We start from the raw sequence: 68,860 nt of genomic DNA on the forward strand, positions 1-68,860 counted from the left end.
CGTCATTTTGAAGTAGTCTGGTAAGGGGTTGGGCGATTTTGGAGAAATCCTTAATAAATCGTCGATAAAATCCGGCATGCCCCAGAAAACCCCTAATCCCCTTCTGATCAGTAGGAAACGGTAATTTAGATATAACGTCCACCTTTGCTCGATCTACCTGGATTCCCCTTTCCGAGACCACGTGTCCCAGAACAATCCCTTCGGTGACCATAAAATGGCACTTCTCAAAGTTCAAAACCAAACTCTTCGCTTGACATCTCTCAAGAACTATATCCAAATGATGAAGGCAAGAATCGAACGAGTCTCCGTAGACCGTAAAGTCATCCATGAATATCTCTATGCAATCCTCAATCAAATCAGAAAATATGCTCATCATGCAGCGTTGAAACGTACCTGGAGCATTGCATAGGCCGAAAGGCATGCGCCGGTATGCATAAGTTCCAAATGGGCAAGTGAAGGTGGTCTTATCCTGGTCTTCAGGATCCACGTAGATTTGGAAATATCCGCTGTACCCATCCAAGAAGCAAAAGTACTTCTTCCCAGCGAGTCGCTCCAACATCTGGTCGATAAAAGGCAGAGGGAAGTGATCCTTCCTTGTTGCATTGTTCAGCTTGCGGTAATCGATGCACATTCGCCAACCCGTGACTAGCCTCGTTGGAATCAGCTCATTCCTCTCATTTTGGACGACTTGGATTCCCGACTTCTTTAGAACCATGTGGATTGGGCTGACCCACTCACTGTCTGGCACTGAATAGATAATCCCTAGCGACAACAACTTCAAGATTTCCTTCAATATTTCCTCTCGCATGTTAGGGTTTACTTTCCTTTGGGCATCTCGATGTGCCCTTGCTCCATCTTCCAGCCTAATATGGTGCATGCAGACGTCGGGGCTAATTCCAACTAAATCTGTAAGACTCGATCCAATCGCCTTCTTGTTCTTGCTCAGCACGGTCAGTAGCCTAGCTTCTTGTTCCTTCGTAAGGCTGCTGCTGATGATCACTGGATAGGAGTCCTCACCTCCGAGGAAGGCATACTTCAAATTCGAGGGTAACTTCTTCAGCTCAACTTGGGGTGGAAGTGTGTCTTCGGTTAGGGGGTTTTTCTCGGACTCTTTCCCTTTTTCTAAATCTCCTTCTGATGGTTCTTCTATACTGACTGGTAGCTGAGCCCCTGCGGCTCCTATGAACTCCGACTTTTGACAAAAATCCTTGATTGCTCCTTCAATTTCTTCATCGGTCAACCCCTGGCTACTGATCAGATCACACCATGCAGCAGCTTCTACGTCAGCCTGTTCATATACATCTAAAGCCTGGAGTCTCTCCTGCAATAGTTCGGTCTCAAGAAAATCTTGGACTAAAGGGTCAATCACATCAACATAGCATAGATTTTCAGAATCAATAGGTTTCTTCATGGCATCATTGATATCAAAAGTAAATTTCTCTCCATGGAAATCAATGCAAATTGTCCCCTCAGCCATATCCACGATCGTCTTGGCCGTTCTAAAAAATGGTCTTCCTAACAAGACTCCACTAGACTCCTTCGCTTCATGCTCACTCATTTTGATCACATAAAAATCAGCAGGGTATGTAAAATCATGCACTCTAACTAATACATCCTCTAAAACTCCCTCCGGACTTATGCATGACCTATCAGCCAGTTGGATCAATACTCTAGTACTTGACAGCCTCACTCCCTTCAACCGGTTATAGATAGACAATGGCATGACATTTATAGATGCCCCCAAATCACACATTGCATGTTCGACCTTCACATCTCCAACAGTTATTGGTAAGGTAAACATACCTGGGTCGGCTCTCTTGGGTGGTAACGTCTCTTGCACTATTGCTGACGCTATCCCTTCCACCATAATCTTGCCATCTTTCTGGGCTCTCCCGGCTATGAAATCCTTTATGAATTTCCCAAGGGGGGGTAGTTTCACGGCTTGGAGAAATGGTATGGTGACATCCAACTTCCCAAAAATCGACAAATAGTCAACCGGGTTCTCTTTCTTCCTCTTTGTAACAAATCGGAATGGGAATGGTTTCTCCCCTTTTTTCTCATCTACTTGTCCCTTAGCAACCTTCTTGGAGTCTTTCCGGGGTAGTTCCTGAGTCTGGGCTTCCATTCTGGGCTCTTCCTCTCGATGAGGTTCCTTTCTGGTCAGTAGGGTTTCGGGTTCATCTCCTGCAATTGGTGTAGCATCCAAGAAGAATGGATCCTGCATCTGAGGCATAGGCCTCCCTAGTTCTTCCGCTGAAACGGTATCGCCTCCTATCTTCGTTCCGTTAGATCCTCCACTAGGTCGTTTGGGTTGAGGCGCGTCATAAGTAGTTCCTGACCTCAACGTAACCTTACTCACATTTGCCTTTTCGGGTATTTGGACTGTAGATGGTAGTTTCCCTGCATTTCCCTTCAAATCACCCACCGAACTGGCCAGTTGGGCTAACTGCCTATTCATCATATCCATGTTCGCCTTATGTTCTTTCTGGGCATTTTGCATCCCCTGCACGACCTCGTTATGGGATTGCAATTCTCCTTTGATGCTCTGTTGTGACGCTAGCATTTCACCCATCATGTCCTCAATGGACCTCCTTGGCCTGTTCGGATTTTGGAAATGATTCGGCCCTTGGTGTTGGTAGTTCTGGAAGTTTTGCTGGCCTTGATTAGGCGGGTATTGGTTATACTGGGCAGGAGGGACGTACTGATCTTGAGGATATTGATTCTGGTGCTGGGCTTGAAACTGATTTTGGTTCTGATGGTGTTGGGGTGCATGATTTGGCTGATTTTGGAAACTGTGGAAGTTTCTCTGGTGGGGTGGTACATAAACAGGATTCGGGTTTTGGCTTTGTGGGCTTTGATTTTGGGTTTGTTGGTTTCTTCCTGACCAGTTGGGCTGGTAGTCTGGGTTTGCTAGTCCACGGTTAGGGTTTTGGTTTGGATTGGGGTTATACTGGTTCTGTCCTTGGTTCTGATTTTGGCCCCCGTCTCCCCATCGAAAGTTTGGATGATCCCTCCATGGTGCATCCCGTTGTCTACCCTGAATCCAATGCCCACTGGAATTGAAGTACCCCGCAGCATTGACCTGTTCCATATTCACGTAGTCACTAGGCTGTTCATAGTTCGGTCCTTGATTTCCCTGTTCTGCACCTTTGTAATTCCCAGCTGGGGGAGGTGGTGGGGTGCTCTTCTCGATCGCACTCAGAAGTGACTTCTTCAGCTCATCCATCTTCAAGTCCATTTTCTGCTCCAGTTTATTTTCCTGATCAGTAGACAAGACAACAGCAGCCCGCTCTCGGTTGTATCCTTCCCTTGAATGGTCATACTCTTTCTTTGCATTCAGTAGCTTCCTTAGGACTCTCTTCGCTTCGCTGACCCGTAATTGTGTGAAGCTTCCTCCTGACGATGAATTTGCTAGATCCTTGGTTACCGCGTTCATACCTTCGTAGAAAGTATGATGCACTTCAATGTCCGCCATGCGATGGTTGGGACATGATTCCAAAAGACCCATGTATCTTGCCCAATAATCGCTCAAGGGTTCATCATATCCTTGCTTCACATTAGTTATTTCCCTTTTCAGCGCGCTTGTCTTTGATGACGGGAAAAACTCGCCTAGGAATGCTGACTTGAAATCGGCCCAAGTCTCAATGGAGTTGGGGGGCAGGCGCATGAACCAGGTGTTGGCTTCCCCCTTGAGCACAAATGGCAAGGCCTTCAACCTATAATCATCCTCATTCGCTCCTGCTGGTCTCCTCTGCGCCCTACAAATTTTACAAAACTCATGCAGAAACTCATACGGCCCTTCATAGCTCTTCCCACAGTATGTAGGCAGAATCGCGATCACATGAGGCTTCACATCGCAGGCGGTTTGCCCTGGAGTGACGACTATGGCTTGCGATGGTTCTTCCTCGGTATGCGCGTTAAGGGTACCGATCTCTGGATCCTCATCTCCGTTGGCGGCCATCAGAACTGGAATGCCTTCCAACAGTGGTATCTCCTCTGGTATTGGTCCTTCTATGTTGTATTGCTCTTCGTCGCTACTCGAACCTAAGTCAGATAAAGCCGTCGACAACCCGGATCGAGTGGTTACGAGTATCGATCCTCGCTGAAGTATCTTCGGCCTCCACTGGTCAGGAGCCGAACTGCTTCTCATAAACTGAAAAGAAAAGAAAAAAAAGAAAGGTTATGCACAATATATACACCGAAGTATCACTCACAGTAATTGCAAATAACGCTATCCATCCCCGGCAACGGCGCCATTTGAAAGGACCTAAGGTGCGTAGGTGTCGTTCAAGCAAGGATATATCCTACTGATCAGGATAGAAATCCTAACTAACCTAGACCTTGGTTTCAAAGATTCCTCAACCCACTTCTACTGATCAGTATAGTGGTGGTAAGGGTCGAATCCCACAGAGATGTTGCGTTCTTAAACTACCGCGGTGACAATCGGAAGATTTGGTTAGCTACCACGCTGGGTTGAGTTTCTACCTAGGCTGGAACTTAAAGGAGGTGTTCTACTGGTCAGACGGTAAGGAAAACATTTGGAATGTAACTGTGTACGTGGAATGGGGGGACAATTTTGTAACAGAAAATATTTGGAAGGTACGGGTTTCTATTTCGGGCTAAACAGAATATTCAGAGTGTAGTGGAAGTTTTGTGACTGGGCTGACAGGGCTTAACTAAAAGTGAAGGACAAAAGCAAAAGCATCTTGAAAAGTAAGTGGTCCCCTCCAATTGAAATAGACATCATCTTCTTCAACAAACACTTCCAAAATTCAGATAACAATTCCAGATTCAACACGGAAAAACTCAGATTAACAACTTACAAACACAGATCCAAAACTAAGAAATCAAATCCGAAATCAAACACTGAAACTGGACTTCTGCATACTGGTCAACATGAAAGAACGATTCAGAAATTAAAACTAAGCTTTGCATGCAACGACCTACTTTCCGATCAAACAGTACTTGTTTATCTATCCTAAAGAAATTTGTTACGTAAACGGAATTGAGAGAATCAGCACTTTAAACACCGAGAAACTTTAGATCTAAGCTAACTAGGCAAGGGAATAAAGAAACACCACAATAAACGAGACGGAAATCAACTTCATAGCATAAACACGTTCGGATCTTCAACAAAGTATTTCAAAAGCAGAAAATATCCAAAGGTAAACAAGATCCAACGTAAGGAAAGCGAGAAATTTAAAACTACGAAAGCAATGTAAAAGTGTTTTGCCACTCCGGACGATGAGACTCTAAACTACGATCTTGCTGGTTGGAATGGACGATGACTGGAATTCTGGGAACATCTGAACGTCAAGTGATCATGGCTACGGCGAGGCTAGAAGCGGGACACGGCTGAAAGACTGAAACTACCGAGAGAACTTTCTACCTAAAGATGGTGGTGAATGAGTGAATGTGTATCGTCTCTCCCTTTCTCTCCAATTTGGCTTCCTTTTATAGGGAGGCTACCCTTGATTTTAGGGTAAATCCTCGTTGCAATTTGACTTCTTTGCCCTTAATTGTGGGTAATCCGTCCCAGATATCCGTCTTCTCCATCTCAAGCCGTTTTAGCACGAATACTGATCAGTATGAGATCATGCTGGCGCCTTCTTCACCTGAACATTCCGAAACTTCCCTACTGGCTAGAATGCTTAACCTGCACACTTTAAACAACTGTTTTGCAAATATAATCAATTAAGCACATCATACTGACCCGTAACCAAGGCCTAGAATACGACTTATCATATATCTTGTGTTTCATTTCATCTTGCAAAGAAAATGAGCAACAAGATCATCTAACAAACAATTCAAAACCCCAACTTCCAATTCCTCACACAACTCTTCCCTCTCTTCCTCAAATTTCTTCCAACAAAATCCTCTCTCCATCTCCTTAACAAATGAACCTCTCGCCTCCTCAAACTCCCATTCATAGGATTCCTCCAACTCCCCACACATCCATGATTTTGCAATCCTCAAAAGCTCAGAATCAAACTCTTCATCATTCAACCTCCCATTTCTAGAAAATTCGTCGACGAAGAAATCCAACAACACTTCAACCTTGTCGGCATGGCGCTCTTCGTCTTCTTCGACTTGGCTCAACAGCTGCCTTGCTTTCTCTTCGTGAACGGTGATTTCTTCCTTGAGAGTAGTTGTCTCTTCTTGAGTTCTTTGGGTGAGGCACCATTTTGCTCCTATGCTTTGAACATTTTCTAGAATTGGATGAAACTGAGTGAATTCTTGAGCTTGAAGAAATGGTGATTCAAGAACTGAAACAGGGCTTTGCTGCTCGTATTCTTCAAACGATGACCAATCTCCCTGCATTTAATAACAAGATTAGGATATGCAACATAGGAGTATTTTAAAATCAATAAATTACACATATATTTCAAATTAAATGTGTACGATTATATTTAAGTGACTTGATCAAAGTGTACTAAGGTTTATATATTAGTCTAAGGCCATCAAAATTATGGATAGATTGTCGGAAAAACCCATGGATTTTTAGTTGAATTCTGACTTGTCTTGCAATTTAAAATATCAGCCGGAAAAAGTGCAATATGTTTGGATATGTTCTAAATTATACTCATACTAATGCATAAATATGGTGTCCTGCGTGCAATACATTGATGATGTTTTTACAGTGCCGTTTTTATTAGTTTGACTAATAAATAAATAGATAAATAAATACCTTGGGATTCTTGAAGGTGGAGAACTCTTCATTTTCACCGCCCCATGGCGGTAACTCCTCCGCGGTAAAATCACTGTCGCACCAGCTCGATCTTTTGCTGCATGAAGTGGTGGTGGCGGCGGCAGAGGAGGTGGCGCGCCAGTTAGGTGATGGATGGAAATCCAACGGCTTAGGTTCATCCTCCGACAGGTCCCTGAACGATCTCCACCGCAGGATGTCTTTGACTTTGGCTTTGACTTCCGGGACGCTTACTACGAGGTCGCTGTCGTCGGCTTTGACCCTCTTTCCGGTCAACTTCCTCGAAATGGTCCTCGGCAGAACCGACGCCGGCGATTTCGAGGAGGCGAACTGGAGCAGCTTGATCACTTTATGGACGGCCGAGATCTTCGTGGCGGCGGCCCTCCTCGACCAGCTTCGGAGCAGTACGATGTGGGGCTTGTTTGACCTTGATGAAACCGCAGTTGACTTGTTCGACGATGATGGCGTGTCGTCATTGAGGAAGTCTTTGAGCAACATGGGACGATGTTCTAATGGAGCAAAACTTTGCTGGATTCTTGGGAATTTTGTGCTTTCTTGGGTTTGGAAAGTCATTATCTTGAAATGGAGAAATTCGGTGATGAAGGGATTAAATTGGATATAGGAAGTAGCTAGATTTAAAGAGACGAAGGGGCAATGTATTTGGAGAAAATGACAAACAACACGTAGAAGCAAGGATGCTTCTAACCGGTGATTTTTAAATGGTGGGAAATATGTAAAAATAAATATTGCATGGAGCGATATTATTTTATTATATGGTTTGGTTTGGTTTGGTTTGGTTTGGTTTGTTTGTGTTGAAGGATGTCGGAGAGTGGTGAATTATGAATAATTTGCAGTTGGTGAAAACTGTCGGTGGGCGTCGTATTCATATATTTACATGCATTATACTAGTAGACTATTAGGAGATGTATTCGGTCACAAAATTGTCGATTTAAAATCTTGAGTGCAATTATGGTTTGCTTGAATAAAATATAAAAACAATATTCGAAATAGGGGAGCTCGAATTAGATGATGGATAAGTAGTAGTAGTAGTAGATAATTAAATTAATTAATATTGTTAAAGTATGAAAGTCATGGTTTTGGTGATGTGTAATTGCTGCATTATTGATGGAGGTACACATCAGACTGTTTCTTGTCGTGTTGCTACTGTTGATTAACAGGGAGTAATTAATTAGTTAATTACTGTGTTTCGTTTATAGATTCATAGAACTATTGGATTTATTGAACTTACTAGTAACAGTAGGCAGAATTGACTCGAAGTCAAATCGAGCAGTGGTATAATATTTAATCTCTAGAACCAAAGTGATAATTACAAATACCAATTATTGTTACTAGTTTATATTTAATCTCTAGAACCAAAGTGATAATTACAAATACCAATTATTGTTACTAGTTTATATTTACTTACTTATTATCATTGAAATTATATAACTATGACTAAGTTGCTAAGACAAGCATGACAAAAAAGTGTTTGACATAAGAATAAGTAAACAAAGCAAATATAGGAAAGGATAATCGATCTAAGGTAAAGAGCTACGAAAATATATACTCCACCGATACCAAATATATGAAAGTGTTTAATTTAGAGTCTATTAGTATTAATTTAAAAAGAATTAACAATTATGTAAATTCTAATTTATGAAAAATCCAATACAAAAATAATTTCATTTATTACCCCTTAAAAATATATGTTTGATAACTACTTTTATATTTTATATGTTACTCGTAATTTTCTATTTCAACTCGTCTCAAACTACATGCTATTTTAATTTTAAGTAAGAATTAGAATATTTAATTAATATATTATACTAAAAAAATCAATTTTAAATTTATCAACTTAAAATGAAAAAGGTGAGTAACATTGAATGTTTTTTTTTTTTTTGCATAATGTGAAATTATAGTAGTATGAACTTTTTCATAATAGTAATACTAATATTACTGTTATGGCTATATCTCACATTTTTGGTATGAGATCAGAAATTTCATTTTGTAAAATGATTTGATACCAATTAATAATAGAGTAACATTTCCTCGAAGCCAGACAGATGCTCATGCCCCTCTCTCTCACGCACACGTTCTTCATATATGATATAACTACCTACTTAATCATGCTTTCGTTTTTTAATCTCTCTTTCTCTCTCACACACATTCTATTAAAAATAAGGGAAGATGATGAAATTGCGGCGCCTCAATCTCCCACGAAGTTACAATCAAAGCTTTAATGGATTATTTATTGTTTGTAAAAATGGAAGGAGGGGCCGACAAAATACAAGAGAGTAGTCAACTGTGTCATCAATTAATGTTGTGTTGGTGTACCCATCATTTCAACATTATCAGTCCAATACGACAAATTACACACATGCATATATACATTAAAAAAATTACTTTTAATATAAAAATTATTCCTTTAAAATAGATAAAAACTATTTCTATTATAAATATTTCAGCAATTATATCTCTATTGCTAACTATATGCATACACAAATTCAAATCATAGATGAAACAACAATTTTATTTTATGCAGTAGTATAATTTATTTTCAACACGCATCTAGTTATGGAGTACTACTTTAGGAGTACTATAAGTGTTCAATTGAAGAGATCATAATAACAAAGTTTATTTATCCAATGTATATTTTTTAATTTATTAAAGAGATCAAGTGATCAATTGAAGAATAGAAAAATAAAACTAGAAGGGATGGGGAGAAAGTGATATAATTTCGAAGTTTTGATTCGCAAACGTGGAAGAATATCAAATCTTTATTTTCTTGTCTAGTTGATATCCTACAAGTGTCTGCGATAGCTTACGTGGCAGAGGCCTATTGGTCATCTACATGTGCAGTTGCCTAGGTTTCTTTGTTTGTGATCAGAAGGGAATCCGATGTTTTTTTGTCCTAATTTGCATATCATCATAATTTTATTTTATTCATTTTCATAACCATCCGTCCCTGATTGAGAGTCACACTTCCTACTTACTATATTTGGACATCAAAAATATCCTTATTGTTAGCAAAATTTACACAAAATGCCATTATTTACATTAAAAAAAGAGAAATGGATGTGGGTACGTAGCAGTCAACTCTCGATACTCTCTCTCATTCACTCTCGATTCTCTCTCTCATTCACTCTCATTCACTCTCTCACTCTCGATTCCTCCGCCTCACTCACTCTCCCCCTCCGCCTCCCTCCGAATCGACGGACACTGTCGTCCCTGAAACACCGACCGTCTGGGTTGACGACGACGAAATTGGTCGTCGGTTCGTGGTTCACGGTGTTCCACCGTTCATGGGCGACGACGGGGTTGAAGGTCCGACACCCCCCGATTTGTTCTTTCACGGATCTGAAACTGAAGCTCCATCCAAGGGTTTCAACGGATCTGAAACTGAAGCTCCGTCCAAGTCTCTCGACGGATCTGAAATTGAAGCTCCGTCTAAGGGTTTCGACGGATATGAAACTGAAGATCCGTCCGAGGGCTTCTACGGTTCTGAAACTTTACCTCCGTCCCCATTAATCGACGGATCTGAAACTTTACCTCCGGCTAGACATGCCCACCGGTTCCTGTTCCGAACCGGAACCGTGGCCTTTTTCCCGAACCGGAACCGTCGGAATTCGGGTCGCGGTCCGGTTCCGGTTCAAGATATTTCGAACCGGAACCGTCACCGAACCGGCGGTTCCGGACGGTTCGGAACCGGCGGTTAACCGGCTAAACCGCCGGTTCAGGCGCGTTTTTCAAGGCATGTGATGGGGCAGACCGGCGGCAGCTTTTTAGCTAAAAAACCGGCCGGTTCCGGTGGTTTTTCGGTCGTGAACCGCCGGTTAACCGGCGGTTAACCGTGAAAACCGGCGGTTAACCGCTGGTTCAGGGGGTTCCGATTGCGGCGCGAGAAACGAGACGACATGACGCAGCTTTTGCAGACGGTTTCGTTGACCGAACCGGCGGTTTCGTCCCGGAAACCGGCGGTTCCAGCGGTTTTCCGCCAAAAACCGCCGGTTTTGCCGATTTTTCAAATTTTTCTTTTTTTTTCAAATTTCAAATTCGAATTCTTCCATTTCCCCCCCCATTTTTATCTATAAATACCCCCCTCTATCTTCATTTACATTCACCCCACTCTTGTGTTAATAAGAGTTTCTCTCTTCAATCTCCCAATTCTCTCTCTTTGTCTCCAATTTCTCATTTGTGCTATTGTGCTTCCATTTAATTACGCAAGTGCTACTCTTATTACGCATTGTTATACACTTATACTTGTTCCCGTAGTTCTATAAGTTGTCTTCCTTTCTCAATTGCTAAAACAAAAAAATATTATTCCATATTTCTACATTTCTACATAGCAATATGTCTTCATCCCGAGAAGGTCGTGTTGATAAGGGAAAGAGAAAGGCCAAGAGGCCATCTCGGAGATCCGTTATTGATGAAATTTCTCAAATGAACATGGATGAGTGGCAGGTTAATATTTATTATCTACTAATTTAATTAATTTTGAATTACATTACATTATTGTTCATAATTTTATTTTGTATTTACAATACAAATATTATTTTGTAGGCTCGAGAAGAGCAAGATGTGGCACATGCTATTGCTCTTTCTCGCTCTCAATACCAAGGCGATGCTTATGTTGGTACCGGTAGTGGTGCTCCCGGTCGCGGTGCCTATTCCCAACAAAGTCCAACCCCTGTGAATGTTGATGAAGATGATGATGATGATGACGACGAGGAGGAGGGGGAGGAGGTAGAAGAGGTTCAAGAAATGCCACCCCCACCACCACCAAGGAGTCGGCGTGGCCGTGGACAACCTCCTCAACCTCCTAGACCAGCTGAAAGGTCTTTAACCTCCAACATCATGGTGAAACATTTCAAGAAGGTACAAGATAGTAACGATCCTAACACTTATAATGTGTATTGCAACTATTGCGAAAACGTATACACATTCCGAAGGGGTGGAGGATACGGTACATTTACCCGTCACATGGAGAAAGCGCATCCGGTCGAGTTTGGTATCGCTCCAACCCAAACTCAACTCAACTTTCAACCTGGAGTCGGGACCGGGAGTGGGACGGGTTCATCCCAAACATCAGGTACGTGTAGCAATACTCTTTTGAAATATGATCACAAAAATGCTCTTAATGTGATGTCTAGATTTGCCGTTATGAAACATTTTCCATTCAATGCTTTTGATAACGATGCTTTTGAGTCGAGTATGCGGCAAGTTTATAATGCCGCTGCAAGAAAATTGAGTCGAACTTCAATGACTCGGGCCGTTGTTCGACAATGCATGGAAAAGAAGGCGCAATTAGGTACGTTTATTATTAACTTAGGGCATAAAGTTTCTATTTGTTCTGATGTGTGGACTGATTGTTTTTGTAAAAATTCGTATATGGGCATCACTGTGCATTTCGTTGATCACAGTTGGACTTTAAACAAACGTTTGATTGCATTTCGGGAATTTTCCGCACCACACACTGCACAAGCAATTGCTCAATTGATCATTCAAGTTTTGAATGAATTTCAATTGATCAATAAAATTTTTTCAATTGGTTTTGACAATGCTAGCGCTAACACTGCTAGCATAGATGAACTAATCAGTGCATGTTCTCCTGTTATTGATGGTAAATATTTTCATGTGCGATGTATTGCCCATATTTTGAATTTGTGTGTTCAAGATGCGATCGATTTGTGGCAAAAGTATGTTGATCCTATTAGAACTGCTGTGAAGTTGATTCATAACAAAGCTCCTATTGGTAGAGCTTGGAAGAGATATTGTCATGGTAAGCAATGCAGGTACACCAACTTTCGTTTGGATGTTTCAACTCGTTGGAACTCGACATATGATATGTTGGAGTCGACTTTGAACCACATTGAGTATTTATGTGATTTTTTTAGAAGTTGTCCTCATGTTCCTTCTGATTTGATTTTGATATCCGCTTGTTGGGACCACAGCATGGATTTATTTCGATTATTCCGCGCTATCAAAAATGCCACTGTTGAGTTATCCGGTGTTTATTATCCTACTTATGTGCGCGTTTTGGAGCATTGCATGTATGTGGCAATTGGTTTTAAAACTTGTGTGAAAAATACTCAATTCATTGAGTTGAAGGCTATTTTGTTTTACATGGTTGAAAAATGGTTAAAATATTTTTCACGTATTCCAAATGTGTTTTTGATTGCAAAATGCTTGGATCCAAAGTGGAAGTTGCATGGTGTTTATAAAATTTTAGACATGTACTATGGTTGTTTGCACGCTTTGGATTTTTCTCAACTCCGCGAAATGGGCTTGACAAGAGGAGACTGCTTCGAACTAAGTATTCCGGATGTTGATGAAATCAAACTAAGGTTAGATAGTGCACTTCGTTCTCTCTACGCGGAATATGAAATGCGGTATAACACCGCTCACCAGGTACGTGCTCCTCCTAGTCCGTCTACATTTGATTTTGGTGGAGGGGATTTTACCAATATCATGATTGATCCCGACGTAGTATCACAATTGCAAGATCTATACGGTACTACAACCAATAGGACTAGAGCGACTAGTGAATTAGATATATATTTGGAATCGCGCTCTATTTTTCAAGATGCAGGTCCTCCTACTCAACAAATTGACGTCCTAAATTGGTGGGGAACACATGACAAAGAGTTTTCGATACTCTCCATCATGGCTAAGGAGATATTCGCCGTTCCCGCTTCCACCGTCGCCGTTGAACAAGCTTTTAGTGTCGGCGGTTGTGTCCTAGACGACAAAAGGAGCAATCTCTCCGCCAAGAACATGGAAGCCACTATGTTACTTGACGATTGGGCAAAGGCGGACATGAGAGCACAAGAGCCGGATTTCGACTTCCGTGTAGAGAGTGATGGTGAAGAATTTTCTTCCGATGGCGATGACGAGGTCAGAAGCGAGGGCACTCAACATTAGCAATGAGTCGACGGGGGGCGGTGAACGGCGAGCACAGCCGACCAAAAAGGTAAGCAAGGTAAGAGAACTAAGCGGGCTTTGATTCCTCAATAAAATTGTGGATACGTAGGCACCTCAACTTAAATTTGAAAAGTTTAACTTCGAAAGTTTAAGTTGAGCTCAAGCCCTTTTCAATTATTTTTTCCCCCCATTTCATGTTTTTTTATTTGTAATTGTAATGTATCGTTGTTGCGGCTAAGTTGTATTTGAAGATCATTAAAATATATTCCCCATTTGATAAGTATCTTATTGGTGAAAAAGTGGATATCTTTGGGGCAAATGGTACTGGAACACAAATTTATATATGATCTTGAAGTATCATCCAGATTCCATATATAAATTTGTGTTCCAGTACCATCTGCCTCAAAGATACTCACTTTTTTACCAATAAGATATTTATCAAATGGGGAATATATTTTAATGATCTTCAAGTACAATTCTTCTCGGAATCAACCATTTTTTCATGCAAAATGTTGCCCATTTTCTAAACAAACACATATCAGCACGCCATATACACATTGCTGCATTTCTAATAGGGGCAATTTGATCTTCCAAAGCAATCAATGCATCTCGAACACACATAGTCAGAATATTATTCAAGCATGGAAAAAATTAGCACTAATAGATAGTTTGTTCTGATTTTTTCCATGATAGATGCTTGAATAATGTTCTGACTATGTGTGTTCGAGATGCATTGATTGCTTTGGAAGATCAAATTGCCCCTATTAGAAATGCAGCAATGTGTATATGGCGTGCTGATATGTGTTTGCTTAGAAAATGGGCAACATTTTGCAAGAAAAAATGGTTGATCCTAAGGTAAGAAAACTACGTGGGCTTTGATTCCTCAATAAAATTGTGGATACGTAGGCAACTCAACTTAAATTTGAAAAGTTTAACTTTGAAAGTTTAAGTTGATCCCAAGCCCTTTTCAATTTTTCCTTTTTTCCCCCCCCCCCATTTCATGTTTTTTATTTACCTTCCGAGTCCCACGAGGCGACGACACTTGTAAATTATATTATATTGTTGTATGTTGTTGTATTGTATACTTATGTATTGTAAATTGTAATGTATCGTTGTCCGTTACAACTCAAAATCAATAAAATTTATTTCATTTTCTCCTTATTCGTCTTATTTGTGCTTGAATTATGCATTGTCTTGTTCTGATTTATTGTATAAAGCCAAATTTCAAATTAAAAAAAATAATAATAATTGAACCGGCGAAACCGCCGGTTCGAAAACCGGAACCGCCAAAACCGCCGGAAAACCGGCGGTTCCGAACCGGAACCGGAACCGCCGGTTTTCGAACCGGAACCGGAACCGTGAAATAGCCTCACGGTTCGGTTCCGGTTCCGCCATCGACCGAACCGAAACCGGCGGTTCCGAACCGGAACCGCCGGTTCGTGAACCGTGGGCATGTCTACCTCCGGCTGTGGTGTTTGATGAATCTGAAACTCAGCCTCCATCGCAGCCGTTTGACTGGTCGGAGACCAAGCCGCCTTCACATCCTGTTAATTGGGGGGAAAGTGAACCACCTTCCATTGGTTTGGATGACATCGAGGAAGGCATGGCCGCAGCAATGCCGCCGGCGGTGGAGCCAAACAGGGAGTACACCGACAACGAAAAAGCAATGCTATTCATCATGTTTCCTTGCCTCAAGGATCTCATCTAATTTGTGAGTTTATTTCTGATTCAAAGCCACCCATTTTTAGGGTTTGGAGGCTTCTGATTTTAGGAAAATGCAGCCTATTTCTGATGTAGAATGTTTATGTGCATTGTTCCATGTTTATGTGAAATTGAGGCAGTGGGAATTGATGATGAATGTTTATGTGATATTGAGGCAGTGGGAATTGATTATGAATGTTTATGTGATATTGAGGCAGTGGGAATCGATGATGAATGTTTATGTGCATTACTGTGGCTGTTGTAAGTGTAATGTATTGCCCCTATGCCTTGTGTTGTTGTCCATATGCCCTGTGATGAAGCTTTTCTGAGGGAAAGCTCAGCCACCCCTGTGTCAGGTTTGGAGGTTGTGTTAGTGTCCTTTGAGGTCCCTATGCATTGTGTTGTTGTCCATATGCCATGTGATGAAGATTTTTTGTGGGAAATGCAAAAAAAAGCCACCCCCTATGAAGGGTTTGGAGGTTGATTTCATGTGATAATACAAAAAATATTCACTGATTACTTAATAGGATGTACAGTGATGATGTTTATACAAAATGCAGCCTAGTTAGCTTAGTAAGCCACCCCCTATGAAGGGTTTGGAGGCTGATACCATGTGATGAAGATTTTCTGATGGCAATAACAAAAAAAGAGTTTACATCTTAAACACAAACATATGTTGGTGCTTATACTGTAAACTCCATCCCCTAATATTATGTCTAGTGCCCTAAAGCATGGTTAAGAGGCCCTATGTCATATGTGTCTCCAGCATTGTTCTCAGGCAGCTTTAGGTACTCCAAACACTCTCTTACCAAACCCTCTTCAACATGAAGTTGTAAAGGGAGCCCCCATGTTCTGTGCAATCTGTCCTTGTTTAAATGAGGGATCTTGTAGTCTTTCTTCCCATGCACTTCTAATATTGCTGTGAAACAACTTTGCAATGTGGTGAATACTCTATTGAGAGTTTGTGGTGAGAGTTCTTCAAATGAGGTAAACACATTCCTCAGCAAGTCATCTACATTGGTGGCTATTTTGTCATCTTGAAGTGATTGTATTGCCCTAAAATACCCAAGGTCTAATACATTTGTGTTTGGGGAGTTGGGTGGTTGGCTAATTAGATGGAATTCAAACCCATCAGTACTAGCAAGTGACTCAAACTGTTGGTCAGCATCTCTTAGGTGAGGTTTGACATTATCTTGCTGGATGAAAATCTTCTTGCTTGCATTGGCTGGCCACTTGGCCTTGATTATTGGTATGATCTGTGAATGATATGTGTATGTGACTAAGTGATGACATTAATAATGTCTGGTAGCTTTAATGACAGAAAAAAATTGGCATACCTGGTTTAGTAGACAAGCTTTCATGACTTCCTTGTTAATTGATTGAATAGGCTTTGTCTCAATTGTCCCTTTCGGCCTGTTCTTTGAACTTCTTTTGGCTGGTACTTCCTCCGTGAACGGGAATAAGCCTATTTTACCATCAAATGTGATTTCCCCATCACTGCCAATAAGTGGCCTACTGACAGCAGCCATGAACATCACTTTAGTGATGGATCTCTTGGACTTACAGGACCTATAAGGCTCATCCTCATCCGGCAAAAGGTAGTATCTGTCTGATGTCTTTGTCATGTAGAACCATTCCTTGTCAATATGAACAATGTTGTGCATTGAATGGTAAAGAAGTTTACATTCAGCTAATGTTGGTTGAATATGAGCAAGACACCATTTCATCCTTGCAATTTTGTTGGTTTCAGTCAGTGTAGGCTTGACAGCACTTGTATGAGGTTTCAGCTGATTACTCTTAATAAATCTACCAATTGTTGTCTTGCTTACTTCCATCTTAGAAGCACCCTTTCTTATTGTTGATCTCTCAAGCATGGACATGTTTCTAAACTTTTATTCATCTAGCATGAGTAGCATGAATAGTACTTTTAAAGACACAAATAGAGTATTATATAATTTCTATAGAGTAATCATATAGTTTTCTTTTGAATCATTTGCAGTCATTAATATGCTAATATAATCATGCCAGGTGCACATTGGAGGATCTAGGGGGCGGGATAGGATGATCGCCTTCCATATGTCTACTTTTACCTTATCCGGACCTAAAATTTTCATTTCCACCCCCTCCGTTTACCCTCTAATTCACCCTAATAAATACTCATGTTCGTCTATTTCATTTCCGAATCATGGATCCACCACTACATATGCATGAGCGAGCGCAATAAATGTTGGTTTCTGGATTACAAGAGATAATAGTAGGGCGTAATACAACCCAAAAGAAGGAATACAAATGGAAAATTGAACTGAAATTACAACTGAAAAATTGAAACAACTAAACCGTGAAGTTTGATAGTCGAGTCGAGGAGGCCTCTTCCCGCAAGACGAGATACGCCCCGGTAGTGCTCTCGGTTTGTCGTGTCGTCCCCAAAGGTAAAACGGCTACGTCTCTGGTGAAGCAGCACCGCTATCAGCAGAGCTCCGGCGAACAGGATGGAGGAGAGGGCAGAGCTTCGACAGAAAGACAATGCAGAGAGGGAGAGAGCTTATGATGCAAATGCTTGTGAATGTTGTGTAGAGATGCATGGAATGACTAGCCTATTTATAGGCTCAGTCCACTGCTGGGGGGTCAACAGCCATGATGACTGTCATCATTGCGAGAGTGTGGGCTTTGGCTGTGCCACGCTTGACAATGTGTCAAGCCACTTGGATTGCTGACTCGGCGGTGGTCTAAAAAGAATAGTAATGGTCCAGACAACAACCCAAGTCCAAGTCCAAGTCCAAGTCCAAGTCGGGCTCGGGCGGGCGGCAGCGGCGCGCGCGTGTGCGCTCTTTCACCCATCTTGATCCACTATAATTATCAAGTAACATAAAGTCACTTAATTTAAACATATTAAAAGATGTGTTACTTCTCCAATGTGGGATGATTAACACTAGTTAATTATTCCCTAAGCTCTAACTTAAAGCTTTAATTAAAAGCTAATTATGCCCAATTTTAATCCACTATTTCTCACTCACCGGAAATCGGATCAGAGAAAGTGAATATACTACATTTATCTACGTAAAATGTAGATCGACGCTATATCATTTAATTTCATAAAATTAAATGTCTCGTCACATTTATTGTTTGGTCAAAATCCATTGACCGGACATATTTAATCCATGATTTTTACAATAAATTAGAGAGGGATAATGGAGAGTGGCTTAAACCTTAACAAAATTGTTTTTTGCTTTTATTTTATTTTGAAATAGCAAAAAAAGTTGAAAATTATTTTCTACCCTTTTCTAACTGCGTATGTGGTAATGTGGAGGAATAGAAAATGAAAGTTGGAGGACGAGGAACTGGAATCACAGTAAAAAATGGCTACCAAAAAACCATGGTTGTCGAATTATTTTTTTAGTACAGTCAGTATATGTATAATTATCTACAAAAATAAATAAATTTTAAGGATTTATGTCAAAAATTTATGGTTCAAATCGAGCTTTAAAAAACGAGATTTATTAATTTAATAAGGCACTAAGTCACTAACTAATAAATCAAGATGCAATTCAGAGAGATTGGGCTTTGGGCTTCAGCCTAACCCACGAAATCTCAACTCAATTCATAAATCTAATTAATTAGGCGATCCAATTTTTGTTAAGTATATATTCCACTGTTCGGCCTTAGCATTTTTTTCCTTTGATTTTCTTCCTATAATATTTTATTAATTTCTTTATATTATTTTTTCTCAGTGCATCCATTAGAAATAGAGGCCATGTCCGTGTTCACCCGTCCATAAAAATAATCCACTTCTTTTTTAACAACTTCTTTCTCTAATGTGATAAAACTCATTTTATAAAAAAGAGAATAATCGATAAGTCGCTCTTGTAAAGAACTATGCAAAACCATGCGAAGAAAAATGTAAATGAACATAACTCAAAATAGATGGTGAAGAGCCTCGGCTGCTATGTCATTGATCGACCTAAAAAACTCAGAAGTGCCGTTACATATATGCGGCATAGGAAACATCTAGAACTCTACCATAAACCATCTAGTACAAGTTAAAACAAGATTACAAAGTTAATCATAATAAACTCTGCTAATCTACTTCCTTCTTTAATCTATTTAGCACCACGTCTCTCCAAGTACATTTATGGTCCCGCATCTTAGCTGTGAGCATGGGTACAGTCACGAGCTGAGCTCGTGAGGCTTTGGCTTGTGCGATGACATCTTGCTGGGAGCTGTCATTTGTCTTTTCTAGTGTACGACTTTCAAGCAACAAAGTTTGGTTGATCAAGCCATCTCCTCCAACACGCTTGATCAAGTCATCGGCCGATTGCTTGATCAAGCCAATCTTCTTCTCATGCATCGATGGATTGATCAATGACTTGATCAAGCTAATCTCCTTCTCATGCATCGATGGCTTGATCAAGCCAATCTTCTTCTCATGCATCGATGGCTTGATCGATGACTTGATCAAGCTAATCTCATTCTCATGCATCGATGGCTTGATCAAGTCAATCTTCTTCTCATGCATCTCTTCGATCTTGAGACTTCTAACATCTCCCCTCAATCTGAGTGAGGCTAGAGAAACTATACCGAGCTTGTTTCTCAGCTTCAAGAAAGGTTGCTATCCAAGTGGCTTAGTGAATATATCAGCACTTGGTCTTGAGTGGGAACATGCCTCAGTTCAATATCTTTGTTTAGAACTTTGTCCCGGAAAAGTGAATATCAAGCTCAATATGTTTAGTACGAGCATGCAAGACAGGATTTGAGGCTAGTGCAATGGCACTTAAGTTATCCACCATATCACAGGTTCTGACTTAGTTGAAATTTTCAACTCACCATGAACAGAACTAAGCCAAGTGACCTCAGCGGCAGCATGAGCCAAGCTCCTATACTCAGCCTCAGTACTAGACCTAGCCACGACTGTTTGCTTCTTCACGCACCAAGAAATGAGGCTGCTTCCAAAGTAAGTGCAGAAACCAGTGGTTGATCTTCTATCATCCAAGTCTGCTACCCAGTCAGAATCAGAAAAGGCAGACAAGAAACCATTGGACTTATGAATTTAAATTCCAAAATCTGAAGTGCCTGACAAGTATCTCAAGATACGTTTGATAGCTCTCGAATGAGTATCAAGAGGTGAGGCCATGTATTGACTCACCTTGTTAACAACATAGTTGATATCTGGCCCAGTGATGGCTGCATATTGAAGAGCTCCTTGGTGATTGGGAGATGAATTGCGCGGATCAAGTTATATGGAAAAATAACCGACCGGGTGGACCAGTTTGCAAATGTCGTTGCGACTTGATCAAGGGGCTTCTCTCTCTCACAAAAATATTTATAACTCCCGAACATGCAACTTACTTTTAACGGTAAAGCAACAAGTACAGGGTCGATCCCACAGAGAAACTGGTGCGTTGAGTGCGTGTTTAGTGAACATGGTTTGGCTGCGGCTACGCTTTAAGTTGGGAGTTTTAAACTACTGGATTAAACTAGGCGGAATGTAAACTAAGTACTGGATCAAGTGACTCATCATGATGGAAATTAGCGAATCGATCAAGTAAATGATAAACTGGAACAAAAGATTTAACTACCTAAACATGCTACGAATCTACGAAACACTTTTCCATTCAACATAATGAAAGTTCAACATTGGATCTGGGATTTTTGAAGATAAAGATGAGACTAGAACAGTAGACAAAAATTCTGAAACAAAATAACTTTGATTTTTAACTCAGAACTCAAAACCAAACTGTGAAGATGCGGAATACAAAACAAGGACGATTCTTTAACTACGCAACAAACACGAAATTAAACAAGGCAACTAGATCTAGAGTATAAGAAAGCGAATAAAGTCGAAAGATCCTCGGTCGGAAACTTGAGACGGTGCCGAACAAATCTCGGTCGGAAACTTGAGACGGTGCCGAACAAATCTGGGTTTCTCTGTCGCGCCCCTTCGGTTGCTCTCCTTCTAGCTAACCATTACTACTGTCTAATCTAAGCTATTTTGGAACCGGAGAAAGACTTCGAACTAGGAACATGCGGAAAAAAGAAAACTGGAAAAACTTCAACTAGCAAAAAAAACTCCTCACTATGGCATTGCGCCCTCTATTTATAGGCTCTCCACAACAACCTCCAGCTGTGATAACAACTTTGGCAGCGAATATTCGTCCATACTGGGATTGCGCGTCTCATCCGTCGATACGTGTCCTCCTTCTAGAATGTAGTGGTCCTTGATAACCGATTGAGGATCGCTTTACAGCGCATCGGATATATGTGCCCTCTTTCTATTTTGCAGTGGTCCTCTGGCTAACTGCTTGACCATCAACTTGATCAACCCATACTCTTTTTGGCCTTTTCTGCATTCTGCGCCAGCTTGATCAGTTTGGCCTTGCTGCCCTTGGTCAAGCGGCATTCCTGCACAATTAACACTCACTTTCCGCGTGAAACTGATCAAGTAGCATACTTTCTACCCTTTAAACCGATGCATGAAATAGGCCTTATCACTCCTACAATGCTTCTGTACAGTTTAGCATCAGAGACTGGCTCACCAACATTCTTGCTTAGCTCACAACTAGAAACCATGGGTGTAGGACAACCTTTTGCACTGGTCATGTTGGCCTTCTTCAATAAATCTTTGATGTATGCAGATTGACATAAGTGAAGTCCATGCTGAGTTTTAACAATTTCTACTCCAAGAAAGAGATTGACATCACCAAGATTCTTAAGAGAGAAATAAGCATTTAAATGATCAATTACTTTCTCAATGGCTGCAGGACAGTTTCCAATAACTAGCATGTCATCAACATAGATTAGGAGATAGATAGACTCAGAACCTGATTTCCTGATGAACATTGAAGCATCAACTTTGGACTGAATGAAGCCAAGTGTGATAAGTACTGAGTGAATGGTGAAGAATCAAGCTCTGGAAGCTTGTTTAAGGCTATAGATAGCTTTATTCAACTTGCAAACTAGATGTGAACCTTCCTGCTCAAAACCAAAAGGCTGCTTCATGTAGATGTCTTCTTTTAACTCACCATTGAGAAATGCATTATTTACATCCAAATGTGTAATATTCCAACCAAAAGTCACAGAAATTGTAAGAATTAGCCCGATAGTGGCCGGCTTGACCACTGGACTAAAAGTCTCAGTGAAGTCAAAGCCAGGTTGTTGTGAAAAGCCTTGAGCTACAAGTCTAGCCTTGTGCCTAGCAATCTCTCCAGAAAGGTGCAATTTTAGCTTGAATATCCATGTACATCCTACAAGGTTCTTCCCAGGAGGCAGGGCAGTCAAGATCCATGTTTTATTCTTTAGAAGAGCGGTGAACTCAGCATGCATGGTAGCCTTCCATGCAGGCAAGAGTAAGGCCTCTTGAGTTGATCTGGGAGTGTAATGTGGAGAAATGAGCAGAGTATATACTTTAGGCTTGAAGATCCCAGACTTGGACCTAGTAGTTATGTGATGTTTGGCAGGAACTGGGTCAGCAACATGATGATCACTCAAAACAACATGAGAGTGTTGATTGCCTGAGACTGAGTGTGTATCAGTGACTGAATGATGAGAGTCAGTATGATGAGAAGAATTTGAGAAATGATGAAGTGGAGATGACTGAGGTGAACCATCACTGGGTAGATCAGCATGAGGTGATGGAGGTGAAGTAGGAGAGGAGACAATTGGAATATGGATATCAGCCGACAGTGATGTGCTTACTGGTGGAGACAATGTGTGAGAATCTGAAACACCAGAAGAGAAGATTGAAGAATATGGGAATACTTTCTCATAAAAAACAACGTCTCTAGAAATGATCACCCTTCCATCATGGAGAAGAACCTTATAGCCTTTGTGAGAGCCATTGTATCCCAGAAAAATAGAATTAATTGATCTGCTGTTAAGCTTGTGCTTATTATAGGGTCTGAGAAGAGGAAAACATAGACAACCAAATACTCTTAAAGCAGAATAGTCAGGCTCCTTTGAATACAATTTCTGAAACGGAGAGATATTGCCAATGATCTTGGAAGACATTCTATTTATCAGAAACACAGCAGATATAAAAGCATCATCCCAGAATTTAATAGGAAGTGAAAACTGGGCCAAAAGAGTGAGACCAGTTTCCACAACATGTCTATGCTTCCTCTCAGCTAATCCATTTTGTTGAGGAGTATATGGGCAAGAAATCCTGTGAGATATTCCATTTTCCTTAAGAAATGAAGTTAAGCTTTGGAATTCTCCTCCCCAATCAGACTGAAAACTCTTGATTTTTGTTTGAAAAAGATTTTCTGTCAAAGCCTTGAACAACTTGAACACATCAGAGACATCACTCTTGTTTTTCAAAAGATAAATCCAGGTGAATCTTGAATAATGATCCACAAATTAGACATAATATTTATAACCATTTCTTGAAATTACTAGGGATGGACCCCAGAGGTCACTTGGATGAGTTCAAGGGGAGAAGAAGCTATTGATTCAGAAGAATTGTAAGGAAGTCTGTGTGCTTTAGAGATGCAACAAGAGTGACATAACTGGGTTTCATTCATTGAATCAAACGGGACATTACAACTTTTGAGAACACTTTTGACAATATCTAGAGTAGGGTGTCCTAGTCTATTGTGCCACAAAGCTAAAGCAGGGTCAACAACTTGATTTGAAGTAGCACTAGGTGCTGGTATGTTGGATATGACATTGTGTATGGCTGGACTGCCTTGATTGAAAGGAGTGGACAGAGAAGTGGTGGAGCTAGAGCTTCTCTTGATTGGTGAATGGTCTACTAGAAAGTGGTACAACCCCTTGTCAAAAGTTCCCTTGAGCACGATTTCCCGGGTTCCCAGATCCTTGACAGAACAAAAGTCGGGATGAAACTCAAAGAAGACAAAGTTATCCCTAGCAAATTTTGACACACTGAGGAGATTCTTGGTTATGCTACGAACATGTAGGAGATTCTTTAAGGTAAGCTCCCTATTGAAACTAGAAGAATGAGGTTTAAAAATAGATTCACCAATATTAGAGATAGCAACAGAAGATCCATTTCCAAGCAAGAGACCATTACCTCCTGTGTATTCTGCACTGGTGTTGAGGTTGCTTAAATCACCAGAGACATGGTGAGTGGCTCCAGAATCTGGGTACCAGCTAGTTGAAGCATTTGAATCATAGCCAAACTCAGATGATGCTCCAGTGCTCAGAGATGGAGGAGGCCTAGCTGCAGCAGAATGCACCAGATGTGCTGATGGACTGAAGAAGCCATGTTGCTGATTTTGAGCATTCCCTCTGAACTGAGGTTGCTGCGGCTGTGGAGGGGCATAATTTTGCTCAAATCTGTGCCAACATTTTGCTGCAGTATGCCCAGGCTTGTCACAAAGTTGACACACCACCTTGTTGTTTCCTCTGCCATAGCCTCTTCCACCACTTCATCCTCTCTGATTTCTCCTCCAACACGCTTGATCAAGTCATCGACCGATGGCTTGATCAAGCCAATCTTCTTCTCATGCATCGATGGCTTGATCGATGACTTGATCAAGCTAATCTCTTTCTCATGCATCGATGGCTTGATCAAGCCAATCTTCTTCTCATGCATCTCTTCGATCTTGAGACTTCTAACCATTTCTAATATGGTATCAGAGCGGGCCCAAGTCGATGATGGTTTTCTCTTTATCTCTTATCTACCTCACGAGTGGAAGACCGATGTCCTTTCCGGCCCACACGTGAGGGGGCGTGTTAAATTCTCTAAAAATTCTGTCTCACATCGACTTGGTGAAGATCTCATCTAATCTATATAAGTGTGGATAACCCTCCCCCTTATAAGGCCTTTTAAGGGGTGAGTGACCCATTTCTAATAGCTCTAATAATAAGAACATAAATTAAGTACTCCTAATACTTAAGAACATAAATTAAGTACTCCTAATACTTATAAGTAGTATTAGGCATACATCAAACACCATATGAATGTCCGAATCACTAAATTATAAAGTCATTCAAGGGTTATTTCATAATCAACATTTTTTCTTTTCTTTTTTATGTTCGATTTTTATTTGATTTATCATTTATGTAAACGAATTTGACTTGATTGGTTTTTTTATTTACTGTATCACTTATTTACTCTTAACATATTCATCATCGATCAATTAAATGTTTAATTACATATACCTGTATTTCTTAGTGGCTAGTCTAGTTTACTACACTTGTTTGATTTTAATGAAAAATAGTGTAGAAATTGTTAGTTTGAAACAATTAATAATGTGTATTGTTTGACGTCTTATATTTTCATAATCAATCACTATATCACAAATTAGATTCATACGTATAACATTATATAACTTTCATTTTCATAATTCTAGTTTCTATCTATAGTCATATTTGTATTACCAAATTAATTATATATGTTGCTCCTATTATATCACTAAGAGCATCCATAGTGGGCTGGACGATAGTCCGCCCGATACATCGGACGTGATATCGTCCGCCACTGTAGCTATGCAGACGATGCCCGATGCATCGTCCGCGGACGATAGGCTATGGAACACGTATCGGACGGACGATAGCACGCCCAATGCAATGCGTTTTCTTTTTTTTTTTAATTTTCTTAATCTAATAATACCTCACATTTTCATTCCATTAAACTTATACCCTTAATTAATTAATTAATACTAATGGAAACGGTGTACGTGTATTTTTTAGATATATCTCATGGAATCCAGTCGCACGAAATTCGAATAAAATTCATAAATATTGACCTTTACGACGCCGAAAAATCTCACCTCTGCACCAAGTATTTGGAACGACGGTTAATTTTCAATTTTCAGTTTCCATATCGGTATCGCATTCGCTTAAAAGAATTGATTGAACCCCTAAGAAATTGAATTAAAAGCGTTACCTTTTTTCTTTATCAGCCGCCCCAATTGCAAAAACCCCAAGCTATGATCTTTCACTGATCACCAATTTCTTCAGTCGAATTGCAATGGGGGTTGGAGGGCATTTCTGGGATTTGCTCAAACCCTACGCCCGATTCGAAGGCTTTGATTTCCTGAGAAACAAACGCGTTGCAGTGGACTTGTCGTACTGGATTGTGCAGCAGGAGACTGCCATTAAAGGCTACACTAGAAACCCCCATATTCGCACAACCTTTTTCCGAACCGTCAATCTTTTCTCCAAGGTACAAGTCTTGTTGTACAACAATCTTGTGCATGGACCTCTTTTGGTTATCTTTATTGTCTCGATTTTTGGTAGGAGGGATACTGAACTAAAGTAGTTTGTAAATTTGGAAGTTCTTAATCTAGGCGATGGGAATATTGCTTTATTAATTTTTAATTCGATTGGATATGATTTTTGTATGTGTGTTTCTGATATTGAAATGGTTGTAATGTCATAGCATTGGTTGATTGTTACAGTTTGGAGCCTACCCGGTCTTTGTACTCGATGGGACTCCGTCCCCGTTAAAATCTCAGGCAAGGATAATGCGGTACTTCCGATCATCTGGTACGGACTTGTCAAGTTTGCCAGAAACAGAGAAAGGTGTATCAGTTGAAAGGAATCGAGCCTTTCTGAAATGTATTGAAGAATGTGTGGTGAGTTGCGTACTCAAACTGCTGTGATGTGTGGATATGGATTCGCATAGATCTGCTTCGTGATTGTCTTTGCTGGTTATGGTTTTTCTGAATGGATGACTGTCATTCATTCTAACTCATTATGTTTAGATTTTTTAGTTTCATTTTCCTGCTTTCTCAGTGTACTCAATGTGGTCAAAATGATACAAGAACAAAAATATTTTAGGAGTAAATGTTACTATGTCACTGTCTTCATTGAAATTGAACAATCATGTTTTGACTTACTAAATGTGCCTGATTAGATAATCTACATGCACATTACATTTTTGGCATTGCTCAGAGCCTTGTACTTGTTTATTTTGGAACAGTTTCTTTCTGTTTGGGCAACTTGACACCTTGAAATGAATTTAGATGTGTTTAATATAGCTCATAACTTTAATGTTCTTAGGGTAATTCTGGAGCTATCTGATAATTCCTTTGTGTTTTGGTAGGAATTGCTCGAACTCCTTGGAATGCCTATATTGAAAGCCAAAGGAGAAGCTGAAGCTCTCTGTGCTCAGTTAAATAGAGAAGGACATGTCGATGCTTGTATTACTGCTGACAGTGATGCATTTCTATATGGTTCCCAGTGTGTGGTAAAGCGAATCCAGCGAAACTCGAAAGTAAGTTTCTCTTACTCAGTTACTTTTGGTTTGTATCTAAGATGAACTACTATTACCTACTCTCTTTTGTTGATAAAGTGAATTACACATGATTACATGAAATATATTATGTACATCTAGTGGAGAGTGTTGATCATTTGTATTGAACTTTCTTTTCTACTAGTACTAAATTTGAGAGCCACCACATATGGTGCTTATAGAACCACAAGATGGTCTTGTATATGTCCTATAGTTGATATCTTTCTTTCGCGAATAAAATGTTCTTTTCAGTTCTAGACAGCCTAAGCTCCAAATGTGCCTCAACCTTATGATTTTCTTGGAATGAAACCCCCTGCCAGCAGCGATGTTATAATATATTTCGGCTGACTAAGATAATAAATTAATAATGTTTGAATGGTCCCCTCCAAAATGACTCCCATTAAGCACTACTTATTCATTTTATGGCCGAGGTTTTCTTGACTCCGTTCTGTTAAACTAATATTTTATCTTGCTGTAATTATTGGTATTTCAGTGTCTATATGATCTACAGTTAATGTAGCTTTCATATCTTGGACAGGAGCCATTTGAGTGCTACCATATATCTGATATTGAGACAGGTCTTGGTCTAAGGAGAAATCACTTGATAGCTATTTCTTTGATGGTTGGAAGCGATCATGATTTAAATGGTATAAATGGAATTGGGCTTGAAACTGCAGTTCGCTTTGTCAAAAATTTTAGTGAAGATGAAATATTGAACAGGTTTGTGTTTCTCATGCTTGTCCCTTTTTAATTATCTACAAATCATTCAAAACATCACTCTTTTAATACTGCTGTTTGATTATATATTGCATGTTACTCAGGCTGCATGACGTAGCCAGAGGAGAACCACTGGTGATCCAGGGAGACAATAGTGCTGAAGATGAATCTGCAAGCTGTTCGAACGATAAATCCTTGAAGCTAAGAATACCTCACTGTTCTCACTGTGGCCATCCAGGAAATAAAAAAGCCCATCTCAAGTTTTCTTGTGAACATTGCAACTCAACTGCTGGCCAGAGTTGTTCTCACAAACCAGCCGGATTCAAATGTTTGTGCACTTCATGTTACTTGGTACAGAATTAGTCCTTCACTCATTCGTATTTCTTCTTCTGAATTTGAATTTTAGTTTCCTGTTCGCATCGTCTTAATCTTAGTGTGCTATCTGATTTCAGGACAGAGAAGAAAAAGCTAAGCAGAAAGACGCCTCCTGGAAACTTTCAGTTTGCCGAAAGATTGCATCACAGGAAAATTTTCCAAATGATGAAATTTTACAGATGTACCTGAGCAACCATAATGGAATTGGTACGTTGGCTAGAACTTATCATATGTCAATACGTTTTGCATGAATACAAAAAAACATGCTGATCGAGGAAATGGTAGAAGGATGGATGTTGATGTTTTAGGAATTAGATGAAGAGCTCATCTGTTGCTACTGTTTCTAACTTTCTGTTCTCTGGCAGTTTCATGTTAACGATTCTTTAATATTTTTTGTTTGGCTTTGTGACAGACGATAGGCCACATTTACGATGGGAAAGTCCCAACACGGAAATGCTGGTTGATTACCTTGCTTATCAGCAACGCTGGGAACCATCTTATATTAGGCAAAGAATACTACCGATGTTATCAACATTATATTTACGAGATATGGCCTCAGCCCCAACCAGTGACTTACTATATGGATCGTACAAGTTTGATAGCATTCAGAGTGTTAAGACAAGATACGGACATCAATCCTATGTTGTTAAATGGAAGAAGGCTGCTGCCAGTTTGAGGGATGCTGGCAATCCAATTCCTCAAGAATCTGATTTACCGTTGGTAGTAGACCTTGATGAACCTTTTGATCTGAGTGAAGATACGGATGCTCCTTATATTCATATTGAAAACGGAGGTTGTTTTTTGTCGACTGATGAAGATATGGAGCTTGTACAGAAGGCTTTTCCAGAGGAAGCCAACCAGTTTTTAAAGGAAAAGGTGAGATATTTCACTCTCTATTTGAAAGTAGTAGTTTCTTTTTTTGAATAAACTTTCCTGCATGCTGACAATAACCATGTTGTACATTACAGGAACTGAAAGAAGTGAAGTCGAAAAGAAAGAAATCAAACTCGGCCACTGAAGCAACACATGAAAAAACAGAATCATCCACATCCAGCGGAGTGCAGCTAAGCATTAAAGAGTTTTATCGTTCCTCCAAACTGCGTAACTCAAGCAAGCCTGAGGAGGATTCCGAGAAGGGATCTGGTTCCTCCAACGACAAAAGGAGAGATCCAAGTCCAAGATTTTCCAAGTCCGCCAGACGGCGCCTTCTATTTGATTAATTCCGCCACCATCTCGTGACACTTTGCTTCTGTAAATTAACCTGCATTAGTCTAACATAAGGTTTCGGTTTTCCTGTTTTGGCCTTGTTGATATTGATACTCTTTTCAAGTGTAAATAGCTCTTCATGGTAGCAATGTCTCTCTCTCATGTGATTTGATTTTAATGCTACAGAAAGCAATCAAAATGGCGTGAACAAACATAATTACTCCTGTTTAATGCAGAATACTTGTGTTTTACATGCCTCTGATACCTGAGGCCTTGTTTGGCTATGTATATAAATCTCATGCTCATTTCCACCATCTGCCATCTCTTCTTGCATTTAGTTGGTTTTGTGTGAATAAAGCACTAGAATTGTTTGCCATTACTGTTTTGTTAGTTGATTAGGATCTGACATGCAGATATCACCTGTTTCTGATGCTGCCGTTGTTGAAACGAACAAGGCTTCTTCCTCCGATTGAGGATACAGCGATCGTGAACCAGAAACAGAAGGATGTGGGGTTATGCGAGGAGAGAGGTGAAGACAGCAACGACAATCACCGTAAAGTGAAGCCAGAAGTTCTTGGATGCCATTGAAATATTGGGAAATGACAGTAAGATCACAAGTCATTTTATGCAGTTCTTGACAATTTGATTATGTAGTTTTTTTCCATTATTTTAGCAACAGTTTCGTCTTGTTTTGCAGATGCGGTTCCCAAGAAAATAGTCGAAGTTCTGGGCGTTCCTGGGCTTACCAGGGAGAACGTTGCTAGCCATTTACAGGTTCGTTTTTAGTCCACATTTGAGATGATGTGGATTCAAATTCATCTTTTTTTTTTGGGTTGAATTCACAACTGAAATCAGCATGCGTTTGCAAAGAAATCGAATCATACTATGCACATGCTATGAGATCTTCAAATTTAATGCTGGCAATGTGAGTTTTGAAATCATTAATGAAGAATCATGTCATCAAAATAATGAGCATGTCTCATGAAATTCACTCTCCTCTCATCATCTGATTCTTCATTCAAGAAAGCTAGTTGATCTCGTTGCAGAAATATCGCTGCTACATGAGACAGATGGGAAACAATTCAGACTCACTTCGTTGCTGGAGCACGAGGACCGGCTTCAGAGGTTTAGGCGTCCTAACACCACCTCTGATGAGTGACATGACGCAACACAGAGAGAAACATTGTTCATCTCCTGTTAGTGCATGGTGTGAGCTAATTGAACAAGTTATAAAAGCTCAGGGACCTGCATGCAATTAACTATGTGGAGTTAGTTAAAACGGTTGGGATGAGAAGTGAAGCTTGTGTGTGAGTCGAGCCATCTACCGTGGAGCTGGGAGAGTATATATACAAGATCCTAGCATAACATAGTTAGTTAAAAAAAGTTACAACAACACACTATCTTTGTGAGATCATCTTCCACATTAGAGAGTTCCGAGAGTTAGGATTTTCTCAATTGGAGTGGAGTGATTTGAGTGTGATCATTGATTGTAATTCTTTGTATTTCTCTTCTTGTTGTTAAGTGAATATAGTAGATCGTCTTCTCCGTGGATGTAGGTCATTTTACGGCCGAACCACGTAAACTCCGATGTGTTCTTCGTTCTCGTTTATCGCTTACTCGTAGTTCTTCAATACTCGATCTACCGTGATCACAAATTGGCGCCGTTTGTGGGAATGCGATTGCGATGGCAACTGCAAAGTTTGATTTGGAGAAGTTCACCGGGAAGAATGATTTCGATCTCTAGAAACTCAAGATGAGAGTCGTGATGATGCAGCATGGGCTATGGGAGATCTTGAGAGCACCAAGGGTGGTGCGGATGAAAAGGCGTCCGCGCATGATGGTGCGGGTGAAAAAACAGCCGTTCATAGTCAGGATCTTCAAGATAAAGCCTACAACACTCTGATCCTGAGCCTCGGAGATAGGGTGCTGCGTGAAGTCTCCAAAGAGGAGACAGCTGCGGATGTTTGGGCCAAGCTTGAGTCACTTTACATGACCAATTCTTTGGCAAATCGCCTCCATTTGAAGCAGGAGCTGTTTAACTTCAAGATCTCTGAAAGTAAAGGCGTTCTTGAGCAATTGGAAGATTTTGGGAAGTGTGTAGATGATCTGGAAATGATCGATGAAAAGATCAAAGATGAGGATAAGGCTCTGATGTTGTTGAATTCTCTGCCAAGCTGTTATGAGCAATTCAAAGATACCATACTCTTGAGTAGAGATTCGAAGATAACATATGAGGAAGTGTATTCTGCCTTGAAGTTGAAGGAGGTGCAGAAATCTAACTCAAAATCCATTGATGCAGTAGCTGAATCTCTGCACATCAAAGCAGATGGCAAGAAATCTTCAAAGAAGAAATGGCAGAAAAAATCTTGGAAGGATAAGTCATCTGAGGGGAAGGAAACTAGATCATGCTATCACTGCAAGAAGCCAGGACATATCAAGAAAGATTGCTACGCTTTGAAAAGAAAGCTGGCTGAAGATCAGAGAGTTCAGGATACAGCTGATAGAGCAGGTTGAAGTTGCTCAAGTGATGAACATCACTGACAGGCACATTTCAAATTCTTGGGTAATGGATTCAGGCTGCAGTTTTCATATGACTTCGCATAAGGATTGGATCATGGAAATTGAGAAGTCTGAGGGGTCAGTACATCTTGGGAATGATCATGTATGCAAAGTCAGAGGAAATGGAAAGGTAAAGTTCCTGATGGAAGATAGATCTTTCAAGATTCTCACTGATGTAAGGTCATTCCAGAGATAAAAAGGAATTTAATCTCTCTGGGGTTGTTGGAGAAAAGGGTTTTGAATTTAGTTCCAAGAATGGCATCATGCAGGTCGGGAAGGAAGGACAGATTATGATGAAGGCTCAGAGGTATAATAACCTCTACTATCTCCAGGCCAAGGCAGTGTGCAGTGAGGTTAATCTCACTGAGAAGCTTGATTTTTCTATATGGCACAGAAGATTGGGCCATGTTGGTGTATCTGGGCTCAAAGAGTTGGTGAAATCTGGAGTTATACTGACAGGGCCAGAGCTAGATGAGGAGCAAATCTCTAAATGTGAGCAATGCATATTGGGAAAGAGCAAGAAGCTCAGTTATCAGAAAGGGAAGCACACATCAGAGTCCCCTCTAGAGTATGCACACAGTGATATCTGGGGTCCTGCACAAACTCAGAGCATAGGAGGGGGCAGGTACTTCTTGACTGTTGTAGATGACTTCTCAAGAAAGGTATGGCTCTATGTTATGAAGGAGAAATCTGATGCTTTTGTGAAGTTCAAAGAATGGTGTCAGGAAGTTGAGGATGAGAAGGGAAGGTCACTCAAATGTCTTAGAACCGATAATGGATTGGAGTTTCTCTCAATTCAGTTTGATGAGTTTTGTAAATCAAAGGGGATCAAGAGACACCGGACCGTTCCAAATAATCCACATCAAAATGGTGTGGCTGAAAGAGTAAATAGAACCTTGCTTGAGAGGGTAAGGTGTATGCTTCTTGGTTCTGGAATGCCCAAGACTTTCTGGGGAGAGGCTGCTGCTACTGCTGCTACCCTCATTAATAAATGCCCTTCATCAGCCATAGGTTTCAACACACCAGATGCTATGTGGTATGGCTCATCCGGTGATTACAACAAGTTGAGAGTGTTTGGATCAAGAGCTTATGCACATTTGAGACAAGGGAAATTGGAGCCCAGAGCCATTAAATGTGTCATGCTTGGATACCAAAAGGGAGTGAAGGGCTACCGGTTATGGTGCACTGAGCCAGGGAGAAATAAGGTTGTGATCAGCAGAGATGTCATTTTTAAAGAAGATGAGATGCCATTCTTAAGTAAGAAACCAGAGAGTACTCAGTTTGAAGTGGAGCCACCTAGTACAGATGGAATTACTGATGAGAAATCATATGATGAGGGCAAATCAGACGGTGAGAGCAATTCACATCAAGGGACTGGAGAAACTCATGAGCATCAAGTCAGAATCCCAACACCAAAGCCTGATAGGCCAAGGAGATAGCACAAGCTTCCAGTAAGATTTGCAGATTATGATATGGTGTATTATGCACTGACTGTGGCAGAGAACATCGATTATCATGAGCCCTCCACTTACAAGGAGGCAGTGAGGACTCCAGAGAAGGATAAATGGCTTAGAGCAATGCAAGAAGATATTGACTCTTGTACAAGAACAAGACCTGGGTGTTGGTTCTCAGGCCAAAGAATCAGAAGCCAGTGGGTTCTAAGTGGGTCTTCAAGAAGAAGATAGAAGCATTTCAGAATGATAATGTGAGATATAAAGCACGTTTGGTTGCAAAGGGTTATACACAAAAGGAGGGAATCGACTACAATGAGGTATTCTCTCCCGTGGTCAAGCATAGCTCCATAAGACTTCTATTGGTTGTTATTGTGCAAAGGGATTGGGAATTACATCAGTTGGATGTCAAAACGGCATTCTTACATGGTGACTTAAAAGAAACTATATACATGGAGCAGCCCGAGGGGTTTGTCAAGAAGGGAGATGAAGGAAAAGTATGCTTCCTCAGAAAAAGTGTGTATGGTCTCAAGCAGAGTTCCAGACAGTGGTATCTGAAGTTCGATGAGTATATGCTGAGAATTGGTTTTGAGAAGTCCAGGTATGATGATTGTGTTTATATCAGAAAGGTGGATGGAGAGGTGTCAGCTTATTTGCTGCTCTACGTTGATGACATGTTAGTAGCAGCTCCCAATTTAGTTGAGATAAAGAGGGTTAAAGGCCAGTTGCAAGAGGAATTCGATATGAAGGATCTTGGCAATGCCAAGAAGATTCTGGGCATGAACATGATTAGAGACAGAGGCAGAGGTGAGCTGAGGCTAACACAGAATGACTACCTGGATAAGATGCAGGACTCAAAACCAGTCACACTCCCTATGGCACAGCAGTTCAGGCTCAGCAAGGAGCAATGTCCAACCACTGATGCACAGAGAAAGGAAATGGACAAGATCCCTTATGCTAGCATTATTGGAAGTATAATGTACACCATGGTTTGTACCAGACCTGATGTTGCCCATGCCATGAGTGTAGTGAGTAGATTCATGGCTGATCCTGGGATAGAGCACTGGCATGCCCTTAAATGGTTGATGAGGTACCTAAAGGGAACAACTGATTATGCTATAGTGTTCAGAAGAAACAAGAGTTAAGGTGGAGATCAGTTGATTGGTTTCTCAGACTCAGATTATGCAGTGAGCTATGACACCCGAAAGTTACAATCTGGCTATGTGTTCACTCTAAATGGTGCTGCTGTGAGTTGGATGTCTTGTCTCCAATCAGTAGTGGCTCTCTCTACTACAGAAGCGGAGTATATAGCTCTTGCTGAGGCAGTGAAGGAATCATTTTGGCTGAAGGGGATCCTTGGAGACTTTGGGGTTAAGCAAGATTCTGTGGAGATAAAATGTGACTCTGCAAGTGCAATCTGCCTGACTAAGCACCAGACTTTTCATGAAAGGAGCAAGCATGTGGATGTGAGGCTTCATTTCATACGTGATGAGGTAAATAAGGGAGCAGTTAGGCTGACAAAGGTGTCAACGGATGATAATGCTTCAGACATGCTAACAAAGGTAATCCTCAGCACCAAGTTGAGATATTGCTTGGAGCTGATCGGATTGGAGCAGAACTAGAAGAAGGGAGGAGAGGAGGCGATCAGAACTTGTTCACTAGTCACAAGGTGGAGATTTGTTAGTGCATGGTGTGAGATAATTGAACAAGTTGTAAAAGCTCAGGGACCTGCATGCAATTAACTATGTGGAGTTAGTTAAAACGGTTGGGATGAGAAGTGAAGCTTGTGTGTGAGCCGAGCCATCTACCGTGGAGCTGGGAGAGTATATATACAAGATCCTAGCATAGCAAAGTTAATTAAAAAAAGTTACAACAACACACTATCTTTGTGAGATCATCTTCCACATTAGATAGTTCCGAGAGTTAGGATTTTCTCAATTGGAGTGGAGTGATTTGAGTGTGATCATTGATTGTAATTCTTTGTATTTCTCTTCTTGTTGTTAAGTGAATATAGTAGATCGTCTCCTCCGTGGATGTAGGTCATTTTACGGCCGAACCACGTAAACTCCGGTGTGTTCTTCGTTCTCGTTTATCGCTTACTCGTAGTTCTTCAATACTCGATCTACCGTGATCACATCTCCTGACAACTCCAACACCAACACCTGACAACGCAGAGGTTTTGATGTATCTAAAACGAGACTGTTCTTTAATCATGGATGTGAACTTTCGAACTTTCTATACAAGATGATGCTCGGAAGTCAATCTTGATTTTATAAATTCCAAAAGGAGCTAAATGCTTAAAAATTATTTCAAGTTTATGATAATATGCTGATCCGAATATCAAAGTTGCAAAGTTAATTGCGATTGCATAATTTGATAGTACAATAGAAGTTCATTTCATCTGACAATAGAAGTATCATTTCACTTTATAATAAATAGTATGTAAACCTCACATTTGACTAATTCATTCAATTCATATTTCATTATAAAATTGAGGTTACATCCGTCCACAAAAAATAATCTTGCGGAAAACACATATTCATGCACAATTGATAAAGAAGAAAGATACTAACAAAAAATGATTGAAAATGTTGCTGCAGTGTTACTTATAAATGAGAAACACATTAGAGAGAGAAACTTACCATCAATAGATATAGACTAATTTTGGTTGACGACTTGGCGGGCCAAAGTGGGACCCAAGTTCCACTATTTTTTCGACTCATATTTTTAAAATCTAAGAAAAAATCAAACTCATAACCGCTAACCAAAGGAGTACTGTTATTTAAGCTATATCTCTAATCAATTTATATAGAATCTAATTGTATATTATGATTATGAAAAGGGTTAACTGCCTTATAAATCATGATATATGATCAAATTTTGACTTATCCCGAAGTTTCAAATTTTTTTTTATACATTTTACTATATTTATTAAGGCTCAAAACAACGTTGTTTAGTCGTTCACGCCATCACATTAACACACATATATGTCACTATATATCGGCATACCAAAATTTTGCAACAATGTAGCATCGAATTTGCTCGGAAAAAACATCGTGGGACAAATGAGAAATTTTGAAACTTCATGATTTGCTTGTAAAGTTTAATAGATGCGGGACAAATTAAAATATGACCAAATTTCAATGTTCAACTAACCCTAAGTTGATATAGAGTGATTATAAGCCTCAGTGAATCACAAAGATCAACCTAAATACACCAATACCTATTTGTCATTGATACTACTACTACTACTACCTCATTATGTTCAGATTTTTAGTACTCCTTTCTAGTGTAAATAGCTCTTCATGGTAGCAATGTCTCTCACGCTCACTATTTCCTTTGGAAGGAAGGAATATAATAGGAGTATCTATGTCGTGATGTGATTTTAATACTACACAAAGCAATCAAAATGGCGTGAATTCATCTAATTACTCTTCATATGCAATGTGCTAATTCTACATTTAATGCAGAATCCTTGTATTTAAATGCCTCTGATATCCTACACCTTTTTTTTGGCTATGTATCTAAATTTCATGCCCATTTTCTCCATTTCCTATTTCTTCTTTCATTTACTTGCTTTTTATATGCACTACAAAATTTTGTCATTACCGTTTTGTTAGTTGATTAGTTTCTCACATTTAAAACATTCAAGTGAATTTGTTTTTTATCATTACTATGAAGTTTTTCTGTTAGTTATCTTCAATGTATCTACATGAATTCGTAGAAGACAAAAGCCTTGTAAGTCATCTAATAATCCCTCTTACTTCCTTTCCTTTTTTACGAAGCTAGACATCGTCTTCCGCCCTACTAGTCTAGGAGATGATGGTGTTGTTTTTACAGTTTCCTGAGATGAATGCCAACAAAGCTATCTCTATGGGGATTCTTGTGGTCAATGATGGCATAGCATGCGGAGAAAAAGTGGCGGAGGTGCTTCGACACTGCAACCATGAAGGTACGAATGGACTTTTTAGCTTCGTTGGTTTGAGTTTGTTGCAGAGTTATTTGTCTGAGTCGACGTCTCTTGTTTTTCTTCTCAGTTTTGCATACTGGAACTGTTTACGACGCTCTACATTCGATATGGGAGAACAAGGACAGGCTTGATCTTGTTATTACAAATGTGCACAAGTTGGCATCAGAAGGCGAAGCAATCATCCGAAATATCTACAAAAGGCTGAAATTGAAGGTTTTTTGTAAGTAAAAGCTTGTCATGGTATGCTTGTGTATTACTGATCTATGTGAACTTGATCAGCATCAGCTCGTTGTTACTTGCAGTGATATGTACGGATAAGAGGGCCGAGCCCAAAGACGAGCCGCTTAGTTTCTCTGCTTATTTTTTGACTGGCTTGAGCTTAAATGGTTTGAGTAATTTTTTGGTGAATCCAAAAGGAGTCAAGGAAGAGAATATGGGGACAGCAGCTAATCAGCAAGAAAATGTTGAAACAAACAAGGCTTCTTCCTCGAGTAAGGATGCAACGCGCTTGAACCAGAAACGGAAGGCTGTGGAGCTGTACGAGGAGAGATGTGACAACAACAACGGCGATCGCAATAAAGGGAAGAAGCAAAGGGTTACTTGGACAAAGGAAATGCATCAGAAGTTTGTGGATGCCATTGTTAGATTGGGAAATGACAGTAAGATCACAATATCATTTTATGCACTTGTTGACAATCTGATTATGTAGTTTTTTTCCATTGTTTCAGCAACACTTTCATCTTGTTTTCGCAGAGGCTGTTCCCAAGAAAATAGTCGAAGTTATGGGCGTTCCGTGGCTTACCAGGGAGAACGTTGCCAGCCATTTACAGGTTCGTTTTCACAACTGAAATCAGCATGCGTTTGCAAAGAAATCGAATCATACTATTCTTCGTATTTAATGCTGGAAATGTGTGTTTTGAAATCACTAATGAAGAATCATCTCATCAAAATAATGAGCATGTCTCATGAAATTCATTTCTCATCATTTGATTCTTCACCGGTTGCAGAAATATCGTTGCTACACGAAACAGGAAAATATCTCGGGCTCACCTCCTTGCACTAGTACAAGGGCTGGCCTCAGAGAGTTAGGTGTTCTAACATCACCTCTGAGTAACGATCTCTTCTTCAACCCCATATCAGATACGCAGTTGTGGGCAAGAATCAGAGGCTCATATCTCAGTGATGTGAGAAACATGATGCACGTCAGAGCAAAATATGGCTCATCTTATGACAACTCCGGCAACAGTGAATTTGTGGGATACAGATTAATTGGTAACCAAATAGATTATGGCTCCACCAACAAGATCAACAAAGTTCCAGATTTTTCTACTACAGGGAGATCACAAGATCAATCCACGAGCTACGTTCAACAGCACCGCTTTATGGATCCGAACACTGTTCAATCAGCTAGCTACATTCTGCAGCAATCTTCTCTGTTAGGGAGTTCTTCATCAAGAACTCATGGCCAAGAAGCAGAATTGCTCTCCTCGTACGCCCCAAAAATCGAGAGCCAGCTCCAAGGCCCTCCAACTCAACAAACAGGAGAATGCAGCAACTCTTTGCTGGACCAGCAGCAGCCTTGGGATACCTCTGCGAACGCTGCTCCCTTCCACAATCCATCGACAGTGCTTCCTTCCGATAAAGATTTTGCGTTGCTGCCAGTGGAGGCAGGTTTCTCCGAACAAACTTCGGGGGGATACCTTGATGATATATTGCAGCAGAATTGTTCTTCTCCTGCTCCTCCACCAGCATCACCACCACTAGCGGTGGAAGATATTTTTGAGCAAGGTGGAAATTATGACTATCTGTTTAATGGAATAGGAAACACATACGACCAGTTTGATATACAAGAATTTGATGAGACCCTTTTTAGTCAAGATGATTAGCCATCATCTATATATGTACACATACATCAACGTTGTAAATTACTATTAGCAACTTTTCCTTTTATATACACGATGTAATCACAATTCACACATTGTAATCATTAACTGTCTCATATAGTTTGAGTCATTTTCTCTATAGTAAAAAAAATAATCTCTCACTTTATCGCGTATGTTAGTACTTTACTTTCTCTAAAGAAATTTCTTAACTTTTGTACTACTATTTAAAAGATAGACCCAAGTATTTGGAAAATACGATGGCCAAGTAATTTAAAATGATACTATATGTAGACTGTAATTTTACAATTCACTATATTCTTAAATTCTTAATAAAGCACGAATAATTTATAATTTCAAATGATATTTATCTTTATTGAATTTTGATTGTAACAAATGTTGATGGTAGCAATGAACAGTCTCCTGCTGCATCCGGTCCGGCCAATCCTTTCCTTCCACAAAACCAGAGATTCAGCTCTACCACCGTCGCACGATATCCTGGCCGCCGGCAACCTCGACGACGCACCGCCACGTCTACGAGGAAACAGCTCAAGCACAACCTCCAAAAGGAAACAAGACGACTACCACTCCACCCTTAAAGCCCTCAACTCCAAAGGCCGTTTTCCAAGAAAATCTCTTGGCCAGGTAAATTATCCTCAAAATTGAAAACAATAAAGATCACTTTTTTACTTTGTAAATCATTGGTTTATCTCTTTTGTCTTTCATTTCAGCATTACATGGTAAATGGGTCGGTCAATGAGGAGCTTGTGGCGGCTGCCAATGTGAAAGAAGGTGACTTTGTGTTAGAAATTGGGCCAGGAACTGGTTCCTTGACTAATGCGCTACTCGAAGCTGGTGCAACTGTTCTTGCTATCGAAAAGGTTGTTTTTTTTTGTATTATTTGGGTTGTTTTGTTGTTAGGTTTTCATTATGTCACTGGGTTATTATCCAAGGCTACAACCTGAGCTCGGTGAAGGACTTTTTTCTTGCCAAGATTTAAACTTTATGTGTTTCTTGGATTGGGCTCTGTTAATTTTTCATCCAAAAGCCATTACTCTGATGTATGCTTTAGGTAGTCATACTGACTTAAGAGACAGGAGATGAGACTGGTGTTGTACAAAAATGACCAGTGCTTAAATTAGAGAGATTTGGATTACCTGATGTAGTTGGGGATCCCTACACTCTGTAGGATGTAGTTGAAGAAGATGACTCAAATCTAACTACGAAACCTTGTCGAGTCTAGTATTTTTATGTTACTTCATGGAGTACTATTAAAAAAACTTCTGAATTTATATTTGTAAATTATAAGATTGTGAGCTAGTGCTGGAGTCCTATGATAGTACTGTGTTACTGATGTCTAAATCGGAAATACGAAGCAGAGCTAAGATGAAAAGCCTAAGGTGTGTTAAAGACCACTTTCCTTATATGCAGATTGCTTCTGTTATCTCAAAATCATGTGAGATTGATAATGTTAGACCTGCTTCTGGTCCTGGATCTTGAATTGGAAATTGGAATGCACAACTAGTATCTAACTAAGACTATGATGTTCAACTGCAAGGCCCTCTATTCTCGGTTTAGGATTCTTGATATTACGGTTTCATTTCTCAGGATCCTTATATGGCATCACTGGTGAGGGAACGCTTCAATGGACTACAATATGTGAAGGTACTACGCCCTCTGTTAGATTCTCGCAAGCCTATTTCAATGCAAAAAATCTGGTTATCGCTCATGAGAGCAGACTTGTATGTTGATCCAGCTCGTGTTATGAGAAGCTACAAGGGGTTGTACCGTGCATTGGTACCGGCGTTTCATCGTTAATGACAGAAAGCCCCAAATCTGATTGAAGCAACTTGTTTTCTTTTTCTGGAATCTGTTCACGTATATACTGGTCTTGAGACACTGCTAAAATGGGCTCGTTTTCTTTATTGCAACGTGTAGGTTATCGAAGAGGATTTTACACGGTCTCATATTCGATCTCATGTGTCCTCGTTTTTGTCAGCTAAAGGTCCACCAGAAGGAAATTCATTTACTGCAAAGGTTTGGAGGTTCTTTTTTAACTTCGTTGTATACTTTAGGTTCTATATAGCTTTACTTATAAGTACAATGTGAAGCTTTTTCGCCTGAAATTGTTCGGAGGCCAGTTTCAAAGGGACATCGTTTGATCGTTTCCCCCCTCTGCATTTCACACTGTAACAAGTTTATCATCTTCTACATCTTTGGAAGCTCTTTCTAAGAAGATTCTAGCATTGGCATTATAGCATCCTTGATCAATAATGTTTCACCTTTCGTGTCTAGGTGGTGGCGAACATACCTTTCAACATAAGCACTGATGTGGTGAAACAACTTCTTCCAATGGGAGACATCTTCTCTGAGGTGGTTCTTTTACTTCAGGTATGCACCACAAATTACGATATTGCCCCTCTTTGAACACGAGACGAGTGAGGTTTCGCTGGCCGTTTCTAGAAATCAAACAGTATACTTCACTGGCTATCATTCTGCGTTCTACTATCCCCGTAATCTTTTTCAGGACGAAGCAGCACAGCGCTTTGTGGATCCTTCGCTGAGATCATCCGAGCATCGGCCCATTAATGTTTTTGTGAACTTCTATTCGGGTAATACACAGTTCCAGATTAGTCTTGAAATTTATAACTCCTCTCTCATTGGAAATTTACTTGCCAGATCCTGAATACAAGCTCAAGGTACCAAGGTCAAATTTCTTCCCCCAGCCTAAGGTATGTTCTTCATCAATTCCCACTGCGAATCCATGCTTCAAAAACGTCACTCTGATGCTGCAATATGCTACTGTTAGGTCGATGCTGCTGTCGTTGCATTTAAACTGAAACAGCCCGCAGATTATCCCCACGTTTCTTCCCTCAAGAGCTTCTTCTCAATGGTAATGACTTACCTGCATTTTCAGATGATTCAAGAGTTCATTTGCTTCCATTAATGGTTATTGTTAGGTGAACTCTGCATTCAATGGAAAGCGTAAAATGCTGAGAAAATCTCTTCACCACATTTGCCCTTCACCTGATATTGAAGCTGCTCTCTGTGCCCTTAATCTTCCTCCCACTGTAAGCTCCCCCCATTTTCATCCATCACTAAAAGCTCTCTTTTTTCCTTTTTATAAACCTAATTACTGCTATTCACGTTTGCAGTCGAGACCCGAAGAGCTTACGTTAGACGATTTTGTGAAGCTTCACAACTTGATCGTGGATTCATAGATGATACGATAATAGAAGACGAAATTACAAGACTACTAATATGGTTTAGGCCTTAGGGAGTGGTCTACATATATTTAGAAACACAAATGTGTCCATTCTTCAATGTAAATAAAACCATAATTTCACCTCCAAATATCTACAGTGATTTTGGCTTTCACAACACGATTTACATAGTAAAATGCAAAAACAGAAATATCAAACCAAATCCGCTATTACAAGACTGTGTAATGTAACATCTCTTACTGCATTTACATAAGATACAACATTGAAAGCACAATGTCAGACCAACTAAGCTAAGCTCCCAACATCCTGAGATAGTCATCGATGATGCCCATAGCAGATGGCCGGTAGCCAGAGCCAAACAAGTTATAGTGATTCAGGTAGTGATACAATGTGTACAGATCCCTCCTCTCCTCCCACCCTGTCTGTTTTGGCATCACCTGAGACAACACAGACACATGAAATCAAGCCTATCTAACATGGCAACAACACATCTTGCAAGAAAACATGAGTGATGGTACCTCAAAGTAGGCATCATAGAACGATCCAACAAATCCAGCACACCACGACATCCCAAACTCCGCCTCATTGTGTCCATCTATAATAGCAAACGAAGGCAGCAGCCAGCAGCAAAGATTAGGGCAGTGCAACCTAACTTGAGAATGTCAGAGGTTCCAAGAGTAAGATTCCTCAGATTTTTTAGTTTTGTTCGGTTCATGTAGACTTACAGTAGCAAGCAGGGTCGAGTATGAGAGGTTCGCCAGTTTTGTCATAGCTTATATTCCCACTCCACAAATCTCCATGTAGAAGGCAAGGCTCAAGCACAGCACCATTGAAAAGAGGTGCCATGTTCTTGATGAGTCTTTGTCCTTCGCAAAGCATGAAAAATGAATCACAGTAAAACATTTCTTGTCAGTATGCTTAACTTTGGCACAAAAAAAAACCTTTTTCGTAGATTAAGGAGTCCCCAAACTGCTGTCGTGCGAGCTTCAATTGGTAGCCCAGCCGATGAACTCCATAGAACTCGATCCAGTCTGACGTCCACGTGTTTATCTGTGGAGTGCTGCACAGATCATACATACTACTGAGATATGTTGCATATGAAAAGGGAGTTGATGTGAATATGTGAAAGGAGACCTTCCAATTGTATTCTCAACGTCGAAACCAAAGCCTTTCGTAGACTCTCCTGCTTTATGCATCTCAGCAAGCTTCCTTCCTAGTGCAGCCTGATGTCTGGGAAAATGTCAAATGGAAGCAAATGGAGAAACAAGGAAGAAGATGAAGCCCTCACTTGATTAAACCGTGATGCACCAAATTCGATGAATTCCATGATGATGTACGAGCCGCCAGATGGTAGAGCTCCATACTAAATGGAGGTTAAAGAACAGCATATCTATATTAGCAAAAGCAAGAAGATATCAGATAACATTCCATTCCTTCCCTTCTACCTTAAACGGCTGAGGCACGCGTATAGTCCTCGTCTCGTACATGGCACTGAGGCCCAGAACCTCCCCCTCGAACATCGATGGCCCGATGCTCCTATATCAGATAACACAGTCAATCAATTCAGCAGAGATAAGATCATTAGTGTTGTGTTATACTTACACTACCTGTTTGTTTTGACAAAGAAGGACCCAACATCTGTGTCATAACGGTAAGCACGGTTGATGCAGCCGCCACCAACGGAACGAGTGCCGGTTATTGCGGTTGCTTTCCCTTCAGACAGAATCCATTCACGAATTGGATCCTCACTCATTGTCATTGATGCCACTGTTCAATTTCCATTTTTGTTACTACTAAGCATTCAATCGTAGAGCTATCAACAAAAGCAACTAGCACAAACACCCAATCTCAATTCTCCATTTCATCAGCAACCACAATTTTGAAAGAGGGCATGCAATGATGGAAAGGAATCAGTGAAATTCAATTGAAGAAACCCTTTGTTTTGTGGTGAAGAGCAACAGTGGTACTTACCGGGGGAGCGGAGACGAGGAAGCGGCGGAGAGAGAGAGGGAATGGCGGTGGAGAGAGAGAGAAGCCCCGCTGCTGCTGCCGCCATCTCTTTGTAGTTGTGTTGCAGCTTCACAATTTGTGTCGATAGTAGATAAAATTAATCGACTGATCTCAAAATTCTTGTCTCTTTTCTAAATTTCTAATCATAATTTCAGTAGTAAGTAATCATTTTTCTGTTGTAAACTGTGCGTTAAAAATTAAACAAAGGTGAAGATGGATTTTAAGGAGTATTTATCATATTTTAGGAACAGTATCCAAATATTGAAATATTAACCGATTATCTACATTTTCCACATCGGCTTGAATTTCTTTGCTTCAATGGGTTCGGTTTAATTTTTTAAGCTAAAATGAATTTGAATTAATTTTATTAAACTATTTTAAGCTAAAATAGGTTCGGTATATTTTATTCAAATATACCTAATCTAATGATAATTTTTTATTTTTAATATTATGTTTTTTGTTTGAATTTTCGGCTGGATTTATCATAAAATTTTGGATTTTAAGATTCATAACAGATCTATTTTCATCCATCGGTTGAGGAGGAGGCTTCAATTTTCTTTATATTTTAAGAGCATCCGCTTCGGTGTCTCGATGCGGGCTCGGTCTCGTCCCGGCGAGATGAGACCGCATCAAGAAACCGATGTGGATGCTCCGTCTCGTCGCGTAGCCCGGGGGGGTGGCGGGCTGTCTCGCCACGCGCCAGCACCACGTGGCGAGCTCTGGCGCGCGGCATGACGCCCACTCGCTGACACGCGAGTAGGCATCGTCATGCTGACGCAATAAATATTTTAAAAAAAATCAATTTTCCGAAAAAAAATTAAAATTTTAAAAAATTTTAACGGTAATTTTTTTTCTTTATTTTATTCTATAAATACTTCTATTAGCCTCTTTCATTTTACACACAAACACACTATCTTTCATCTTTTGTTCTTCTCATCACCATCATATCATCTCTCTTTCCTCTCCAATTCTTCTCACAAATTTAATTCATTCATGGATCCATTTGAGCAAATGCGTCGAATGATGGAAGAATCGCTAGAAGGATCTAATGGAGCAATTTGGGCAAAATTTGGCAACCGTTAGACGATCACCGCATCACTTTCCATGATTATGCGGATTTCAATAAATTGTAATATTAAGATTTCAATTATGTATTTTTCGTATTTTCGGATGTTGTAATTTTCGTGATTTTTAATGATTTTATGAATTATTAGTATTAATTTAATATTTCAATTAAATATAAATTGAATTTGTTGGAAATAAAAATAAAAAATGAAATCGAATGAATAGTTAAGGGATAAGATGGTTAAGAGATGGGGATGCATGTGCTGTCTCTTAATTAAGAGATGGGGTAAAAAGTGCAGTGAGACCCATGAATAGTTAAGGGATGAGACGGTATTGAGACAGAGACGTGGATGGTCTTACTGAGCCCAATACGATGGCTATGACTTGGGTTATTAATTCAAACAATGGAATATCATTATTTTAAAGATTATTTACTGTTCGAAAGGTGATTTTTGGGGATTTTGTACAATCGCATGTTCGAGTTATCGTGGGATAGATAAAAAAAAATCATGTTTATTATCTTTAAATTACGAAAATACAATTACAAAATGAAGTCCGCGCCTTATTGATACAACTAATTATATTGAGGTTGTATCAAATATTGAATTCCTCATTCTTCAGTTTTGCCTCCATACTATTCAAATTTCTATTTTACAAAATGCTGGAATTAGTCTAAATAAATTTTTATATTACGAAAGGCAAAATAAATAGGAGTAACTTTTATGTGGTGGTCTAATCTCTAACATGTCAATAAATACAAGAAATGGTGTTAAAAGGAAGAGAATTTGAGAATTTTGTTATTTTCCTCAATGACAAGAAACTATTCCAAATGCCCCTAATTATTTAGAGCAGTGCCCATCAATGTCATATCATATTAACTTATTAATTAATCTACAAATTTATGTACCCTTTAATCAGATAAGTACAGTAAACAACTTGACTAAGATATCTCAATTCTAAAACACTACTCATGTTTACCGTCTATAGATATTACAGAGATCTCCTCGTAATTAAATAACAACCTTTTTCTTTTGCCAATTTTACTATGATCTTCATTTAAAAATATAAAACTTTGTCCTTTTTTGTTACACTCACATAAATTTTACTATGGTTATTGAAATCCCTTATTAAATCTTGATTATTATGTATGGTAGAAAATCCAATCACATGTCATCAATGCAGGCTGCACAGTTCCAATATAAGCAGCTTGCTGCAAAGTACCAATAAGCAGCTTCAACTTATCACACTAGACTTTGTACTAATGGAGTACTATATTTTGGTAGTGTTTGGTTTGCTAGATAAAATAAAACTAAGTCTATGATTGAATTGTGAGATTATTTTAGTCATAGGAGATTAGCTATGACTAATTATCTCATGATTATCCATCTATGATTAAGTTGTTGGATTGAATCTTATGAACCAAACACATTACATATTTAATCTCGGAATACAATTTTGCAAACCGAACATCCCTTTGAAAATGATGATACTCCACATTTTATACAAAGAAATTATCTTAAATATGAAGAAAACTCGGGTTCGTCCCCACGTCTACCATGCTTACAAATTTATTTGGACTAGACATGATTTGATGTAGCTCCAGTAGACAATGACGAGCCCAGAAAATATAGCTCGTGGGGTCGGACCGAAATTTAATACTAATATATACTAATATTTAAATAATAATTATATAATATATATTAAATAATTAGTTTTATCATTTTTGTTGTCCTTATTATGTTTTTGTTACAATTGAATACAAAATTTATAAAACTTGAATTAAATCAATTAACTATGCTAGTTAACATTTTTAAAAATTTAAAATATTTATAGGATTTATCAAAGCTAAATTAGTTACACAAAATAAGCAAGCACATAGTATTAAATATATTAAGTACCAGTTTACAGCTTATAAAAACTAAAAAATAATGAAATAAAAATAATAAATATAAAAATATTCCTAGATTTTACTAAATCGCCGTCCCCACTCTTCTTCCAAGCAACTAGTTTATAGTTTTCTTCAAATTCAAAATTCATCAACGGAGCTTCCGATCCTCTTCACTATATTTTTGCAGTATCTTTAAATTCATTGTTCTTCTCTAAATTTCCTTCCTATTATAATCCACAACAATGGTTTCTCTATATTTCTCAACTCTCTTCTCATTTATTCTCTAGTTTTCGGTAGAGGCGGAGTTGTCGCACGTGGGGTCGGGAGGCGGAATTGCTGTGGGTCGGAGGGCGGATTATAGAGCTTCCCAAGCAGTACTCACGGACTGACGGTGGGGGTGCGCCCGACCCCGCCCGACCCCACCTGGGTCCGTCGTTGCCCGCAGAAACGTTGTCGACAGAAAACATGCCAAATTTAAATATTTATTTTGACTAGACACTAGTTGATGTAACTCCAGCAGAAGACGTTGTCGACTGAAAACACGCCGAATTTAAATAGTACTCCGAAAACGTTTGATGTCGAGTTGATGCCGAATTTAAATTGGAGTATTCATTTTGACTAAAAACATGCCAAATTTAAATTAGAGTGTTCATTTTGACTAGACACGAGTTGATGTAGTTCCAGCATTAGATGCCAACAACGCCGAAAACGTTTGATGTCGAAATGAATTGAAATCCACACAGTATATGCTTGAAAACGTTATGTGTAGTAATGAATTGATTTTTAAATTATAAATTCAGAAATTATTAAATTCAGTCGACTAACTTTAGATTTATATAAAACAGAATTCATAATTTTTTTGATTAAAATTACAACCCTTTACAGAGACTAAGTCATTCGTACAAACAATGAAATCATCGACATTGAGAAAGGTCACGCATGCAAAAACACACCAATTTACAAACAAAAGAGTATTTAAAGTACTGGGTTCATCGCCATGCAAATGAAAAGGGACAAATTATGTGAAATTAAATTTTCTTTTTACATTAAAAAAAACTGTGATGCAAAAAAACTCTCGTGAAATAAATTCAATAATATATTTTCTACTTTTAACAACAAAGTTAATTGCTGCTAAATATCAGGCAAAATTACACATTTAAAACAGATTTGTAACTTGTAAGTACAGTTTAACGCTAATAAAGGAATCCAAAGCTGATGCATAGTCATAATCTAGTTGTAGAAAACAGACAAAATCCCTCTTTCAAATAATTAATTATGATTAAATTAACAATGATTGAGTAGAATTCTTCAAGAATTACACTTAGGCCTCACCCCCAATATAAATACACCACCAAACATTATTCCAAAACCAAAAAAAAATTAAGTTCTCCAATTCAAACAAAACTAACAAACTCATGGCTGGATTCAACACAACACAAACCCCCAAAGCTCAGGCCACAAAGCCAGCACCGGCGCGGAGATTCGTGGGCGTAAGGCAGCGGCCGTCAGGGAGATGGGTGGCCGAGATCAAGGACTCGTCCCAGCGAGTCCGCCTCTGGCTCGGCACCTACGACACCCCTGAGGAGGCCGCACGCGCCCTCCGCGGGGAGAATGCCCGCACCAACTTCGCCCCAACGTGCCCCACGCCCATCTCCATAAACGGAACAGATCAATCCAACGGCCTCAGCTTCTCCTCATTAAAGGCGAAGCTGAGCAAGAATCTCCAAAGCATATTGGCCCGAAACACAGACAACAAATCCTCCTCATCATCAAAGAGCAGAGTGAGCGACCACTTCACCTTTGCCAGCATCTTCCATCACCACCAATACAGCCACGTCGACATCAAGAAGATCGAGAAGGCCGTGCAGCAGAGCGTCATCGTGCCAAGTGTCTGCCACGATGCGCCCCCTTCCCAGCTCAACTCGGATGAAATCATGAGTGGCGGCGGAGAAGGTTCTAGAAGCAAAAGATTCAAGGTTTCGTCGTCTGTTTTAGTGCCGTCAACGTTTACGGAATCTCCGGCGCCCAATGAATGGTGGTGAAGAATCTAAACAAAATAAACATGTACATTAAGAATAATGGAAAGAAGATGCAGTTTTGGCCTTCACATGTAACCAGTCAAAACAGTAGTGCTAATGCAAGAACATAATCCACTTGCTTTACTACTAGTTTATAATCATTCTTTTATCATCAACTTGGTAGTTTTGTTGCTATTACACATTGGGTTAATATAAATTAATTTATAAGCAGTGGCACAAGAGGGAATTAATACTACTGTTTACATAAACACTTATTACATTGAACATAAAAATAATTGTACTGAATCTAGTGACGAAGCCAAACATTGAGGACATTTCAGAGTTTTCTAAATAAGGTTTTCTTGATATAAAAACACAAATTCATCTCAAATTAATCATAAATTTTTAAAAACAATGCCAAATTTCCCTACTTCTATTATAACTTCTTGATATTAATATTAATTTAACCAAGTATCAAAGAGAAATAACAAAAAAAAAGAGGAAATAGCCACGAGTTTAAGTTCTAACAGAAGACATATTTCTAAATTCTCAAATTTAGTTAATTTCACTAATAAATTGTGTGATGAAATCAAGCGCATGGACAAACACGAATACATAAATAAAAGTATTTAGTGATCTATCTCATAATTGAAGGAGAGTGTGGTGTTTGGATTTTTGTCAATAATAAAGAAAATCAAGAGCAGGCCATCAAAGTTGCAAGTGTACAACAACAATAATAATATTAAATCTAACCATGCCCATAACCACACAAAAAAATTGAAATCTTAATTAAATCAAATGTGTTGGGTCGTGATACCGCCGATCTCACACACGCACGAACGAGGAAATAAAGCACGCAAACGATATAACGTGGTTCGGTGATAATCCACCTACGTCCACGGAGAAGATGACCGGAATCTTATTGATGGAACTCTCAATACAAGAACTTCACACTCACAATCTATCACTCTAAGCAAACGCTAGCTAGTGCAAGAATTCTCTTCTAATTGTGTGTGTAATCTGTGTTCTGCGTCTCTCACTACTGAGCTCTATCGAGCTATTTATACAAGATGCAATCAAGAAATAAAATCCAACTAACTCTATTTCCCAAAGTTAGTTATAACCGCTGCTCGGCTAAAACCGAACTGCCATTCTTGGTTAGCAACCGAACTGCATTTCTCGGCTATCAACCGAACTGCCTTTCTCGGTTATCAACCGAACTGCCTTTCTCGGCTAGCTCAAAGCCGAGCTTTATTTCTTGATCTCTTCTCGGAGCTGCCGAGGCTCCACCACTCGATCACAACCGGACTCAAAACCGAGCTTCATTTCCGAGCTCAGAAGCCGAGCTCCAGTAGTTTGCATGGACACACTTTCACAAATCTCCACCTTGTCCTTGCAAAACTCCATCAATATCTGGATTCCCTTCTCAATCCTTGTTACAAGCTTCAACACTCCACAATCTCAACCAACTTCAAACAATGTTTGAATTTCGAAGTTGGCAGAGACTTTGTCAACATGTCTGATGCATTTTCTTCGGTAGGAACTTTCACCACATTGATCTTTCCACTTTGAATCTCATCTCTGATGAAGTGTCTCCTCACATCTATATGCTTCGACCTCTCATGGAACATTTGATGTTTTGCTAAACATATAGCCGAGTTGCTGTCACAGTTAATCTTCACTGCTCCCAGCTTCATTCCTAAATCTTCCAAGATTCCTTGCAACCATTTTCCTTCCTTTGCAGCCTCAGTCAGAGAAATATACTCAGCTTCGGTTGTGGACAGTGCAACCACAGACTGCAAATTTGATTTCCAGCTGATTGCTGTGCCATATAGTGTGAAGATGTAACCACTCTGAGACTTTCTGTTGTCTAAGTTAGCCGCATAATCCGAGTCACAGAATCCTTCTAGGACTTCCCTCTCCTCAGACCAAACTCCACCACCAAACTTCAAGCCAACCATGACAGACCCTTTCAGGTATTTCAGAATCCACTTTAGTGCTGCCCAGTGATCCCTACCTGGATCAGCCATATATCTGCTTGCAACGCTTATGGCATGAGCCACATCCGGCCTTGTACATATCATCAAGTACATCACACTTCCCACTATATTTGCATAGGGTATCCTGCTCATCTCTTCTCTATCTTCAGCTGTCTTTGGCATCTGTTCTTTACTGAGTTTGAAGCAGCTAGCCAATGGAGTGGATACTGACTTTTCACTCCTTACCTGGTATTTTTCTACCACCTTTCTGATATAATCAGCCTGAACCAATTTCAGTTCTTTCTTCTTTCTGTTCCTGACAATATCCATACCCAAGATTCTCTTGGCTTCCCCAAGATCTTTCATATCAAATCTCTGCTTCAACTCCTCCTTGACAGACAGCAGCTCACTCTTGCTTGATCCTGCCAGCAGAATATCATCCACATACAGCAGTAGATAGGCCAGTATTAGATTTCCACTTCTCTTGACATACACGCAGCTATCAAAACTGGATCTCTCAAATGCCATCAATTCCATCTGCTCATGAAACTTCTTGTTCCACTGCCGGCTGCTTTGCTTGAGCCCATATAGGCTTTTCTTTAACAAGCAAACTTTCTTTTCTTCTCCCGGCTTCTCAAAACCCTTAGGCTGCATCATATAGATCGTTTCCTCTAGATCTCCATGCAAAAATGCTGTCTTCACATCAAGTTGATGCAGCTCCCAGTTGAAATGAGCAGTCATGGCCAATAAGATCCGAATGGAAGTGTGCTTCACCACTGGAGAGAACACCTCTGTGTAGTCAATACCCTCTACTTGTGTGAATCCTCTAGCAACCAGCCTTGCCTTAAACCGTATGCTTTCAACTTCCCCCACCTCTACTTTCTTCTTAAACAGCCATTTGCAACTGATCAGCTTCTGAGTCCCTGGATCAGTTACCAAAATCCAAGTCCCATTTTTCAGCAAGGACTCTATTTCTTCTTCCATGGCCTTGATCCATTTCTGACTTTCCTTGCAACTCATGGCTTCTTCATAGGTTGAGGGTTCTGAAAACATGAGTACTTCTGCTACACATAGAGCAAAGAAGCTCATGTCATAATCTGAGAATCTGCTAGGTAGGCCTGCATTTCTTCTTGGATTTCTTCTGGCCCCTTGAGCTGCAGCAGCTTGCTGCACTGGTGACTCCTGCTCACCTGTGTTCTGAGTATGTTGAGAGCTAGTTGCTCCACCTTCTTCTTGATTTCCTGTGATCACAACATCCTCATCAGTGTCTGTTCCAGCAGATTCTCCACCAAACTCAAGGTTTTGCATTTCAGAGCTACTGCCACCACCAGAGGGCTTCCCATCATCTTTAAATGGCATCTCCTCTTCATTGAATGTCACATCTCTGCTCACAATGATATTTCTGCCTTCTCTATCCAAATTCCACAATCTGTATCCTTTTACCCCATCTTGGTATCCCAACAACACACATTTCTTTGCCCTTGGCTCCAATTTACTCTGCTTAATGTGTGCATAAGCAGCACACCCAAACACCTTCAAGGCTGAGTAATCACCTAGGCTTCCATACCATCTTTGATCTGGGGTCTCATTGGATATAGCAGATGATGGACACTTATTGATCAGATTAGCTGCAGTAGAGACAGCCTCTGCCCAGAATCTCTTTGGCATTCCAGAGTAGAATAGCATGCACCTCACCCTTTCTAGCAATGTCCTATTCATTCTTTCTGCCAGCCCGTTCTGTTGAGGATTTCTTGGCACAGTCCTATGCCTTCTTATCCCTTTCACCTTACAGAAACTATCAAACTCCGCAGACAGAAACTCCATGCCATTATCAGTCCTTAGATATTTAAGCACTGAGCCCTTTTCATTCTCATATCTAGCATGCCATTCTCTAAATTTTTCAAAAGCTTGGGACTTCTCTCTTAGAATGTAAATCCACACTTTTCTTGAGTAATCATCTATGATGGAGATGAAATACTTACCTCCACCTATGGATTCAGTTTGGGATGGCCCCCACAAGTCACTGTGGGCATACACAAATGGGGCTGATGAAGTGTGTTTCCCACCAGAAAATGGCAGCTTCTTTGCCTTTCCTAGAATGCAAGATTCACATTTCTTTAGGCTGTCTGATGCACTTAACTTCATCACTCCTTGTTTAGCCAGCTCTCTTATGCCTTTCTCACCCACATGTCCAAGCCTGGCATGCCATAGATGCAGGTCTTCTGTCTGGGCAAGATTCACAGCATCAACCACGGTTTCACCCAGCAAATAGTATAGGCTGTTCTTTCTCTGGGCCTCCATCACAATTCTGGTGCCTTTTGTTACTGTGAGGATCCCATCACCAGAGTTGAATCTGCACCCTTTTGACTCTAGCATTCCAAGAGATATTAAATTTCTCTTGATTTGAGGAATGAATCTGACTTCTGTGAGAGTCTTCATACTCCCATCCTTCATCCTCAATCTGATGTTCCCAATGCCCTTGACATTGCACACTTGATCATTTCCTAGCATCACTGATCCTTCCCAAGCTGATAATTCTTGGAACCAAGATTTGTGTGAGCAAATGTGGAAGGAGCACCCTGAATCCATGATCCAGCATTCTTCAATCTTGGCCCCTGAGTGGATATTCAAAGCTTCATTATCTTCAACATCCTGAGCCAGATCAGCAGTCTCTATGTTCCCAGCCTTTTCTTGCTCTTGTTTCCTCTTCCAAGCAAAACAATGCTTCTTTAAATGGCCCGGTTTCTTACAGTAGTGACAGCTTCTCTTCTCCTTCCATACTCCACCTTCTTCCTTCTTCTGGAACTTCTTCTTGGAACCCCGTTTATTCTGATTATTTTTCACATGCAGACTCTCAGCTACTGGATCAGTTTGTTTGTTATTAGCCTTCTGCGATTCCTTCATCTTCAATGCAGAATGAATCTCTTCATAGGTGACCTTGGTTTCTCTTCCAAGAAGCACTGCATCCTTGAAGTGCTCATAACTTTTAGGCAGGGAATTGAGCAACATCAATGCCTTATCCTCATCTTTAATGACCTCATCGATATTCTCAAGATCATCTATGCATTTCCCAAACTCCTCGAGCTGTTCAGAAATGCTCTTCCCATCTGAAAACTTGAAAGCAAGAAGCCTTTGCTTCAAATGTAACCGGTTCGCCAGAGACTTGGTCATGTACAATGACTCAAGTTTCCCCCATACTCCTGCAGCCGTCTCCTCCTTGGAAACTTCCCTTAGCACCCTGTCCGTGAGGTTCAAGATCAGGGTGCTATAAGCCTTATACTGCATATCTTGAAGCCTTTGCTTCTCCTTTTCATCAGCATCAGGTTTGCCTTCTTTAGCGTCACCTTCATTCTTCAAGATATCCCATAGGCCTTGCTGCATCAAGATGGCCTTCATCTTCAGCCTCCACAGCCCAAAATCGTTTCTCCCGGTGAACTTTTCCACCTCGAACTTGGCTGTAGACATTTCTCAAAACGAGCGGTGGGCAATCGCCAAGATCAGCTTATACAACGGAACCTCTAGACACGAACTCACCCAGAAACCAATCAATCGGCAAATCGTGGAAGTCTTCCCACAGACGGCGCCACTTGTTGGGTCGTGATACCGCCGATCTCACACACGCACGAACGAGGAAATAAAGCACGCAAACGATATAACGTGGTTCGGTGATAATCCACCTACGTCCACGGAGAAGATGACCGGAATCTTATTGATGGAACTCTCAATACAAGAACTTCACACTCACAATCTATCACTCTAAGCAAACGCTAGCTAGTGCAAGAATTCTCTTCTAATTGTGTGTGTAATCTGTGTTCTGCGTCTCTCACTACTGAGCTCTATCGAGCTATTTATACAAGATGCAATCAAGAAATAAAATCCAACTAACTCTATTTCCCAAAGTTAGTTATAACCGCTGCTCGGCTAAAACCGAACTGCCATTCTTGGTTAGCAACCGAACTGCATTTCTCGGCTATCAACCGAACTGCCTTTCTCGGTTATCAACCGAACTGCCTTTCTCGGCTAGCTCAAAGCCGAGCTTTATTTCTTGATCTCTTCTCGGAGCTGCCGAGGCTCCACCACTCGATCACAACCGGACTCAAAACCGAGCTTCATTTCCGAGCTCAGAAGCCGAGCTCCAGTAGTTTGCATGGACACACTTTCACAAAATGTATCGTTCTTTTTATATGTAATGAAATTGATGGGTCCTTTTCTTATAACAAACGCCTGGGTTAAATTTAAAAAGGTTCCATTTTGTGATGATTGTATTTCTCCCTTTGTCATCTGATGAAATATGCTGTTCTAGTTCCAACCAACAAGTACATGGAGTACAAAATATAACTGAAATTTTTAATGGAATATTTATCACTTATCAGTGAAGACAAAAAAAATAAATAGTTATAGAACTAAGTTAGTTAGAACTTATGCAATGTTTTTAAAAAATTGTCAAAGTACCTATACTCCATTGGTCCATAAAATAGAGACTATTTCCATTTGGATCTGTCCATAAAAGTACTCCTTATTTCTATTTTTGATAACTTTTTTTTTCTGTGACCATATTCTTCGTTAATAATATTCTAATTATTTTTTCTTTCTATCTATCTTTTGCTTTACCAATTATGAATTAAAACGCGGAGTATTAGGCTCATATATTGCTATCGCCTAAGCAATGGGCCCAAATACAAGCCCAAGTTCAATCCGATGTCGTTTAATTTCAACTACTATACTACCGAAAAATTGCCAAACTTATTAATTCAAGGGTTTATTTACGTCAATTTGTTCCGAAGAAAGAAACAAGCTCGAAAAGGTAGATTTTGAAAGCCTTTTCTTTCGTTGTCCGCTTGAATTTGTTTGTGTTTATTATGTACGCAACTGAATGTTTTTGTAGATCTGATTTTCTCAATCGTCATTGTTTTTTGTTTTGCGTTCGGATTTCAGGTCGAATTGTTAAAGAGTTCGAGGTTAAATTGCGGATTCAGGTATCTACTAATGGATTTCAACAGATCTACTATTAGCTACTTAATTTGTGTTTTTTGTTTACCTCCTTGTCTTTTGCTTTGGTATTTGTGGTTGTGGAAATTTTGATTTCAACGGTTAAGTGTATTTCTTCGATTTTTTTTCACCTGCCTTCATCTGCTCCATCTAATTGCGTGCGGTTTCTTCTTATGCTCTACTTTAAAGGAGATTTGTGGTTTTTGTGGGATATTTTATGGAGAAAGTAATTACTACTATTAGATAGAGCTGTCAGTTGAGGTAAAGGAGGTTCTTATAGTAATACTTTGTTTTTAATGCACATGTTATATTAAGATCGAAGTTCAATTATGACTAAGTCTTTTATATTATGAGAATTGTTGGTAAACTTTTGCAAAATAGTGAAAGTCTTTTGTTCACTTGCTGTAATGAGAATTAGGTAGTATGAACTTAATATATTCAGTTGAAACTTGTGTTGTTTTAGACAATTTGGCTGCTAGCAGTTTCGGTTATCTGTGTTTCAAGAATAATTACATTGTGAATGAAATTGAAATATGAGGAATTGTAAATTTGCAGGAAAATTTCAGAATATCATGGCGCCTGTATTTTGTGGGAATTTGGACTTTGATGCTCGTCAATCTGATGTCGAACGCCTCTTCAGAAAATATGGGAGGGTCGACAGAGTGGATATGAAATCAGGTAAGGTTCTGTGTTATATTGTGCTATTGTGATATCTATACTCTATAGTCTGTATGGGATCACGTAGTGCTATTTGTATTACTTTTGACTTTTTTAACACATAATCATCATGGTTCCCCAAAAAGGTTCTCTGTTAGATTTTTAGTGCCCTGTCCTAAATGTTAGGGAAGAGGTTGATTCAGGAGGGGAATGATGTACCTCTTCATTGCCACTGAAGATATAACCACAGGAAAGGAGCAGATTGATTGTATCAGTCCTTGTTTTATGTATAAATTGACTGGCTTTGAAGGGAGCCTTTGAGTCTGTTTGGAGGACAAATGTTTTATGTCAAATAATTGCTAATAAAAATGCTTATATATGTTATTTGCCAGAAGAAGAAACATCACGTTTTTTCTGTAGCGGAACCTCCATGCTCAAAAGTTTCTTTGCCGCAGGATTCCTTGGATATTCCACAATCTTCCTCGATGGATGGTTCTCTGCGTTTATTTTCTGGCTTGTGTCCAAGATACATGTTCTTGTTTGTTCGAAAAAGAACCAATATGATCTGCCATGGTCCCACCATCCTACACTTCCCACCATTGCCTTTTGCATTCCTCATGACTTTGCCATCTCTTCAATTTCCGACATCTTTCAACATAAATAGCATGCTCATTCCGGATGCAGTGGCAGGTGTTATGTTTTTCTTGTACGAATTTTTTCCTTTGTATCCGTCAGATCTGCAGGGGCATAGGTGGTAGATATATTAGTTCTACCATTTGGTAATTGAATGTCTTCACTGTGGCCATCTGAACTTTATTTGCATTTTTTGCCAGCTGAAGACCTATAGCTTGTTTTTTTAATATCTGGGCTCTAATGCTCTACAGGCTTTGCTTTCATCTATATGGAAGATGAGCGTGATGCAGGGGATGCAATAAGGAAACTCGACAGAATTGAGTTTGGCAAAAAAAGACGCCAACTACGTGTTGAGTGGACCAAGGTATATCTCGGATGGTCTATTTATAATATGCACATCATTCATTATATTCTTAATAATGCCTTTTGGCAGTTTTACTGCATCGATGTACAAAGATTGATTCATTTGATGCTATAACAAAATTGACATCATCAAATTTGAACATGCAGCAAGAACGTGGTGGCAGAAATCCTGACAGCTCAAGGAAATCTTCAGCCAATGCGAAGCCTTCGAAAACCTTATTTGTTATTAACTTTGACCCTGTCAATACAAGGACCAGGGATCTTGAAAGGCATTTTGAACACTATGGGAAGATATCAAATGTCAGAATCAGAAGAAATTTTGCATTTGTGCAATTTGAGTTGCAAGAAGATGCTACCCGAGCACTGGAAAGCGCTAAGATGAGGTTTGTTAATATCTAGACAGCCATGACTTGATGTTTTCTTTCGCTGGGTTGTGGGTGATGGTTACTGCGAAGAGAAGTACTGCCTAAAGATATGCAACCTGACTATCACCTAATGCTATATAGCAATTTCAATATGCACAAGAAAGATATGAATATGCTAGAACCTACTTTATTTGAGATGATTTGTTTGAGATGTGTGAGCTTCTGTGTTCGAGTCTTCTAATTCAGATTGATTTTCCTCAACACAGCAAGTTCATGGACCGGGTTATTTCTGTGGAGTATGCAACACGGGATGATGATGACAAAAGAAATGTCTCTAGCCCTGATAGAAGGGGTCGGGACAGGTCTCCACCCAATGGAAGAAGCTATGGTCGTGGTGGACGCTCCCCAAGTCCATACCATAGGGAAAGAGGTAGCCCTGATTACGGGCATGGCGCTGCACCTAATTCTCGATCCGATCGAAGAAGCAGCCCTGACTATGGCAGAGCCATAAGCCCTGTCAATGATAGATATAAAAGGTACTACTACACTGATATTCATTTCTATATTTATTTTGCAATTTCATAGTTTATTTTTTTTATGGTTGGAACTCAAAGTTCATTCAACATCTCATTTGTCATTTACCTCAGCCGCTCGCCTCGTGCTCGTGAAAGATCTCCTGTTAGTGAAAGATCTCCCGTTCCTGAAAGATCTCCTGTTCGTGGAAGATCCGACTCTTCTTGATTAAGAAGAGTTGTTGAAAGAATTTGGTGGTTATTCGGTCTGTTCGGTTAGCAGCCCTTGTGAAGTACTGTTATGGACAGTTTCCAGCTCGGTGTAATGTTGTGCGCTAGAGATTCACCACTCCATGTAGTGTTGCTTGTTTAGAGATTTTGCATGAAAACGTATCTACTATAGACTACTACTGTAAGTTTGTAACTCTGGATTCTATTATGTGCTTTCTAATTCCCTTTTTCTGATTATGGTTATCTGTTTTGGTTATTCCCAGAAATTTTTATGATGGTTTATATTAAAGCATAATATAAACAGAGTAATACAGTACATTAATTAGGATTTTTGTGACACGCGTTATAAATAAAAAAAATGTATTGCATCTTTTGTTTTGTCACTCTTTCGCATAGATGAACTAATAAACTGTTGGTTTTTATATAAAAAAATGAAATAGAAATGTGTGGTATCGAAATAGTTAACTCTTTGAAATTGGTTCGAAGTCAACTCATCATCATGTCCAGATCTAAGATCCATAGATAATGAGTAAAGTGTACTACTAAACAGTGGTCGGAAACTTGTGTTAAGTTTGTAACGTTTTTTTATAGTATGAAATAATTAAATGTCTTAGAAAGTCGAATCGAGGATCAACTATTCATATTCTACATTTCTACTAAGAGAAATGATTTTTTGACATAATGGCAATGCCATAATCGGTTTAAATAGTAATTATACACTATAATTTTATTTTTAATTTAATTTATACTTTGTATATTTACTTAACTACCTTACATTAAATTATGTATTAAAGACACCTATTTATGGGCATAGCTACGGTCTCTGTCCCATGATACTTGCATTATTGCTTTTCGGCTCATCACAAACTCCTTACACTATTTATAGGTTAAGTTATTAATGCATTTAATTAATATGTTAGATTAAGTTAAGATCTCCTTTATTAAGTGATGTCTCATTATACTTAAAATTCTAATTTAATTACACTAAAAAATCAATTCCAAATTTATGGTCTAGAATGAAAAGTGCGAGTCACATAATTTTTTTTTTTTTTTTAAATTAACTTCATATATTTATATCATATTTATATCATATATTTAAAAGTTCAGAAAAGTGCGAGTCACATATTATGGGGGGAGTATTTACTAAGATAATTATTTCATAGTTGTTATATTTCTGAACTTTTAAGATACTACTATTACTATATACGACGAGTACAGTTTTTAAAATTTTGAAAAAATTGAGAAAAAGATAAAATTCTCGATTTTGAGGAACAGTTGAGTAAGAATTCGGAAAATGTAAGTGAATATCGAGGCAGATGTAAGAGCATCTCCAATGGCAGACGTTCGGTCGGATGTGCGCGACGGGCGACCGGGACGTCCGCCATTATTGCAGGGGAGGTCGGATACGGACGTCCCGTGAGGACGTCGGGTGTCCTCGGACGTCGGCGAGACGGGCGGGCGGACGTCCGCCATTGTGGCGTGGGTCGGACGTCCGATTTTTAAATTTTTTTTCATTTTTTTAAACTCTATATATACGGCTCGTTGAATTTTATTTCATTCGCATCACTTGTGTTAACAAGTTTCTCTCTCTACATCTCTAATTTCAAGTATATCTAGAATGTCTAGTGACAGTGATAGCGAGAATGAATTGGAGGTCGCTGTGGAAGGTGCGATAGATAGGCTGTTACAGCAGAGGGCGCAGAGCGGCAGCAGGCTGCGGTACCTCGGCCGATCCATCGTCGAACTACAGTACCCCCGTGACCACATTGCTGCACATATTCGGTTGTATGCAGACTACTTCGCTCCGCAACCGCGTTTTGGGGAAGCCTTATTCCGGCGACGCTTTAGGATGCATCGTCCGCTGTTTCTGTACATCGTGGGTGCTTTAGAGAGAAGATACCTGTATTTTAGGATCAGGAAGGATGCAGCTGGCAAACCGGGACTCACGCCCTTGCAGAAGTGCACTATCGCAATCAGACAACTGGCGTACGGAGGCGCGGCCGACATGTTCGATAAGTACCTCCACATTGACGAGTCGACATCCGTCGAGTGTCTGCAGAATTTTTGAGCGGGCGTGAGAGCGATATTCGGTGAGCGGTATCTTCGGAGTCCGAGCCCCGAAGACTGCCAGAGTCTGGTAGATATGCATGGGTCGGTCCACGGGTTCCCTGGGATGTTGGGCAGCATAGATTGTATGCATTGGGAGTGGAAGAACTGCCCCGCCGCTTGGAAGGGGATGTACACTACTGGCTTTAAAGCCAAGCATCCCACGATGATCCTAGAAGCTGTAGCTGACTACCGGCTGTGGATATGGCATGCTTATTTTGGAGTCGCCGGGTCGAACAACGACATCAACGTTCTCCAGTCGTCGCCCCTGTTCAATGCTCAGTGCGCGGGCGTTGGTCCCGCCATCAGTTTCGTCGCCAACGACAACCAGCACAATATGGGATACTATTTGGCGGATGGGATATACCCAAACTGACCCGTCTTTGTGAAGACAATCAAGCATCCGCTCGGACAAAATAAGTCATACTTTGCGAGTCGTCAGGAAGCAGCGCGCAAGGATGTGGAGCGGGCATTTGGTGTGCTCCAGAGTCGATGGGCGGTAGTCAAGGGTCCTGCACGGCAGTGGTATATTCCCAACATCGGCGATGTCATGTACGCATGTATCATAATGCACAACATGATTGTCGAAAATGAAGGTGCGGAACTGACTCAGTGGACCAATGAAGATGATACGGGTGCAGGTCCAAGTCACGGCGTGGCCACCACGAATGTGAATATGGGGGTACCTCATGGAGAGGTCGAGCGGATGCGTGCATTTGCCTACATGCGGCAAACAGATGCCCATGTTCGACTTCAGAACGATATTATCGAAGAGGTTTGGATGCGGAAGGGTTGACGTTGATGTTAGTACTTTTTTTTGTTTTATTACTATGTAATTTTTTTTCAAATCATGTATGTTTTTTTAAATGAAGTTGTTAATTTTTCCCGTTCGTATTCGTGTTGAAATTTTATTTCCGTAAACGTAAATTGTTTTATTTGTGAATTTGTGATTTTTTTTATTGCGGGAAGTCCTAGTGGGAAGGGCGATGGGAAGGGCGGATTGTGAAGGGGATGTCCTAGTGTCGTGGCAGCGGGATGAGAAGTCCTAGTGATGTGGCGGGAGGTGTTTTCGGGATGTCCTAGTGGATGTCCGAGTGGGACATACCAGTATATAATTAGAAATGGAAACAAAAATAATGGGACAACATGAAATATTTCTCTTTTTATTATTAATGTATTTCATCTTTGTGATTATGAATTGAAAGCTTATATGGAATGCGATTAATGATAATTTTATAAATAAAAAATTTGCTTAATATCCTTCATGTCTGTAATCATCACTAATGTTAGGGGTGTGCATTCGAGTTTCGGTTTGGTTTTTTGCCAAGATCGAAAAACCAAATTTAGTTCAAAATCCAAATCGAACCGAACTGGAAAAATCGAAAACCGAACTTAAAAACCCGAAAAACCCGAACAAAACAGAAAAACCTGAAAAACCCGAAAAAACCGAAAAACCTGAAAAAATAAATATAAAATCTTATTTTCATCTCACTCACGGAGGTAGTATTTCTCAATCTCACTCAAATAAGATATTTTCATCAAAATCTTATTTTACGTAGGCAACCGTGATATATTTTATGATATTTTAAACCAATTTTTAAGTTCATAACATGTAGGATAAAAAGTTACGTTGATTTAATTGTGTCAAGTATGATAAAAAAAACCTCGTAAGTTAGGTAAATATAGTAATAGACATGCCGTGAGAAATACCAAACAAAGTGCAAAATTCGTGATATTATATACCAATTTTAAAATTCATGAAAAATACCAATTTCCCTATACATAAACATACATGATACATCTTGAAACAATTTGGTAAAAAAATAAATAATAATAATAGTATACATTTTAAATTATATAACTTTAAAATAGATGAGTTTTTATCATACTGCTTTGTAGAAATACTTCTGTATAACTATGGCATTTAAGATTCACACAAAAAGAAGTTGAAAAATTGAAATTGAAATTGAAATTGAACTCTAAGGGGTGTTTTCTTTATATGCTTGAAAAATTGAAATAGATAGTTAAATATGAGTATTTATTATTGTTACTAGATAACTATTTTCACTCTTCTATTTTATTACTATCTTTTAATTTAACTTAATTTATTATCTTTTAATTTAACTTAATAAATTATCTTTTCTTAATCTATATTCCAAGGGAATCATTTTGAAAACATAGTTATTTGTTATTATTCTCTTCCGTCTTTCATTAGGAATCTTGTTTTTATATTTCGGCTTGTCCAGAATAAGAGTCGTGGAGGTGAGCAAAAAAATCAGAAGCCGAATATCCGAACCGAACCAAACCGAAATTTTGAAATTTGGTTCGGTTTTCTCGGTTTTTCGGTTCGGGCGAAGAAAAAAACCGAAAAACCGAAAAACCGAATTATATATATTCTATTAATTTAATATATTATATTATATATAATACATATATTCTTTTAATATATTCTACTATATAATATATATTATATGTATTATTAATTTTATATTATATATAAATATTCTATTAGTATATATAAAATAAAATAAAATACACATATATAAATATATATTTATATTTATATTTATTTTTTTCAGGTTTTTCATTTTTTTCGGGTTTTTCGGTTTTGTTCGGGTTTTTCGGTGATTTAAGTTCGGTTTTCGGTTTTTTCGGTTTCAGTTTTTCGGTTTTTTCGGGTTCGGTTCGGTTTGGATTTTGAACTAAATTCGGTTTTTCAATTTTAGTTCGGTTTTGGCAAAAAATCGAACTGAAACCCGAATGCACACCCCTAGTCGTGGTTATTTTTATTATAAGTGATATTCATTAACTTCATTATATACACATTTTATTATAACTTAATTATACGTATAAAAATAGATCTACATTTGACTACTCATTCCGTCCATCAATACAATGAGAGTTTTGAACGGCACATGTTTTAAGAAATGTAGAGAGTTGGTTGATAGAATGTGAGTCCTATTTTTATATATTAGTTTTATAATAAAATGTGAGTGAGATAAAATTAGTGGAATGCAGGGTCCATTACCAAAAGTAGTAAAAACAAATGGAACGTTTATTGGTGGATGAACGAAAATGGCAAAATTAGAAGTTTATTGGTGGACAGAGATAGTTTTTTTCCATCAATTTCTTTTAACATTTACGTATTAAAATACAAAGAGAGGAGAATAAGGTGTCGTGCAGTTACCATAACTAATTATCATGGGATAATTCCCACATGATTAAGTTGTGATATTATTTAGAGCATCCCCAACGATGCTCTTGGGGAAGGACGTCGTCCGTGTCGACGGAGCGACACGCTGCTGTCCGCCGCTGCACTCTCGCCGACGGCACAGCGCTGCTAGATGTATCGAGCACGTCCGTGCCGCTGAGCAGGGCGACGTGGCGCGTTTTCATTCGCCAACGGCTTAGCCGTTGCAATTTCTATTTTTTTTAAAAAAATCAAAAATAATATTAAAAAATAAAAAAATATATTTTCGGATTCCAAAAAATATAGTCGTTTTATTACCATTTTTTTGAATATTTTTTAATCCTAAAATCATCTATAAATACACACATTCATCATCCATTTTTCACATCAAATTATCTCTTATTCATATTTTTTCATACCACTCATCTACATCTTACTCTCTCACTCATACCCTCTCTAAATTCAAAAATGGATTTCAGCGATATCATTGCGGAAGCGGAGCGCAAAGAACAAGAATACTATGAACAATATTGTGCCTCCTATTAAGCCTATGTCGTCGCCGCTACCCCCGCCCCTCCTCCTCGACCAACTAGATCAAATCGCCGCTACATCCCTCGTGAACGGGAGGGAGCCCACCAAAGGCTCGTTGCCGACTATTTTTTCGACAAGCCGCGGTTTCCGGAAGATTACTTCTGGCACCATTTTCGCATGTCAAAACGGTTGTTTATGCGTATTGTCAACACATTGTCCGCCCGTGTTGAATACTTTCAATCACGTAGAGACGCAACCGGTCGGCAAAGTCTCTCGGCGTTGCAGAAGTGTACTTGTGCCATCCGACAACTTGCTACGGGGCAAACGGCTGACCTCTTCGATGAGTATTTGCATGTGGGTGAGTCAACTGGAATCGAATGCCTCAAAATTTTTTGCGACGGCGTTCATTCTGCTTTCGGTGAGGAATTCCTTCGGGCACCTACCACCGAAGATTGTCAACGGTTGCTTCATCTTCAAGAAACAGTCCACGGATTTTCCGGTATGCTTGGCAGCATTGACTGCATGCATTGGAAGTAGAAGAATTGCCCGAATGCTTGGAGGGGGCAACACTTAAGCGGCCACAAAGGCGGTGGCCCAACGCTTATCCTTGAAGTGGTCGCCAACTACCGCCTATGGATTTGGCATGCATATTTTGGTGTTGCTAGATCCAACGAATTGAACGTGCTCTATTCTTCACCACTCTTCAATGATATTTTGAATGGTGTAGCACCGGTGATCGACTTCACCGTCAACGGAAATCTATACCACATGGGTTACTATCTCGCCGATGGTATCTACCCAAGGTGGTCGACTTTCGTGAAGACGCTCAACAATCCGCAAGACCCGAGACGGGTTCTTTATGCACAGCGTCAAGAGGCTGCTCGGAAAGACGCCGAAAGAGCTTTTGGGGTCCTTCAAGGCCGATTCAACATTGTGAGGGCCCCGTCTCGGCTGTGGTACGTTAAGAATATTACCGACATCATGTACACGTGTATTATCTTGCACAACATGATTATAGCTGACGAAGGATCGATGGCGGCTAACTTTAACGACGGGGATGAAGCCGGAAGCTCAACCGCAAGGTCTCCCCCACGCCGAGGTATGCATACGACGGTGCGCGAGAGGATCCAAACAAGACACACAATACACGATACCAAAACCCACACTGAGCTACAAGATGACTTAATCAAACACATTTGGGCGAAATTCGGCAACGAGTAGTATGTTTTTAAAATTTTTATGAATTTAATTATGTAATTTTTAATTTTTAGGATTTAAATTATGTAATTTTTATTTTTTAGACTTTATTATGAAATTTTAATTTTAAGCTTTTAATTATGTAATTTTTAATTTTTTAGTAATTAGTAACAATATTTTGGATATTTTTAATGCATTTTAATATTGTGGAAATGTTTTTATTTAAATTGAATAATAGAATGGTAGGAACCTTGAGCATGTCCTTGCGGAAGAACATAGATAGGGTGTTGTGCTCTTGGGAAAAAGCATGGAGTAAAAAATTAATAAATGTGGGTCCATGCCCACATCCATGCTCTTTGGCAAAAGCATGGTTGGAGATGCTCTTAGTTTAAGGAGGATGGCTAGGACTAATTATTATATAATTATCTATCTAAAATTAAGTTGTGAATTCAATCTCATAAATTAAACACAATACATATTTAATTACGAGATATAATCTTATAAACCGAAAGGCTTGGGTGCGTTATATTGCTAAGTATTTAAGTTGATAACTTATCAATACAGTGTATTAAAAAAATCAACACGGTAACATTAAAATGTCAACACATAATATCAACACAGTATATTGAAATTCAACAAAATTATGTATTGACATTTTAATATGTATTAACATTTATAATACACTATATTGATTAATTAGAAGAATGATCAACTTAAATAGATAGCAATTTGATCCTCATGTCCGCACGGGCTTAACCCAGTTGGTTCCTGGGTGGTAGATTGTCCCTAAGCAGACAGGATCGAATGCTGGCAGCCGCAGTGTGGGAGTTTCACCACTGTGGTGGCTCCTTGTGTGCTGGTTACCAGTGTAAGTTCCTCCCACCTAATGGGCCGCTGAGGTACCGTGTTTGAACCCCTCCATAGCGATGTCGGGCCGGATTATGGGGGCGCCTGGGGTGAGCGAATCACCTTTTTGTCCCTAAGCAATTTGATGCTCACATCTCTCGAACGACTACCGTACCACATATCAGCACTTTTTATTTGTCGTTATCTATTACTGCGGAGGCGCAACGAATTACAGCACGCCGCGACGCCTACGTGGCACGCCACGTCAGCTCATCTACCACCGTAGCGCATTCAAATTTCAATCGAAAAATAGACTCCTCAACGGTCAGATTCAGTGTTTCGCTCCTCCAATCCTGACCGTCCGATCTCCCCCAACCCCAGACAGCTCACGCACCATATTCAGTTGTCCATTAAAATACAGTATATTTTACAGAGAGAGAAACGTTGGGAGTCAATTCTGGAAATATCTCCTTCCATGAGAGAGAGAGAGTGTGTGTGTGTGTGTTTTGATTTTGAAATATTGTTTGGTATTTTGAACCGTTGCCGTTGTTCTCTTCCTGGGCATTTTGTCGGTTTCCATTAAAGCCCCAATTACTTTAAAATTTCATTTTTCAAAATGGGGAAGTAGCTGTATTCAAATTGTGCTACTTAGTTGACTCCGTTGTGCTTTGCTGGCTTCTCCTCCTTCATTTCAAAACTATTTTAACTTCTCTCATTGCCACCAACACTAGTCTACTCGACCCTTTCACCTTCTACTACTAATTTTTTGAGCAGACAACAAAGGTAGAAACTTTCTCAGATTCTTGCTTTCTTTTCTGCTTGAGTGTGCGTTTTGATGCTGTGGGTCAGCTAGTTGTGAGATTCTCTTCTTTATTGATTCAAAGCTGAATTTAAGAGACTATAGATTCTGTTTCAGAGGAAATTTTACACCTTTAACGATTCTGAATGAACTCTGGGATCAATGCTCATTCTTGGCTTAATTTTGTGTATTGCTTTCACTCATTTCTCCCTCTCTCTTTTACTGGAGAGAAAAAGAGAAGGAATCATCCAAATAAAGTTTTGCTCTTTAAGCTGTATTGTTTCAAAGCTGATATGCAAAGGAAACAAACTAGAAAAAAAAAGAGATTCTTTGATTTTCTTTTAGTATCCTTATTTGGGGCTTCCTTTGATTTCAGACCTCAAAATTCTGCTGCATGCTTCTTCAATTATTTCCTGAATGTGATTTTTGCTTGCAGAAAAAGTAGAGAGAGTGCGTTTTGATGGCTGAAAAAAGTGTTGGGTGCCTTGAATGGTAGGCAAAAGACAAAAGCAAATTGAGGTAGCCAATGTCATTACATCATATGTGTATTTATTGCATCAAATTTATTTGTTTAATTC

The 68,860-nt window shown here is 39.6% G+C and overlaps 9 protein-coding genes across 15 annotated transcripts in view; 6 read left to right on the plus strand and 3 right to left on the minus strand.

The window, feature by feature from the left end:
• Positions 1–5,709: 5,709 nt before the first annotated feature.
• On the minus strand, positions 5,710–7,498 carry LOC121759810. The gene is made up of 2 exons (XM_042155452.1): positions 6,689–7,498; positions 5,710–6,315 (listed from the first exon to the last, which is right to left on the minus strand). Exons 1-2 carry the CDS (start codon positions 7,277–7,279, stop codon positions 5,758–5,760), a joined length of 1,149 nt encoding a protein of 382 aa, XP_042011386.1. The 5' UTR covers positions 7,280–7,498; the 3' UTR covers positions 5,710–5,757.
• Positions 7,499–16,044: 8,546 nt separating this feature from the next.
• On the minus strand, positions 16,045–17,208 carry LOC121761058. The gene is made up of 2 exons (XM_042156645.1): positions 16,666–17,208; positions 16,045–16,584 (listed from the first exon to the last, which is right to left on the minus strand). Exons 1-2 carry the CDS (start codon positions 17,206–17,208, stop codon positions 16,045–16,047), a joined length of 1,083 nt encoding a protein of 360 aa, XP_042012579.1.
• An 8,829-nt stretch (positions 17,209–26,037) lies between these two features.
• Positions 26,038–31,401, plus strand: LOC121759826 (flap endonuclease GEN-like 1). Of its 2 annotated transcripts, XR_006041770.1 has the most exons (11): positions 26,038–26,450; positions 26,686–26,862; positions 27,333–27,503; positions 28,060–28,241; positions 28,343–28,589; positions 28,691–28,820; positions 29,026–29,489; positions 29,582–29,894; positions 30,233–30,424; positions 30,517–30,593; positions 30,866–31,401. XR_006041770.1 is itself a non-coding variant. In XM_042155453.1 (8 exons), the coding sequence occupies exons 1-8, from the start codon at positions 26,256–26,258 to the stop codon at positions 29,831–29,833; spliced, it is 1,818 nt and encodes a 605-aa protein (XP_042011387.1). In that variant the 5' UTR covers positions 26,038–26,255; the 3' UTR covers positions 29,834–30,070. The 2 variants fall into 2 exon arrangements, 1 of the variants encoding a protein (XP_042011387.1); XM_042155453.1 differs by lacking the exons at positions 30,233–30,424; positions 30,517–30,593; positions 30,866–31,401 and having other exon boundaries at positions 29,582–30,070.
• Positions 31,402–35,085: 3,684 nt separating this feature from the next.
• Positions 35,086–39,685, plus strand: LOC121761254 (putative two-component response regulator ARR21). Its single transcript, XM_042156889.1, has 6 exons — positions 35,086–35,391; positions 37,670–37,781; positions 37,867–38,019; positions 38,102–38,458; positions 38,553–38,629; positions 38,807–39,685. The coding sequence occupies exons 1-6, from the start codon at positions 35,086–35,088 to the stop codon at positions 39,683–39,685; spliced, it is 1,884 nt and encodes a 627-aa protein (XP_042012823.1).
• Positions 39,686–40,039: 354 nt separating this feature from the next.
• On the plus strand, positions 40,040–43,033 carry LOC121784859 (ribosomal RNA small subunit methyltransferase, chloroplastic-like). The gene is made up of 10 exons (XM_042183117.1): positions 40,040–40,324; positions 40,411–40,560; positions 41,288–41,344; positions 41,618–41,716; positions 41,975–42,070; positions 42,207–42,291; positions 42,359–42,411; positions 42,489–42,572; positions 42,640–42,750; positions 42,835–43,033. Exons 1-10 carry the CDS (start codon positions 40,076–40,078, stop codon positions 42,898–42,900), a joined length of 1,050 nt encoding a protein of 349 aa, XP_042039051.1. The 5' UTR covers positions 40,040–40,075; the 3' UTR covers positions 42,901–43,033.
• On the minus strand, positions 43,006–45,096 carry LOC121784867 (protein-ribulosamine 3-kinase, chloroplastic). Of its 4 annotated transcripts, none has more exons than XM_042183127.1 (9): positions 44,875–45,096; positions 44,511–44,670; positions 44,349–44,439; positions 44,192–44,266; positions 44,038–44,126; positions 43,845–43,963; positions 43,629–43,769; positions 43,422–43,555; positions 43,006–43,340 (listed from the first exon to the last, which is right to left on the minus strand). In XM_042183127.1, the coding sequence occupies exons 1-9, from the start codon at positions 44,957–44,959 to the stop codon at positions 43,194–43,196; spliced, it is 1,041 nt and encodes a 346-aa protein (XP_042039061.1). In that variant the 5' UTR covers positions 44,960–45,096; the 3' UTR covers positions 43,006–43,193. The 4 variants fall into 4 exon arrangements, 3 of the variants coding, with proteins under 3 accessions (XP_042039061.1, XP_042039067.1, XP_042039075.1); XM_042183133.1 differs by having other exon boundaries at positions 43,422–43,498; positions 44,875–45,095; XM_042183141.1 differs by having other exon boundaries at positions 44,038–44,133; positions 44,875–45,034.
• A 4,185-nt stretch (positions 45,097–49,281) lies between these two features.
• LOC121761310 (ethylene-responsive transcription factor ERN1-like) lies at positions 49,282–49,908 on the plus strand. Its single transcript, XM_042156964.1, has one exon. The coding sequence runs from the start codon at positions 49,282–49,284 to the stop codon at positions 49,906–49,908; it is 627 nt and encodes a 208-aa protein (XP_042012898.1).
• A 6,666-nt stretch (positions 49,909–56,574) lies between these two features.
• On the plus strand, positions 56,575–59,856 carry LOC121759847 (serine/arginine-rich splicing factor RS41-like). Of its 2 annotated transcripts, XM_042155455.1 has the most exons (7): positions 56,575–56,667; positions 56,799–56,839; positions 57,408–57,530; positions 58,394–58,506; positions 58,653–58,888; positions 59,137–59,406; positions 59,518–59,856. In XM_042155455.1, exons 3-7 carry the CDS (start codon positions 57,425–57,427, stop codon positions 59,609–59,611), a joined length of 819 nt encoding a protein of 272 aa, XP_042011389.1. In that variant the 5' UTR covers positions 56,575–56,667; positions 56,799–56,839; positions 57,408–57,424; the 3' UTR covers positions 59,612–59,856. The 2 variants fall into 2 exon arrangements, with proteins under 2 accessions (XP_042011389.1, XP_042011388.1); XM_042155454.1 differs by lacking the exons at positions 56,575–56,667; positions 56,799–56,839; positions 57,408–57,530 and adding an exon at positions 57,547–58,199.
• Positions 59,857–67,922: 8,066 nt separating this feature from the next.
• LOC121784889 (U-box domain-containing protein 4-like) overlaps positions 67,923–68,860 on the plus strand; it is a 3,636-nt gene continuing 2,698 nt past the window's right edge. The window contains exons 1-2 of one of the 2 annotated variants that reach the window (XM_042183154.1): positions 67,923–68,266; positions 68,719–68,801. The gene's annotated coding sequence lies outside the window, so the exon portion shown is untranslated. Of the gene's footprint in view, positions 68,267–68,718; positions 68,802–68,854 lie in introns of those variants that run through there. The other variant, XM_042183163.1, reaches the window with a different exon arrangement.

The sequence above is a fragment of the Salvia splendens genome, chromosome 2, assembly GCF_004379255.2.
Source record: "Salvia splendens isolate huo1 chromosome 2, SspV2, whole genome shotgun sequence".
Taxonomy (NCBI): Eukaryota; Viridiplantae; Streptophyta; class Magnoliopsida; order Lamiales; family Lamiaceae; genus Salvia; species Salvia splendens.

Bases quoted from the DNA above. Each gene is read 5' to 3' on its own strand.
- LOC121761310 (XM_042156964.1), top strand. From the start codon at position 49,282: ATGGCTGGATTCAACACAACACAAACCCCCAAAGCTCAGGCCACAAAG.
- LOC121759826 (XM_042155453.1), top strand. From the start codon at position 26,256: ATGGGGGTTGGAGGGCATTTCTGGGATTTGCTCAAACCCTACGCCCGA. The intron at 26,863-27,332 runs GTGAGTTGCGTA...GTGTTTTGGTAG, and splicing joins AATGTATTGAAGAATGTGTG to GAATTGCTCGAACTCCTTGG. The intron at 28,242-28,342 runs GTTTGTGTTTCT...CATGTTACTCAG, and splicing joins GAAGATGAAATATTGAACAG to GCTGCATGACGTAGCCAGAG.
- LOC121784859 (XM_042183117.1), top strand. From the start codon at position 40,076: ATGTTGATGGTAGCAATGAACAGTCTCCTGCTGCATCCGGTCCGGCCA. The intron at 40,325-40,410 runs GTAAATTATCCT...CTTTCATTTCAG, and splicing joins CAAGAAAATCTCTTGGCCAG to CATTACATGGTAAATGGGTC. The intron at 40,561-41,287 runs GTTGTTTTTTTT...TTCATTTCTCAG, and splicing joins CTGTTCTTGCTATCGAAAAG to GATCCTTATATGGCATCACT.
- LOC121759847 (XM_042155454.1), top strand. From the start codon at position 57,878: ATGCTTATATATGTTATTTGCCAGAAGAAGAAACATCACGTTTTTTCT. The intron at 58,507-58,652 runs GTATATCTCGGA...TTGAACATGCAG, and splicing joins TACGTGTTGAGTGGACCAAG to CAAGAACGTGGTGGCAGAAA. The intron at 59,407-59,517 runs GTACTACTACAC...CATTTACCTCAG, and splicing joins GTCAATGATAGATATAAAAG to CCGCTCGCCTCGTGCTCGTG.
- LOC121761058 (XM_042156645.1), bottom strand. From the start codon at position 17,208: ATGTCCATGCTTGAGAGATCAACAATAAGAAAGGGTGCTTCTAAGATG. The intron at 16,585-16,665 runs GTATGCCAATTT...TATCATTCACAG, and splicing joins AAGCTTGTCTACTAAACCAG to ATCATACCAATAATCAAGGC.
- LOC121759810 (XM_042155452.1), bottom strand. From the start codon at position 7,279: ATGACTTTCCAAACCCAAGAAAGCACAAAATTCCCAAGAATCCAGCAA. The intron at 6,316-6,688 runs GTATTTATTTAT...TATTAAATGCAG, and splicing joins CCACCTTCAAGAATCCCAAG to GGAGATTGGTCATCGTTTGA.
- LOC121784867 (XM_042183127.1), bottom strand. From the start codon at position 44,959: ATGGCGGCAGCAGCAGCGGGGCTTCTCTCTCTCTCCACCGCCATTCCC. The intron at 43,964-44,037 runs GTCTCCTTTCAC...TGATCTGTGCAG, and splicing joins GTTGAGAATACAATTGGAAG to CACTCCACAGATAAACACGT. The intron at 43,556-43,628 runs GTAAGTCTACAT...GACATTCTCAAG, and splicing joins ACTCGACCCTGCTTGCTACT to TTAGGTTGCACTGCCCTAAT.
- LOC121761254 (XM_042156889.1), top strand. From the start codon at position 35,086: ATGTCTTGTCTCCAATCAGTAGTGGCTCTCTCTACTACAGAAGCGGAG. The intron at 35,392-37,669 runs GTAATCCTCAGC...TTGTTTTTACAG, and splicing joins CTTCAGACATGCTAACAAAG to TTTCCTGAGATGAATGCCAA. The intron at 38,020-38,101 runs GTAAGTAAAAGC...TGTTACTTGCAG, and splicing joins GCTGAAATTGAAGGTTTTTT to TGATATGTACGGATAAGAGG.